Raw genomic sequence first — 72089 nt, 5'->3', positions numbered from 1 at the left:
TCTGTGTAATCCATAAATGGGGAATTTTCTAAAGTTGACTGTCTGCTCTGATAATTTACATGTTATTTAAATAGAGTTTATAATAAGATTTTGCTCAAGAGAACAAACCATGTGCTGATTTGAAGTGTTCTTCCCCTGTTTGAGGGGCTTTCATATGGACAAAGGTTCACTTTCATTCCTTATTTTGGGTTGCTCTGCAGGGCAAAATAATCAATTGGCCAAGTAACAGGAAGGTATCTTCCATAGAAGAGCATCTTATCAGTTACATAGTTCTAACAATAGATTGGGCAGCTAGATGGGGCAGTAGAGTTCCAGGCCTGGAGTCAGGAAGATCTGAGTTCAAATTTGGCCGGGACACGTACTGGCTCTGTGACCTTGGACAAGTTCCTTAACCCTCTTTAGGTCAGTTTCCTCATCTGTAAAATGAGCTGGAGAAGGAAACCACTCCAGAATCTTTGCCAAGAAAATCCCAAATGGAATCACAAAGAATCAGATACGACTGAACAGCAATCGCTTGGGCTGTCTAGCGTTTGATACTGTTAACCCCCTTTTCTTCTTGGCTTCTCATTCTTCCCTAGGTGTCCATGACACTGCTATCTCCTGGCTCTCCTTCCTTCTTAGCCTTTGTGCAGGTGACTTTCTAATCTATATTCAGCTCTAATCTCTTCTCTGAACTCCAGTCCTGCAACATCAATTGCCTATGAGACACTGAAATTCACCTAAATGTTCTGCAGGCACATGGATGGATTTTGCCCTTTTTTTGCACTTAGGACAGTGCCTGGAACATAGAAGACACTAAATGAATGATGGTTGACTTACTGACTGACTGATCTCAAACCAACATGTTGAAAACAGTTCCCATGTTTTTGCCCCAAATCCTCCTTTCTTTCAAGCTTTCCTATTTGTTTTGAGGTCATCAACATTCTTCTAGTCACTGAAGTTTGGGGTCTTCTTCTTTCTTCCTTACTCCTCACTTCCAATGAGTTGGCAAGTCTGGATTCTGCCTCCACAATATATTCCACATCCTCCCCTTCACCTTCATTCTCCTGGTTCAAGCCTTTATCACCTCCAATCTGGACTATTGTAATAGCCTCCTAATCGTTTCAAGCAGTTTCATGTTTTCTATATAGTTTGTCTTTAGAGATAACTAGGTGGTGGTAGATAGAGCACTGGATTTGTAGTCAGGAATAACTCCATTTGTAGTCAGGAATAACTCCATTTGAAGTCTACCTCAGACACACCTAGCCATGTGACTCTGGGGAAGTCACAGCCTCTCAGCCTCAATTTCCTCATCTGAAAAAGAGGTGATAGTACCTATCCACAGGGATGTTGTGAAGATCAAATGAGATTGTGTGTATAATGTATAAATATATAAATGTATATATACATATATATGTATGTGTGTATATATATGTGTGTGTGTGTGTGTGTGTGTGTGTGTGTATACACACACACACAATGTTGTTGTGTTTGTCCTTGGTTCTCAAAGAGGACTATGCCATCAGGGAAATGATGACATAACTGGCAGTTGACTTTGATTTGAGCGAGGGAGGGCCATGCAAGGTAACTAGCCTCACTTTCTCCTCCAGAGCCAGCTGGGTCTGGTGGCCAGATATTCATCAGGATAACTGGAGATGGTCCAGGATGCACTGGGTGACCTTATATATATATATATATATATATATATATATATATATATATATATATATATATATATATATATATATATATTTATAATGTTTCCCAAACCTTGAAACACTATATGAACATTAACTATTATTTAATCTTCTATATGCATGTTGTTCCCTTCCCTCTCCCCAACTAAAACATAATCTACTATACTTGAGATCAGGTACCACTTAATAATTTTTTCTATTTGTATTCCCAGTACTGAGCACAGTGATTGGCACATACAGGTCACACACATAGTAATTAGTAGAGATGGAATTCAAACAACTTCTTATGTATTTCATAGAAAGTAATTTCTGATAGATGGGTACTAGCAACTCTTAGTATCAGAATAGGCTTCCTGTAGGACGTAGTAGGTCAACTGAGCTTTCAAGGAAGTTGGGTAGAGGTGAGCACATTCCAGAACTAGGGAGTTGGGCAGGATTTGCAATTTATGCAAAGGCATGGAAGTTCATATGCTAGAAACAGCAAGTACGCCTATTTGGCGTGAATAAAATATATGATGGGGAGCAAGGTGAAATCTGTTTGGAAAGATAGGTTTGAGCCAAATTGTGAAGGGCTTTAATTACCAAACAGAAGAGTTTTTATTTTGTGGTAAAGACAAGAGGGAGCCACTGGAGTTTCTTGACCAGGGGAATGACATGGTCAGAGAGGAGTTTTAAGGATCATCAATTTGGCAACAGTGAGAAGGATGTTTTGGAGTGGTGAGAGAGAGGAGGCAGGAAGAACAGTTAGAAGGATTCAGACTCAGGTTCTTAAACTTCTGATGTATTCCATGACACCATCCTGCTTTGCAAGCTAGAAGGCTCCAACATCACTGGAAGTCATTTAGTGAAGAAGGCAGGATAACCTATTCCTTGGGCTAGAGTTAATAACTAGATGACACCTGAGGTAACTTCCAACTGTAGCATTCAATAGTTCTATGGATTAATTTATTACAATATAAACCACTCTGAACCCAAATTTCAATTTAAAAAATCATGAATGGCTCCATCCTAGGCAGGAATATTTAAATCAATCATTTTAAAGTCATCCTGAATGGCTATACCTCATGCAACTCAGTCACATTCCTCTTAATTCTAAGTGCTGGGGACCCACATGTGCAAAAATATTTATAGCCGCTCTTTTCATGGTTACAAAGAACTGGATATTGAGGGGATACCCATCAATTGGGAAATGGCTGAATGAGTGGTATTTGAAAGTAATGGAATACTATTGTGCTATAAGAAATGATGAAGGGGATTGGTTCAGAAAAACCTGGGAAGACTTGTATGAACTGATGCAAAGTGAAGTGAACAAAACCAGACCAATCTGCAGAGTAACAGCAATATTGTAAAGATGATCAACTATCCACCTCCAGAAAGAGAACTGATGGATTCAAAATGCAGATTGAAGCATTTTTTTCTCCTTTCTTTTTTCTTTTTGTTCCAGAATGTGGCTAATGCAGAAATTTGTTTTGCATGATTTCATATTTGTAATGGGTTTCATATTTGCCTTCTCAATGGGTGGGAAAGGACAGAGTGGAGGGGAATCTGGAACTGAAAATAAAATAAATTTGAATATAATTTTTAAAAATTCTAGTTGTTGGGCCTAGAGCCAGTATTCTTCAAGAACAGAAATTCTTTATTCCCAATGGTTTTTCTGGCATAGAACTCTTTTCCACTCCCAAAGGCATTCCTTGTATAATAGGGGTTTGAGAACTGACTGGCATCCTGAGATTTGTAATTTTGGCTGACAAGAATCCCCTTTCAGCCTTGGGAATTATTTGGGACCATTTTGACCTTAGAACCAGAAAGCAAACTTAAATTACACCTGAGAGTTCTTAAAGCAATGAACCAGCCTATGAAAAATGAAAGGAAGGGGAACTTCAAGAGCTGAGTAGCAGTTGTAGATACACAGTAACTCCAGGAGGTAAGGAGATGAGCCAGAAAGACTTGGTGGTATAGCAGCAACAGGTCAAAGGAGAAACTGAAAGAAGAAAGTTAAAAGGCTGAGGTAGTGAAGAAAAGGGAGAGATAGAACAGAGCTATCCAGCTGCTCTCAGAGCAGTCAACAGTCAATAAGTATTAGGCATCTTACTATGTGCTAGGCATTATGATAAGCACTGGGGATACAAAGGCAAACAGACAGACATTGGGCTGAAACTGGAGGTTGTATTCACATCTCCAAGGATTAAATGGAGTCCCTCTTCTTCTGCCCCTCTCCTCCAAGTCTGTTCTTTATCCAACTTTCTATATATACACTGTAATATACATTCTGCTTGCCTAAATTTTTCCTGCTTCCTGTATTTTTCCTCGACAAAGAGATGTCAAGGGTTAACTAGAAATGAACGTAAATTTATATTAGGACAAAGAGCCAAACTTCTGCTCAATGTAACAGTTTTCCTTAACTGGAGGCTCTGAGCTATTGTGATTATTAGACTACTAATTTTTTCATCCAATGTAAACTCCACAAAACATAAGGGGTGAGATGAGAGAATGGGAGGGGACTGGGGGAGGAACCCAAGGACTAGCATATTGCCCCTAGGCTAAAAAGCACGCTAATTTTTGTAACTGGGTAGGGCTGATTAAACATCTAGATTGAAAATGAAATAAGGAGAAGACAGTGGCCCAAGAAAAGATTTCTTCATGCCACCCCTCCCAGGAGGAGATAGACTCTGTGGGGGAATGGGGAGGAAGGAATAGAAAGGATTGGGTATATAACTCCAATGGTATTATATAGAGTAAAGCAGAGAAAAAACTGCCTGGCCACTTCCAGGTGCTGTGGTCTCAACTGTATGCAGTAGCCAAGGATAGACTGCATACGCATTTTGTGTATTTGTATAATACTTTATTTGGGGCCAGCCTCAGGCAAAATTGTGAATCAGGAAAATTTTGTTCCTGGCCCATGGCCTCTCCTTTCTCGAACCTTCTCCTTTTGGTGCCTCTCCCCGCCCCAGGCACCTAAGTATCTTTATGCTGCCTCTTGCATACTTGGTGTCTCCTAGGCAACCCTTCAAGTTCCAGATATACCAGTCCTGCTCCCTTTCCCAGGTTTTCCCCATCCTTTTCCCCAACACCAAAGAATACTTATTTATCCTGAGTCCCTCCCAACCCCCCCAGGGCTTGGCTAGGCCAATCTGAAAAAAATATTTCATGGTAATACTGTAAAAAGGGCAGCTAGTTGGCGTAACGGAGAGAGCTCCAGGAGTTCAAATCTGGACTCCGACACTTACTGTATGTGACCCTGGGCAAGTCACTTTTAACCCTATTTATCTCATTTGTAACATGAACTGGAGGAGGTAATGGCAAACCACTCTAGTATCTTTGTCAAGAAAATCCCACATGGGATTATGAAGAATCGATATGACAGAACAACAAAAAATACTTTAAAAGCTGAAAACAGCCTAATGTGGTACCACTTTTAGAAATGTTAGTATTTCCTCATCCCAAAGGAATGATTCTCTAAAAGTAGAATTTGAGACACAAAACCAAATAGTGCAAGAGGTATATTTTGGCAGGAAATCCCACCTGAATCTCAACATCTTTATCAGATCCCAGAATCTATTGCCATTGTCCCATGTCATGGGATCTGAATAAGTGAAGCAAGTCTCTGAGGTGGGCACTTCTCTAGTTGTGCAAACACCAGCTGGAAACAATTTATCATTCCTCAAATTGTCTTAGATCTTTTTGTTGGATATTTCCTTGTCCTTATCACTTCTCCTACTAGATTGCAAACTCCTTGAAGTCATGGACATAGAATCATTGGATTCAGAAGTGACCTTAGGAATTATCTGGGCAAGGCATTCTTGACCCATGAACTTTTAAGAAATATAGGTGATGTCCTTTGTGAGCTAGTATGTTTTATTTCATGCACTTCAAAACAGTAGTCTAAAAAGGGGCTGATAGAGTTCAGCAGACTGCCAAACACACAGAAAAAGGTTAAGAAATTCTCATCTAATTCATATCCTTCATTTTGAAGATTAGAAACTGAGGCCTCTTTAGAGAAGTAAGGTAACTTGCCCAATGTCACAATGTTGGAGGAGACAATCTAGGTTTAAACCCATGTCATGTCATTTTTTATCTTTGTTTTACTCCGGTGCTTTCTGCCATAGTAGCAAATGTTTTTGTTTTTGTTTTTAAGCTGTTAAGTTGAATTTCTACCTCACCCTCCAGAAATCATGGATAAAATCAGTGACTATTAGATCACACTACTTGCTGAGTTACCAGCGGTTACAAAGACTACTGGTACATGGAGAGAGTTCATGAGGGGAGTAGAAAGAGGGTCTTCTCCTCTTGGCATCCAGAAAAGTGTTTGTGCCCTCCTGGATGAGAAAGGGAGGAAAGGGATGAATTGGTTTACATGATATGCCATAAAACTTATAGCTCTTTCAATTACATCACTTTGCTCGTCAGGGTCATAATTATTAGAAATACTCGTCACTGTAGTTAATTATTATTAATAACCACCCTGAGGGTCAAGGTGGTGCATTTGCAAAAAACTGCTAGGTTTATTCTATTCAAGATTCAACCATAAACTACCTTGTTGTCCAAAGACCAACCTGGCTAAATTCTGGGAAGCTGGTTGGCCTCTGATGAATTTATCATCCGCAATAATGTTCTAAGGCTATCTCTTTAATCATAGAGAGATAACATCTTGTTTCTGGTTCAGTAAAGGGAAAACCAGTTTAGCCATGTCAATTACATCTCTACTCCAGGGCTTTAAGGATACACTAAGGTATCCTTTTCTTTCTTTCTTTCTTTCTTTTTTTTTTTTTGAGTTTTTGATTAAAGGGCCATCCCTTCATTAACTTCTTAAAGAGGCCTATTCACTGAATGGGTGCTACTTCACTCAAAGTGAGAACCTGAAAAGACCTTAGCCTGAAAGGGCCAGGGTCTCAATGCATCCTGGGCCATCTCTAGTCATCCTGGTGAATATCAAGTCACTAGATCCAGCTGGCTCTGCAGGAGAAAGTGAGGCTGGTGACCTTGCACAGCCCTCCCTCACTCAAATCAAAGTCAACTTCAAGTCATATCATCACTTACCTGATGTCATGGTCCTCTCAGGATAAACACAACAACAACAACAAGAAGGAAGTATCCCTTCTCTCAATCCCCCATTCTGGGTGTGTGCCCTTTCTCCACCATTAGCCACCAGTGACTAGTGCCACAATTCCATTTAACCAATTAACATAAATTAGCCTTTACCAAAGGGTATTTACTTTGAAGATAAAGCAGGAACAGAAGTACTAATGTTTTCCCCAAACAATTTGGGGGCACGTTCTACCCTGATAACACCCTGAGAATGGGCTAAGACTTAACATACTTTCTACTTAGCATTGATTCCATCAAGTTCACATCCAGATGTGGCATGATTGTAAGATGAGTCTTCATTGCAGCTACCACTGGGAAGTTTTCTGAGGTTTTTCTCTTGCTCCTCAGGGTTTTACTGCTGTGTTATCAGATTGAGACTACTTACAGAATATGTAGCCTGCTCCAAAGTCTCCCCAAGATACTTCAATATATCATCCTGATTCTTCTAGAAGCAAGCTTCCCAGTCTTTTCCATCAGTAGCACTCTGCCCATGCTTACGAGGACTGGGCTCAGTGTCCAGTCCCTCATTACAAAAGTAATTAAACTTTAGCATTTATCAGACACCGGTGGTAAGCTAAACGCTACCCAGATGGACATGCGTTTCAAACAAGTAAAATTTTAGTCAGTGGTCATAAATAGATGGAAAAAGATGGCGATGTACTTAGAAGAGAACATATCATAAGAAGAAAGAAGTTATTACCAGCATTTTACCCCAGAGTACATTGCGGGTCAGGGAAGCTAGATGGTGCTGTGGATAGAGTGATAGGAGGAGGAGAGAGGGTGAGATACAGGGGGAAATCTAGGCAATATAAAAACAAAAATATTCCAGTGAGAATCTTTTTTTTTTTAAGAGTAAGAGGTACGTTGCTTTACAGCAATAAGAAAAAAACATGAGCTCTTGATGCTGAGGTAACACATACTCTTCATGCTTCATATAAGACAAAGGAAGCTATGTCCACAAGAAATAATGCTATATGCTTGCTGAATGTACTTTCCATGCTATTGTTAAATTACCTTTTTTGTTAAATGTTTGCAAAAAAAAAAATATAAGCTGTGTTTCTATTCAAGTACACATGCTCAATAATTAGAAGAGTTATTCATTCTGATTCTTTCTCTAGGCCATGCAGGAGAGCCAAGGCCATATAAAAAAGTCATTTACATGCCTTCAGAAAATATTACCCAAAGAAGCACAGTCATGCCATGAGAAGCACCATTTGAATTACACAATAATTTGAAAATACAGACACTTGGGCCAATGATACCATTAATTGAACCCAGTTCTGGCAATTTTGAGTCATTCATTCAAGCCAGGGAGAGAAAGGGTAGTAGTCCATATAACAGCACTCTTCTGTTACCTTCCTCCTAAATAGTATTTGCAGAATGAGGCTGAAGACTGATGTAGCATAAGAAAACACCCCCTTTCTTTCCCTTTTATATGCTAATGTAATTAGTTGTCAGGAGGAGATGGATAGGAAGAGGATGCTAACTGTTGCTATCTCCTTTAAGAACTGAGGCTTAGTGTACTCAAAAGAAGAGAATACTTATGGAATTAACTTACAGAGAAGACCTCAGCACCACTGAAGGCCCCACTAGTGTAAGGGAAGCCAGAATTAAGGGGTAAATTATTGTTCCTCTTAATTACATTTCAGACAGAGGTAGCTGGGCTTCGGACAAGAGCCCAACCCTCCATGGAGTCCTACATCTTGTCTTGAGAGCCTGAGAGGAGAGGCAGGAAGCACCATGAGAGGGTACTGAACTTACCCAAGGGACCTAATTTGCTCATAGCTTCTGTAGGCAGAAGGTGAAACATGTATATGTTTAAAGGGACCAGGCAGGACTGTTATAAGGCAATGATTCTTTTACTCTAAATGAGTGAATTTAACTCTTTTAACCTGTGCTACAAAAATCACAACCATTCTCCCTAGAAATTCTTCCAATCATTTCAAACCTCTCTTCTTTCAAAATGACCATATCAAAGTCTCTGTCTTTTAAGCAACCAGGTATGACAATTCATCATAGTGTATATTGGAAAGCACACTCATTTCCCCCAAATCCTCCCCTCTTCCTATCTACCCTATTGCTGTCAAGGGCTCCACTATCCTTCCCATCACCCACCAGGGCTTGCAACCTATGTATCATCCTCAACTCCCCTCAATCTCTCTCAACCTCTATATCCAATCTGTTACTAAGACCTGTCAATTCTACTACCTTCAGTACATCTCTCCTATATTCCCCTTTGTCTTCTCTGACACTGTCACCACCCTGGTGCATCACTTCTGGACTATTTCCAAATCCCTCTGGTTGTTCTCCCTGCCTCAAACCTCTCTCCAATCTAGTCTGTCCTCTATTCAGCCGTCAAATTGATTTTTGTTTCAATAAGCTTCAGTTACTTATTACTATCTCCATGTGTATATACATGTACATGTCTGAATTTTACATACAGGTGTGTGTGTGTGTGTAAAATATAAAATCCTCCTATAACCTCTTTAGTGGATAGAGAACTGGGCTCAGAGTCAGGAAGACCTGAGTTCAGTTGTGACCTCTGACCCTTGCTATGTGACCCATGGCACGTCATTTAACTTCTCCACTATAAAATGTGGGTAATAATAGCTCCTGTCTCACAGGGTTGTTGTGAGGATCAAGTGAAATATTTCTAAAGTACTTAGTGTTGTGTCTGGCACATAGTTCATGCTTAATCAATGCTTCTTTCCTTTCCAGTCTCTTTACAACCTATTTCTCTCTATTACTCTGTAATCCAGTGACACTGACCTCTCACAAGATATTCTCTTTTATTTTTGTTTTGTTTTGTTTTTGTTCTTTTGGAGGGGGAAGGCAGGGCATTTGGGGTTAAGTGACTTGCCCAAAGTCACACAGCTAGTAAGTGTGTCAAGTGTCTGAGGCCGGATTTGAACATCCTGATTCCAAGGCCGGTGCTCTTCTCACTGCACCACCTAGCTGCCCCCACTCTCTTTTAACTCTGGATATTTCTACTGGATGTCCCCTTCTTGGCTTTCCTGGCTTCCTTCAGCTCCCAGCTAAATCTCTTCTTCCTTTCCAAATTCCCCTTAATGCTAGTACTTTCCCTCTACAATTATATCCAGTTTGTTCTGTCTATATCTTTTCTGCAAACAGTTTTTTTCTTTTTACAAGCTCTCTCCCCTATTAGCCTGTGAGCTTCTTGAGAGAAGGAACTAGTTTTTTGCCTTTTTCTGTACCCAGACAGTGCCTGGCCTGTAACAGGCACTTAATAAATGCTTGTTGACTTGACTAATATACTTTTCATGTGGAGCATTCTTATTTGGGTTGACTGTACTCAAGGGAAGACATTTTGGTCTTGGCTATCAGAGCGCAAATCATTTTCTCATTGATGGAAAATTAAGAATTCCATCCAAATTACCATAAATGAATTGATAATTACTGAGTTTATGTATTAGCCTAGTTTTTTTTTAACTTCTGATCATCAGGTTTGGATGTGAAATTCAAATCAATTTAGCTATTAATAATAGGTAGCATTACTATAGCACTTTAAGGTTTTCTAAGCCCTTTACATATGTTGTTACCCTATTCAATCGTCAAAAAATCTCTGTGAGGTAGGTACATACTACCGTTATTCCTTTCTTGAGCAGATGAAGCAAATGTTTGAGAGAGTTTTAGTGTTTTGCCCGGGTCACTCAGTTATGCAGGATTTGAATTTAGGTCTTCCTGACTCCAAGTCCAGGATTACAGACCTAATTACTGGTTTAGGAGATGCAGTAAAAGAGAGTTAGGTTCTAGTCATCCTGGTAGTCATAATAAACGATCCCCATGTACCGGCTGTCAAAAAAATTCTTAGCATAGTTTTAAGCTTTGATAGATTAAGGCACTTTAAAATTTACCTAATTATTTGATCCTCACGCCAACTCTAAGAAGAAAGTGTTGGTATTGTCCCCATTGTGCAGATGAGGAAATTGTGTTTGAGATTAGATGAGTTGCCCAAGGCACAAAGTAAGAGTCTGGGTCTGGATTCAAACTCAGGTTTATCTATTCACTAATACAAGGCTACCTTAAAAACGAGTAAAGATAATGGTTCTTATCCATAGCCATTATAAAGAGAGCTTCCTTTGAACACCTTAAGAAAAAAGCAAAATTGTGGCATTCAGAGCCCAAAGGAGTCAGAGGGGAAAAAAATCCTTCACTCCTTTATATCTTTGGAGACTTTCCCCCTCCAGCCAGTGGCCTCAGGTAATGCAGATTTCTTGCATATGTGTAAAAGAGCTGAATAGGAAAAGGGCTATAGTGAGAACTCAGCATTGAGTGTCGCATCACCTGTAGATCTGTGATCTTATCAGTGTGGACATTCCTTCTCATCTTGTACATTTGTCTCCTATTCCACTTCCTGGGAGAGTTTAAATGACAGATAGGTAAGAAGCAGAACTCCTGGAGTACTACAAACACATAAACTGTGAATGAACTGGTCTTTCTCCTGGCTTGAATGGTAGGATTCTCTGCTTTTCCCAGCCTTTGGAAGTGGGGAGGCAGGAGGAGCAAGACAGCAGGCTAGAGAGAGAATCAAGAACCTTCTTCATATTCCCCAAGTGGCTGCTTGTTGTTCTTTTGCTATTTTGCATTCCTTAGGAAAGCATCATCGATGCAACAGAATGGATCAAAAAATGAGGGAACTTCTGGCAGACAGTTACTTAAAAATTTAATAATATCTTTTGTTTTGACATTACATTTCCTTTTTTCTCATTGCGCCATCCCGTATAACTCTTTTTTTTTCTGAGAAAAGGAGGGGAAAAATCAGCAAAACAAATCAATTCAACAGCGACAACAACAAAACCTAACAATAATACATGCAATATTCCACTCATGGATCACCCACCTCTGGAAAGGAGTGTGGAGAGGTCAAATTATTACTTTATTGCTACCTTATTTTAATACATTTGGATATCTTTTGTTTTAGATCACTTAAATTTCCTCTCTATTCTTCCCTTTCCTGCTCTCATAAAGCCATCCCATAATGAATAATATTTTAAATGAAAAAATTCAGCAAAATCAATCAATACAGCAAAAAAATCTGACTGTATATATATACATATATGTATATGTCGCTCCATACCCGCAAATCACACGTTTCTGCACAAGTGGACAGACAAGAGAGGTTTTCTCTTAAGAATTACTTTCAATTGCTTATTGATACCATCACCTCAATTCTGAGCACTCTTATCCCTTTATGGAGAAGAGAAGGATTTTAAAATCTCAAACACTTAATTACTCTTGCCCCAAAGTAAGTTGTTAAAGAAGAAAGTTTAGGGATAGTTCATCCTGGCTTGATGGTTTGGATTTCTTTCTCTCCTCCCTTGCATCCTCCAAGAAAAGACCACCCACCTATCCTATCGACAAGATCTTGAACCACAGCAGGGGTCTATGGGGGGGGGCGGGGAGGGGGAAGTAGGGCGGTGAGGGGGGAATGGGAAGGAGGTTTTTTTTTTCTATTTTTAAAATTTTTATTATTTTTATTTTTAGTTTACAACATTCAGTTCCACAGATTTTGGGGTTCCAAAATTCCTCTCCCTCCCTCTCCTCCTCCCTACCCCCCCCCCCAAGAAGGCATGTAATCCAATGAAGTTTCTATATTTACCTTCATATTGAACTTATTTGCATAATAGTCCAGTTGTAAAGAAGAATCATAACCAATGAAATGAATCATGAGAAAGGAGAAACGAAACCAAAAAAGAAGGAAAAAAAAGAGAGCAAATAGTTTGCTTCCATCTGCATTCAGACTCCATAATTTTTTCTCTGGATGTGCACAATTTTTTCCATCATGAGTCTTTTGGGACTGTCTTTGAACCTTGCATTGATGAGGGGAGTCAAGTTTATCAAAGTTAGTCCTTACAGAGACCATGTGTCTGTAATCGTGTATATTGATCTCCTGGTTCTGCTCCCCTCAAGGGAAGGAAGTTTTTGATAAGGAGAGAACAGGGTGGGGAATTGGGGAAGCTGAACAACTTTCCAGAAACTCCTTTGTTTGGTTTTCTTCTTTATCTTAGTGTTCCTCCAAAGAATTAGAACAGTGTATTGAACATATTAGGAACTTGATATATGTTTTTTGAATGAATTTCATTATTTTGTTTATTTATTAATGTATTTTAGTATGGCAGTATTATGAAATCCTAGGACATAAGATCGACACATTCATGTGTAATTATGAACATGCCAAAGCAAAACATAATTTTTGACTAATAGTTCTATTTCTTCTCCTCTATTGCCATGAATAATCAATAGTTAGCTTCTATCACCTAGAGAGCTGTAATGACATGAACTATCTGAGTTTGCATATCTTCAAGTATTACATTTAAGAAAAAATTTAAGTTTTTCAGGGTGAGGTTATGAAGTGTTTATTAAAGCAGAACCTTCAATGGTAGCCAAATGTTACACCTTCTGGAACACTGCTTAACCACAAAAGCAGAATATGTTTTGTTCTTCAAATTAAGCAATATATTCTTTTGCTTTATATGAAGTCAATAATAAATCAGTTCTGTGCAAATCCCAGCCTACGCCATCTATGAATGGTTTCCAAATTCCAGATAGTGATTTCTGGGAACAGCATGCAAAACCTCTTCATGTTGCCATATATAGAACCCATTATTGTTTCAAACATACCTCTACTGTGTTACCCTTGTCTAGATGTCTGCAAGCAGTGCCCTAGATCAAGGAAACACTTTGTCATCATGCAAATCATTGACGATTTTGAGTTGCCATATACCACACTGCAAACTTAACATTCAGCTTTCCCAGTCAGGCTCTCCAGGGATTCAACTCACCTCTTTGTGTTTGGGTTTCCATGCTGACATTAAGGAAAACAATAATGTCACTCTACTGTAAATCCATCTTTCTGTATTCCACACTAATTTTAATATTAACTCTCTCCTCAATTCCTCTCCCCACACCAAGTGTTAGACTCTTTTTTTTTCTTCCCTTTTACAGGGCTGAGTTTTCCAAGCTTGTATTTTTAAGCACTTCCAAAATTTCTCTTAACATATGTTGTAGAAAGTCTGTCCTATTAACAGAATCCACTCTTTCAGAGACTCACAATCCAAATAGTCTTTCAGATATTTTTCTAGAATGTACAGTAAAGTTGTGTTTTGTGTTTAGCATTGTTTTAAGATCCATTTTCTTGGCTCTGGATCTCTTAATGTCAGCTTCCCAGAACCCAAGTTCAACTTCATTTTCATGGGAAGGTCTAATTTGTTTTTCGACTTAGGAAAATGTATGATTATCTGTGCTTATGACTACAGTGGAAATGTTAAACTAAGGAGTAAGACAATTTTTGGCAATTGAGATTCTGATTTCTACCTTGTTTGAGTTTCACCAAGGAAAGTCCACTTCAGATAGAAGACAGGCATGGAGTTGGAGGAGAGGTTCTTAACCATTTTGGTGTAGTGGAGGCCTGTGGCAGTCTGTTGAATCCCATGGACCTCTTTTCAGAATAATGCTTTTAAATGCAGAAAATAAAACACATAGAGTTACAAGGGAAATTAAAAGTTATTGAATGTAGATATTTTGCCATCCAAGTTCAAAGATCCCCTAAAATCTATCCAAACACCCACTGGGGGTCTGTGAACCCCTGGTTAAGAACCTCTCCTGGTTAGAGGATTAGGTCTAGCTATCTCCAAAGCAACTGATACAAAGCTGTAGGTCATTAGAAATGAGTGGTTTGTCCTATCCACAACATTCTTCCCCCAACTTCTTCTTTTCCTAGGTTTCATGATGAAGATTTCTCTGAGTGGGAATCTCTGGAAAGAAGTCTTCTTTGAAAACTATTGCTTGTCAGCATGAAATTTAAATTTCTCCTACTGTATGAAGTGAGGTTCATAGAGGAAAAGTTTTTTTTTTTTTTAATCAAGACACACTACAATGCAGCCTGCTGTCATTAATCAAAGAATCTTCTGTAGTCCTAGTTGTGATTGGGTGGTTGCATTATCTGTTTCCTAGACTGGAGCCAAAGTTTGAATTTTGATGGATTTCTACCAGGAAGATTGGAAACTAACCATAACCAGTGTGGTCCTTGTATATTTTCATGGTAGTCTGTTAGTATATCCTTTAAGAAGTCTGAATCAAGGCTCTCAATAGTCAATAATCACTTCACTGAATGAATGAATGAATGAATGAATTAACAAAGCAAGCAAGCATTTATTAAGCACTTACTATACTAAAGCACATACCATACTAAAGGGTATGGATGCAAAAAGAAAACTATGACAATCCTTGCTGTCAAGGAGCCTACATTCTAATGGTGGAGACAACACACATGGAAGGTTTTGGCTACAGGTCAGAGGGCAAGGTCTTATGGTCCTCAGTGTACAGCAGCAGAACAGATGGTAGGGCCTCTTTTTAATTGTCATTTTCACTGACAAATCATATTAGCTTCTGATGTTGCATTGTTTGACATGCCAAAGACTTTGGAGACAAAAGCTTTCGTTTCTGGGTCTGCAACAGATGAGATTGTAGCACCTGTAGGAGTAGTTGCAAGGCTGCATTTCCATAAGGGTTGCCTCCCAGGATTATAGCTAAAGAGAGTGGGCTAGAAGCATTGATATTTCCAAGGTGCTGGGTTTAAGGACCTGAGCTGTCTCCATCAGGGTCTTAGGTCAAGCTAGTGATGGGAACAGTAGGGTTGGGTACTCTCACCCAACTAGTTGTTAGTATATAGCTGTTGTTGGGGCAGCTAGGTGGCACAGTGAGTAGAGCACTGGCCCTGGAGTCAGGAGGACCTGAGTTCAAATTCGACCTCAGACATTTGACACACTTACTAGCTGTGTGACCTTGGGCAAGTCATTTAACCCCAATTGCCCTGCCTTCCCCCTCTTAAAAAAAACATTAAAAAAATATAATGGCTGCTTTTGTTATATTAACTTTGTATATTTATATTAGCTTTGTATATCTATATTAGCAATATATATTGCTTTTGTTAAAGCTGTAACTAGGGCAGAACGATTAGAATTTTGTTCTGTGGAGCTGAATTGGAGAATGCTGTATTTAGAGGTCACTGACAGAACCTGCTGCCCTCTCATAGCCCAGAAAGAGCTTAGTACCTAGTTATCAAGAATAATTAATTAAAATAGGAAGTTAATCAGTGTGTTGGGAAGGGCTCCTCCCCTGCCCTGTTACCTATCCTGGGTATTATCTTCCCCAACAGTGGCCTTGCTGTTGGTCTCTCTTTTCTCCCAGCCACAGCTGAAAGTGAGTTGAGAATGGTGTGTACTAGGCCCTGACTGTGGAATTTGATCCCAGTGCAAAAATTCCTAGTTACAGCTCTGTATTTTGTCAGAAACTATTAAATTGACATGAGAAACTCTGAGGGTCTTCCCCTCCTAGACTGATTGTTTTGTGAAGGCAAACTAGGCCATCTTTTGCCTCAACTCTTACCTAGCTTTTAACTACTGAATGTATGTTGCCTCCTGAGACCTAGGAAAGAGCTCGGCTTAAAAAGGCCAAGGTCTCCCACTGCTCCTGGGCCATTGCCGGTCATCCTGACCTATGCCTTGCTACCTATGTCTCCTCTGATGATTCTGGAGGAGAGAGTGAGGCTGATGATTTTGCACAGCTCTGCCTCACTTAAATCCAATTCACTTTCAAGTAAAGAGATCACCCTGCTGATGTCATCAGCCCTCTTGGAGAATGAGGGACGAAGAACAACAATAATTAAATTGGTTTAAGGTGAAATGAAAATCTAGAATGTAATTTAGGATGATTAATTTTGGCTTTTATCTTCACCTTAGTTACATGAAGGGCATCATTTCTGCTGCCTCTGAGTAGATGTTTTTCCTCCTGCTTGCTGGCTGTTGAATGAATTTACCTCAGACATAGAATCATAAACCTAGAACGGGGAGGGATCTCAGAAGCCGTCAAGGCCTACCCCATTATTGAACATGATTGTGAACACTGAACATGAACAAGATTTAACAGAAGAGAGAACTGAGGCCTAAGGAGGATTTTCATGACTTTATTTCTTCATTAAAGTGAGGCAAAAGGACATGCTTTAAACTTTCCTCTGGAGATTTTGTCTTCATTTCTACTGCTTATATAGAGGGGGTCACAAGCTATTTGGTATTTGAAGTGCTTTGGTCTCCTGTCATGATTTTATGGCTTGAGGATATGTTGGCGACATCGGCCACATGCCTGAAGCAAGTGGTGACAGAAACATATAGACATATTTAATACCTGTTTCAAAGAGCCTTCTATTGCACTTACTATTCTCTGTGCCATATGGTTGGAACTTGTGATTTCATCAATGTGGGGGAACTCACAGTGTGGAAACTTCCTCAACTAATGTTGCTCAGCAACTGGTTTGCAGTTTTGTGTGTGAAAGGGTTGCTTGGGACATTGAGAGGTTAAGTTACTTGTGTGCTCATGGCACCTCTGTGTATGTGTGTGTGTGTGTGTGTGTGTGTGTGACAGAATTTGGGCACAGGACTTCCTCATTCCAATCTGACAGTCCCACGTGCCATTCCACTTTGGCCTGTCAGCATTTTCTTATTTTAGTTTCTCTCTAGTTATTTCATTTGTCTAAGCCCAAACTCTCCAGCTAGATTTTGATCTCCTTGAGGGTAGGCTTTTTTTCTCATGCTTCTTTAAATAAAACCTTTCTCCCAACATTTAGCAGAGTACTGGGCACACAGTAGTAGTATTATAAATGCATCTCCATAACAGGGATCAGACCCCTAACGTAATACTGTCCATGTGTAAGGAAAATGGGAAAAAAGAACCTAGCTTGGGCTCTGAACCCTAAGCTTGTCTTTCATGTTTGGGATACTAATATACAACTAACTCCCCAAAGTTACAGAGACTGGGAAGTTTCCTAAAGCTAGACGGTTCTCCAAAGGAAGCTCCTGGTATGGAAACTTCTTCCAGTGAAGCCAGTCAGGAACTGCTGGAGTGCAAATTCTTTTTAGTGATGCAGATCAGCAATTCTTTGGTAATTTAGAGTTACAGACTCTGGTACACTCTAAGTTAAGTGACATACCCACTATCATATGTAGCTAGCATATATCAAAGGCAAACCCAAATGTTCCTGACTAACAAGCATAAACTATTGTTGACTACTCCATGCTGTCTCTTCGATACACTCTACCAAAATGGGATTTGGGACCGCAAGCCAGAGAGGGGTCAGTGAAACCTTGGAGAGAATCCTATTAGAGTAGGAATGACTTCAGGATGAGACCCAATGTGTCTTCTTCCTCAAGCCTTTAAAAGTTCATGTTATGGTACAATAAAGCTAAGAAGTGAGGAAAAAGTCTTCATAATTGGACTGCAGGGTCTCTTAGTGGTAGAAAAAATAAAAAAATAATTTTTGGATCTGCTGAAACAGTGGTTTGCTTAGAAAATTCCTAAGTAATGCAGTTAATGACTCTTGGTTCTAGGAAAAGCTTGGAATGTATTTCAGTTTACTACAAAAATAGCGAATGGTACTAATAATGGACATCATTTGTGTCTTGAAATTTAGAAAAAAAAGAACTTGATAGTTATACAGATTTATGAAAACAAATTATGAAAAAGGATATTTCCAGACAATTAAATGATATAGCTTTTTATAGGCCTTTAATTTATAATGCCACTTGTGAATTTCAGAGAGAGCTGACTTGGAAATCAAGATAGCATTCTAATTAGGACAGACCATTAAACAAGACACTTTGTATTTGATCAAAGAACACCTGATTACAATCTTCTTACATATTTTACTCTGATCTCAGGAAATTATCTATCAAAATATCAACCGAAGTATAATACATGTATTATTTTGTTTAGGCTATAAAAAGCTTGCCATCCAAGTTGCTGGTTGGGTTTTGTAATTCCTCCTACCCAACCCTCCCCCTCCCTCAGAAAGTGCCAATTTTCTTTCAACAACTCAATCAACTGATTTCGGTATATTTCAGAGTAGATGCTGAAAACTATTTTTACAATTTACTTTTCATAAAATTATTGATTTAGAGCAGGAAGGGACCTTCAAGGTCATCAAATTCAACCCTCTCATTTTACAAATGAGGAAACTGAGGCCTAGTAACATGGATGATTAGCTCAACATCATGCAGGGAATAATTAATTGGCAAAGTCAGGATTTAAACCTACATTCTCTGACCCCAAATCTAGTGTTATTTTCTGTGTTCAGTCATTTATCAGATTAAAAAAAACATTGAAAGATATCAATAACATTTATTTTCTTAAAAACTTTCACTTAATAGGATTTTCAATGAATAATTTTTTAAAGAAGGGTTACCTACCTGAGAAGCTAACCAAATGTTTTCTCTACTCCAATCTCATTTTCTTACCTAGGAGGTAAAATGATGAAGTAGTTTACTTTTTAGGGCTTTTTATTATGTTTTCAGGGCTTTCCTCCACCATTCTTGCCACTGCTTAGTTGCTCAGGGCCCTCATACCTCACACGACAAAATCCCTCCTTAGGTTTTCCATTCTCCTGGGTAAGGTATAAAACTACTCCTTCCTCTTTCTTCAGCCTGTAAAAATTCCCTTTCCATAGGTATTATCTTAGTTATCAAAGTGGTCTGATAATATAATTCACACAAAGTATTAGTCATTCTTCCAGGTTTAATGTGTCACCTACTTGGTGGTTTTTTTTCTTTTTTTTTTTTTGCATTTTAAAAGAATTCGGGGAGAAATTATTACTCAAAGGCACTGATACTTAATGAATCTTCAAATGCTAGCTGGGTGGGAAGTTATATGGGAAAGGGAGACATCAATGCTTTTTATCTCAAAGCAATGTAAAAAGCTACTCCTGGCCTTGCCACAAAGTAGCTGAAGTAGTGAAGTTGTCTCTCAAGTCTGTGTTTGGAGACAGTCATTGTATTTTCTTAAGACCTAGTTTTCCTCCTTAGTAAAATGAAGGGGTTGGACTATATGGTCTCTAAAGTCCCTTCCACATATAATATTCTATAACTCTCTGACTCAAAAACTGCCCATTTAATCTACATGCAAGTCTGATCCTGTCTGGGCCTGAATTAGTAAAGTATGTGTGTGTGTGTGAGGGTAAGGAGAGGGATTCTTTATAACAAATCTCTTATCCCAGAAATGCCTGGTTTACTCCTGGTCATACTCCTTTATGGGGAACAAATCTATAGGGAAAATATAAATACCCATAGAGGATAGGGACTGTCTCTCATTGAGAATCTACCCATGTGTTGGGGAGTAGATAAGAGAGAAAAAGGAGAAGGTACATGAACAGACATCTCTTCCTTTAAGATTATGGGGCCAAGGCAGGCTTCCTGCTTCCCCTGACGCTACCATGAGACAGATTTTTTTTTTCTGGTGGCTGCTACCCATCTCCCCTTTCTCTCCCCATCCCCAAAATCTCTTCTATCTGCCCTTATAGTTCCCACAATCAGCAACACACTCTGTCCAGTCTTCTCAAATACATCAAACACTATTACAAGCAGTGAGAATAGAAAAGATACAGGCTGGATACAGGTATACATTTAGAAATATTACACTTATGGTAGACGGAGTCTAGCTCCCTTAGTCTTCAATTCCCTGTCCAGACCACTTTTAGTTTGCTGTCCCTTTAGCCTGTACACTTTAATCCTAATTGGTTTGTGTTCCAGGTCCATAACTCCTCTGCTTATCTGCTAAGTATTTTCTTCCTGGTTTTCAGTTTCTACATTTCTTTTCCTCTAATTGCCCTTGGCCTCCCAGATTACCTGGATCCCCCTTTGATCTGTCCATTTCTCACTCACAGCTATTTGATCTCTGCTGCCTGAGATAGACTTCTCTTATTTACCCATTAACAATTAACCATGTGTACATAGAGCAAAGACCTTAGCATGATTACACCAAAGATATCTTACATTCAGACATGTGCCCTGCTGGCTGGTTTTCAACAGGAATAAAAAAAAATTATGGTAACATTGGACAGATCAATAACATTTCCTCCAGATTACATAATACTTTTTTTTTTAAAGATATGATTGGATCTCCATGGGCAAAGTAAATTTAGAGTAAGGCAATAGTCCAGATTGTCTGCCTACAATGTACCAACTCACTCATCATTTGATAATATGGTACAGAAGCTAGTCTAAAAAATAAATCTCTTGCCAAAATCTGTCCAGAGATGGAAAGAAGCATGATGTCACCAACGTTGTCACTGTCCATCTTGGCTATTGGTATCATTTTTTGAGATGTTGTCATATTTTCTTTGCTATATATGTTAGAAGAAAATAGATGATGAAAACATAGTTCTTAACCTTCCCACTTGAGCTTTGGTAGCTTGGTGCTTCTTTAAGCTTCTGACTCTGGCCTTGACCATTCCAGTTGGATTAAAGTCCATATTGATGTACTTTGTCCAGGACCTTTCACATAAGCTTATCAATCAACATTTATTAAGTGCCTACTATGTGTCAGGTACTGTGCTCAACACTGGCAATACTGAGAGGTAAAAGACAATCCCCTCAAGGACACCTCAAGTAGCTTACAGTTTAATGGGGGAAATGACAAGCAAACAAATATATTAAAAGTGAGCAATATACAAGATAACTAGGAAACAATTAAAATAAGGAAGGCACTGAAATTAAGAGGGGTTGGAGGAAGTTTCCTTTCAAATGTTTTAGCCACTTGATGTTGCGTAAAGAGCACCAGCCTGGGAGTCTTATAGACCGTTTAACTCATTGTGTGGCACAGGGGAAGCCACTCTTCAAACCTTTCTTTCTATATCTGTAAAATGGACATAACAATGCTTGTACTACATTTTTCATGGGGTTGTTATAAGGAAAGTGCTCTGTAAGTCTTAAAGCCTATAGAAATGTAAATTGGCATCATCAGTATTATTAGTCATATTGCGGCAGTCACTGAAGTTTCCTTTATATTGTCAAGAAATTCTTGTCTCCATTGAGGGCTGAGCTATCTCAAGTCTTCCTTCAGAAGCATCTTCATGGTGTTTATGGGTATAACTAGCTAAACTCCTACCCAGCACTAATTTGGCCAAAACTGAACAGAGCTCATCTCTGCAAGATCATTTGCTACTATCACCAAGTGATAGCTACATGCAGAGAGCTAGAGTGTGAATAAAAATGGCCCAGGTCAATCATCATTACAGAATGTCTACAGACAGAAATCAAAGAAGGGGGACAAAGTAGTACTTTGGATGTCAACTGAGTAAGACAAAAAAGAATCTTTAAAGTCTAATGTTTTCAAAAGAGAATCTCCCAACAAGAAGACTAAACTTCAAGTCAGAAAAGAAGTATTAGTCCTCAATTTTACATGATTTTTGGTGTGTATTATTTCCATCCTAGATGCTAGAAGCCTGGACTTCTCCCAGATAAAAGAACTGTCATATGATCATGTGACTGCAATTGGCAAGTTTCAACAAGAAAGTTTGGCAGATTTGCGAACAGGATTAACATATGTTTTATATATGTGTGGGTAGGTGTATATATAGCTAACCATCTACATACATATATGTACATTTATTTATTTATAACCTCTAGTTAAAGTCTTTAAAATTAATTTAGATGCATTTAGGTAAGTTATGCAAATTAGCACTGGTTTAAAGGAAATATAAACTATACTGACAGGCAGCCTGGTGCAATGGAGAGAAAGAGCTGACCTTGAAGTCAGGAAGACCTGGCTTTACATTTTGCCTCTGATACATGCCAGCTTTGTGATTTTGGACAGGTCACCTAATCTCAGTGCCCCTGGCAACTCTCTGAAATGGGAAGAGGTGCTCCTCTGCCTTGGTAGACAGTTTCCTCCCTAAGAGTTCTACGTACTAAAAAAAAAAATCACAGATATTTTTCTCTAAAAGAAAAGAAGCTGACTATTTTAATTTCATTTGCTGTTCCTTTCACTAAAGACAGTCATTGACACAGATCAGACTTTTGTTTCTTTATGCAAATTTGAATTGGTCATATGATCATGTGATCGCTGGATTTAGAGTTTAATGATTTAGTCTAACCTTCTGTCCTTTTGCAGATGAGGATTAAGTCTACAGCCTGTCACTTCCACTTCACAAAAGTTCTAATGCAACTGTTGATTAGAGACTGGGTCAGGCTGTAGTTAATATTGTGCTCGTTATCAGAATAAAAATAAATGTCATAGGATTTAAGAACTAGAAGGAACCTTGGAAACCATCAAGTCTGATACTCTGATTTTACAGTTAAGGAAACTGAGGCCCAGGGAAGTTGAGATTTAGATATTAGTTAGTCTAATCTCCTAAATATATAGATGAAGAAATTGAGGCTGAGAGGTCATGTGACTTGCTCAAGGTCACACTTAGGGTCGGTCAGTGACAGAACTGGGACTGGAACCTGGTTTTCTGAGTCCTAATCCAGTCCTTTTTTTTTAAATTAATATACCAGATTTTCCTAATGTTTCTATTACTTTCTTGAACTAAGCCTGGTAGATATTTAAAAAATTAACTTTTTTAGACTACTGTACTGGAAATAATTTTGTGCATTTCATTAGTAAACTGAAAGTATCTAATCCGCTTCTTGGTAGTAAGTTAAGTATTGGGAAGTTGGTTTGTTATTTATCACTTCTTAGAGTTCAATTACAAGGGCTATTAATGAGCCATGGACCCTGCTTTCATAGAGATTGTGTTCTTGGCCTTCAAACTATGACCACTCAAAAGGTAAAGGGTTTAACTCAATTACATACTATATTTATGTATCATTAATGACCAAATTAACCTATTTCCATTCAATTCCAAAACACTTTTTGAATGTCTTATTTTTTTTCTCACTGCTTTTGCCTTATACGGAAGAGTTGTTCTGTTGTGGGTTTTTTGGTGACTCAAGGTGACATTTTGGTGCTGATAAAACAAGGATGAACCCTGCAGTTGTGGCCAGGAAAAAAAACAGTCATGGAATAGTTTAATTGTACAGTGATAATGACAAAAATACATTTTCAGCAGGATGCCATTTGATCCCTATTGCTTAATAAATGGTTATTGAACAATGGATGAATGATGCTCACAGGGAAAGAAGATGGAAGAAGTGTAAGAGAGAGAGTCCTTTTATCCTTTGAACATTCATGTCAGCCACATCCCATGCCTGAAATGGACTCCCTCTCCATCTGTGATTTTTGAAATCTTTCTCTTCCTTTCAGGTCCAGCACAGGTGCTATCTCTTCAGTCAAGTTTTCTCAGATCACTGCAGCTAAAAGTGCTTTATTGTTCTTCACACTTCCCCACAGGAGTTTGAATTTCTTCTGTGCCTTTATCAGATTCCATCTAGTACCATTGTTACTTGTACACATCGAAGAATCAGAATCACAGAATCTTAGATATGGAAAGCACCTCAAAAGCTTTTTTCCCCACAAACACACCTGGCAAGTGGCTAGTCACCCAACATTTTCTTATCCCTCTTTTCAATTGTAAGCTCACAGAAGGCAGTGATTGGGTTTTTTTTTTTTCATTTCACAATGCAAGGCCTACCATGATGCCTTACACATAGTAGGCACTTGATATATGCTTATTAAGTATCATCGTTAACTTATTCAATAACAATTACATTCTTTTTTTTTTATTGACCTTTTAATAGAAAACAGGACTTTATTTGCCAGGAAGGATGATGCCATCGTACTTCTGCTGGAACCAGCGCATGGCTTCCTCTTTGCCAATTTTGTGTTTGGCCCCAATGCAGCCTGTCCTACGCTTCTTGTCTGCAATGCTGAACCCGGGCCTGCCCAGCACCACATAGAAGTCCAAGCCGTAGATGCCGATGCTTGGGTCGTATTTAATCCCCAGATCAATATGCTCTTGGATACCAAAGCTGAAGTTGCCGGTGTCTGAGAAGTTATTTTTCCTTAACTCGTATCCTCGCACCTTCAGTCCCTTCTCCAGAATCTCTTCAGCTTTGGCCCCACGGACTGTACAGTGAACGGCGATCTTCTCATTTCTCCTGATGCCAAAAGACCTGACAGTATAGCGAGCTTTGGAGAACACTGGGGTTTGGCCCGTGAGCTGCTCCAACACTTTGGCTGCCCGGGTCAGTCTGTCTCCACTCTCCCCAACACAGATGTTGAGGCAGAGCTTACGGATGCACAGTTCCCGCATGGGATTTTCCTTTTCACCTTGATCTTGCGCCATGGTGAAGAACCGGAAGAGAGTAACAATTACATTCTAAAGAAAGACAACTTTGCAAGACATTGGAACTCTAATGAATGCAATGACAAACTATGATTCTAGAGGCCTAGAGACGAGACATGCTATCTGCTTTCTAACAGGTTGATGATGGACTCAAAATGCAGAATAAGACACATTTTTGGACATGGACAATGAGGTAATTTGCTTTGCTTTACTATACATATTTGGTACAAGGTTTTTTCTTTTCAGCTCAATGGTGGGGTGTGGGGGCAGGGTATGAGGAAATGGGGAGAGAAAATAAATACTTATTAATTAAAAAACTTTTAAAAATTTAATTGTCAAACCTTGGACCACTTCTACTTGAGCTTCCCCTCTTCTGTATTGCTCTGAAATCTATTCTTTTTCCTTACCCCAGTGTCCAATCACTCCAACCCTCCCTGCTTTCCCAGGCTCTGGCCTTACTTTACTCCCTTTAAAATCTCTACTCCTTAGTTAACCAGATCAACTTCACCTTGCACTTGACCCTTGAACCTCCTGCCTCATTGTCCTGTTTTAGTACAACCCTTTTCAGACCCTAAATTTGGTCTTCAAGAACCTGTGGACCGCAGCATGACAACACTGTCCATGGGGTTTTCTTGGCAAAAATACAAGAGTGGTTTGCTCTTTCTCTCTCCAGTAGATTCTGGCAAACAGAGGTTAAGTGACTTTCACAGATCACGTAGCTAATAGGTGTCAGAGGCCACATTTAAACTCAGGTCTTCCTGACTTAGAGGGCAGTTGGCAAAGTGAATAGAGCACTGGGCCTGGAGTCAGGAAGATTCATGTTCCTGAGTTCAAATCTGGCTTCAGAGACTTACTAGTTGTGTGACCCTGGGCAAGTCACTTAAACCTGTTTGCCTCAGTTTCCTCATCTGTAAAGTAAGCTGGAAGGAAGTGGAAAACCATACTAGCATTTTTGCCAAGAAAACTCCAAATAAAGAGTTGAAAACAACACAACAATTTCCTGACTCTAGGCCCATTGCTATATCTATTGAGCCACCTAGCTGCCTCAAAAAACCTGGTCTGCTCCAACTAATTAACTCTCTATCGCTCCCCATAGCAACTGTTTCAAAATTCTTGTCAAGCCACCTGCGCCAGCATCTGCCTTTCAGCAGAGGACCTCACCTCATATTTGACTGAAAAAAAATGTGGCCATCTGTCCATAACTCCTTCTCCTCTCCAGTTCTTTTTTTCACATCACCTCAGTACCATCCCCATCTTCTTTTTTGCTCCAGACTCCAAAGATGAGATGATGTGCCTTTTCCTTGACAATGACAACCTTTTACTTGTGCTTGATTCCATCCCTTCTTGTTTCCTCCAGGACCTTGCCTATTTTATGATTCCCTTTTTCTCCATAGTTTTCTCCCTCCCCTCCCAAACCAGAATAACGTTATTTACTCTGTCCTTACACAGAAACAACTTATACCCAGCCTGTAGAGAGTTGAGTCACTCCCCTTCTCCTCATACCTTCCTAAGAGATCTGTAGAGTCATGGTACTCATGGTACTTTGCACAGCTCTGCCTCACTCAGATAAAGACATACAAAACCACAGATTTCTGTTTGGGTTCCATGTGCACCTCTACAACCTCCTATCCCCTGTAGGAGGGCCAAATCAAAGGGGTATCAGAGAGAATTGGCCATTGGCCAAGAAGAGATGGTTACATTATAAACTTTAAGCGGAGTGATTGCTTTGTTGTGTTCCCTTCTTCAGTTCTCATGAATGTGTGGCTTGGAGCCCTGTAGAAATGGTGACTACTCAAAACTTGCAGCTATAACTCATGTGTTCATCCACGCGAGCTAGAATCAGAATCTCAAGGCCCTCAGTGCTTTTTCTGCTATTTCTTTGCCTGAGTCCAGGTGAGCAAACATCAATCTTGAGATAAATTCTCCAAGACTTAGCAGAAACCTTGTGAGTTCCAGAGGTCACAAGCTCCTGGATCCTCACAATAGAAGATGACTGCTACCAGGAGGAGTTTTCTGAAGCTATACTCTCCTTGGAAAAGACCATTGACAGAAGGAGAGATTCAACCCCTGGCCTGGCTTACATAGATATAGACTTTGAGGGAGTGGTTCATTCAGTGCTTTGCTGAGGTGAAGGTGAAAAACCAAGTCAATAGTTCCCCAAAATGTTCCTTATCTTAATGAATCAGTATTACGAGAGGAAATAATTGGAGTTATAAGCTGCAGCATAATTTTAAAGTCTTTGTCAATGTGAGATTTTTAGTCTTTTTGTGTTATGCAGGAATTTTTTTGTGTGTGTGCAGGAAATAATGGCTGTCCTATACCTTCTTTTAATTTAAAATTATTCTTAAAAATTCAATTTTATTTTTAGTTGCAAATTCTCTTCTTCCCATATCCATTGAGAAAGCAAGGAAAACCAAGTCCATTACAAATATGTATAGTTATACAAAACAAATTCCCATGTTAGCCTTGTCTAAAAAAGAAAGAAAGAAAAAAGAAAGACAGAGAAGGAAAAGAACATATACTTCAATCTGCACTATAGTCCATCACTTCTTCATCTGGAGGTACGTAGCATCTTTCATCAGAAGTCCTCTAGAATTATGGTTGGTCATTGTATTGATCAAGGTTCCTAGGTCTTTTAGAGTTGATTGTCCTTGCAATGTTTTTGTTATTGTGTAAATTGTTCTCCTAGTTCTAATTACTTCACTCTGCATCAGTTCAGACAACCCTTCCCAGGTTTTTCTGAAACCATACCCGTCATCATTTCTTACTGCATAATAGTATTTCACCACATTCATATACTATAACTTGTTCAGTCATTCCCCAATTGATGAGCATCTCCTTAGTTTTTAATTCTTTGTCACCACAAAAAGAGCTGCTATAAATATCTCTGTTCATGTGGGTCCTTTTCCTCTTTCTTTCATAGACTAAGTAGAGGTATTGCTCAATTAAAAGGTATGCACAGTTTAACACCCTTTTGGGCATAGTTCCAAATTGCTATCCAGAATGGTTTGTCCTATACCTTATGTATACTGTGCACTGAGTATATTTCTACTGCCTTTTGGGGATACCCTTGTTTTGAGCAATACCTAATGGTTAAGTGATTTCCTTGAGCGTCTGGGGTGGGGCATACACAGAGAATTAGAGGAAAAGAGTCTGATCCGTTTCTTTAAGGGCCAGGGTCCTCCAGGACTGAACCTGGTCTAAGTGCAATAGTCCAGAGCTAGGGGCTCCTTTCCCTCCCTTATGTTATGCCTAGATTGATTTTCTCCCTACTTTTGTCCCTTGGAATCCATAACTCTTCTTCATGAAGGTTTTCCTGATCCCCAAAGTACTAAGTGCCCTCTTTCCCAAACTCCCTTCTATTTAACTTTTTGTTTGAATTAGTTCACTTTATGTTGTGTGTTCCTATATATGTATTTGTGTGTTCTCTCTCCTCACCCCTCCATTAAAATGTATCATCTTTGTATTTAGGGATTGTTTCAATCTTTGTGTTTTTATCCACAGCACATAACCCGGTGCCTAGTACATAGAAGTAGGCACTTAATAAAAGCTTGTTAATTGATTGAAAAAAGAGGCCTTTACTGATCTTCCAGTTATTAGTGATTTTCTCCCAAGCAACGATTTATTATACATCACTTAACTGCATGTTACATTCCTCTAGTAGTATAAAAAGGTCTTTGAGAACAAGGATGGCTTCATTTTTGTATTCATATCTCCAGTACCCAACACAGTGCCTGACATAGCAGGTGTTTAATAAATTCTCATTAATTGTTCAATTAGTTACAGTATACTGAACCAGCTTCTTATCAATGAAAAGCGAGTCCACTCATAGCAGGAAAGAGCATGTCATTAAAGACAGTGGCTATCCTTTAATGTGTCCATGAGAACTTTAGCACCATTGGTGGGCTCAGTCTGCAGGGAACCAGGTAGACATTAGATACCAAGAGAAGTAACTATGTTAGTTTTCTGTCACTGAGTGTAGGCAGGATTGCTACTGAGTTTCCTAGGGCCTTTTTTGTTTGTTTGAAAGTGCAAAAAATGTACCTTGGGGAAGGTTAGTACTTAAAACATCAATCAGTCAACAAGCATTTATTAAGAGCTTTACTGTATGTAAGCTACTATACTATGCCCTAGGGAAATTAAGGAAAATCAGAAAAAAACAACAGTCCTTGACCTCAAGGAGCTTACATTTGAATGGGTGAGACAACATGTAAATAAAGAGATACATACAAACATGGCTAGAGAGTTGATGGAAATTAATTTTCAGAGCAAAAGGTATTAGCAGATAGGGGGACCAAGAACAGCCTCCTGTTGAAGGTGATATTTGAGCTGGATCTTGAAGTAAGCCAGAGATTTTAAGAGGTGAAAATGATGAGGAAGAACATTTCCCACATGGGGGATGGAAAGTGGAGATGAAACTTCATGTGAGAGCAACAGCAAGGGGCCAGTATGGCTAGTCTGTAGAATGATTTGAGGCAAGTATTGTGGAAGAAAACTAGAAAGGTGGGAAGGGGCCAGGTTGTGAAGGGGTAACAGGAAGCATGTGGAGTTCATGGAATGGGGGGAGAGTGACATAATCACTTTAGCACTATCACTTTGGCTGCTGAATTGGAAAATGAATTGGAGAAAGTGGAGATCTGTGGAGGGAAGCCCATTAGAAAGCTATTGTACTAGTGCAGCTGAGAGGTATTGAGGGCCTGACCTAGGCTGCTGAGTATATGAATGAAGAGTAGGGAATATATATGAGACGGGGAATTAGAAACAACATTTGGTAACTGTTAGGAGATAAGAGATGAGAGTGATGAGTTAAAGATGACACTGAGATTGTGAACCTGGGTGACTTGAAAGATGATAGCACCCTTGAAAGTAACAGGGCAGTTTGGAAGAGGGATGGGTTTGGGGGAAAAGATAATGATTTGTTTTGACATGTTGAGTCTGAGATGCCTATGGGACATTTAGTTCGAAATGCCCAATAGGCAGGTGGGGATGTGTGAGTACAGCTCAGGAGATTAGGCCTGGATATAATCATCAGTATAGAGAAGATAATTGAATCCATGAGAGCTGATGAGATGACCCACTGAGAGAGTATAAAGAGAGAGAAAAGCCTTGGGAGAAACCTATGGTTAGTGGCATGGCATGGATGAAGATCCAGCAAAGAAGATTGAGAAACAATAGACGTAAAGAGGAAAATCAAGAGACAGCAGTAGCGTCATGAAAACCGAGAGAAGTTATAGTATATAGGAAGAGAAGGTGGTCCACAGTGTCAAAGACCTCAAACAAAGAGGTCAGGAAGGTTGATGATGAAGACAGAGGCCTATCAATTTGGCAATTAAGAGATCATTGGTAATTTGGAGAGAGATTTAGATAAATAAAGAGGTCAGAAGCCAAATTAAAAAGGATTTAGAAGACACTGAGAGAAGAGGAAGTAGAAGCACTGCGTATAGGTGCCAGTTTTGCTGAAAAGAGGAAGAGGTATACAGGATAATAGTGACACTGGATAGTAGCATCTAATGAGGTTCTTTTTTTTTTTTCTTTTTTAAATGATGAGGAGACATGAGTGTGTTTGTAAGTAGCTGGAAAGGAATTTATAGATAGGGAGAGACTGAAGATTAATGAGAATAGGAATGATAGTGGGGGCAATCTGCTGGAGAAGATAAGATAGAAGGGCATGAGATTAAGGGTAAATTTATCAGAAATTAGCAAACCACTTTTTAGCAAAATTTAGAAGAAAGTGATAAGTACGAGTTTGAAGAGGTAGATCCTGAGCCAGGGGAGGAATGGTCTGAATGAGATGCTAGAGGAAATCCTAAGTAGCCCAGGACAGCTTTATGTAATGGTGCTTTGATAGGGATGGGAGGCTACATTTACAGTGGAAAAGATAAGAAAATGTCAAAAACAAACTCCCCCTACTTCCAGCTTTTGTCTAGGTTAGGTACTGCTGCCCTGAAGAAGCAACAGCAGTCCTTCAGTTGTTATAAACAACTTCTTTCCCCTTATCACATTTATATGTTCTACTCTTCTTTCCCACCCTACAGAGCAGTCATACCCACAGTATATGGTTTTGAATAGCATTACATCTGGGCCTCAGGCAGTGAAATAATTAACTGCTAATCACTTGTATTATCCACATTACAACCCATGTGTTGTATTAAAAATCGTGAGTATAAAATGAGAGTAACACACTTCAATGTACACATCACTCACACAATACTCCTGCAGTTTTATTCAATTGACTAGCTCCAACCACCTTATATTGAGTGATGATGATGATGATGATGATGATGATGATAATTTGAAGTGGTTTAAGGGTCAGAAAAGTAAGTCTAAAAATGATATCTGTATGCTCTGCATTTATTCTACATGAATAACTTTCACATCAAATTTGCTCAATTTACAAATCAAAAATAGATTTTTTTTTCTGTCAGCACAGCAAGATCAGGCTGGTATCGGAAAATCAAGCACAGCTTGTATATCATCATTCACCGTAAAGGCTTGGAAATCAGAACTGAGCTGCCAATTTTGTTGATGATGCATGAGACAAAATAGAGTACAGCTGGCTCTTCTGTTCCTATACTAGTTCTGCAGTACTGACATTAGTAAGAAATCTGTTTGTTTTTTGTTTCAGGAAATTAAATAGCTATGACTAAAAAGAAGCAGAGGGAACAGATATATCTGTGTAATAAACAGGTGCCCTCTCCCTCCTCCCCCCATTAATTTTGGTGACTGTAATCCCATTTTAATTTCATCACTGACAAGGCCCCTGGAGAAAAGAGCATGAAACTTCTTTTAAAAGACCATCCAAGAAAGTCTCTTTTTTTAAAAAAGAAAATCTCTTAATGACAAGAAATTATTATGATAATATCATGAAATATTCCTCATAGTTTAAATTCTCAATGCACAGTATGACAATGTAGCTTTCACATATGAGCCCCTTCAAAGGAGAGGTATTGGAAAATTTCACCTTATCCTTAATAAGGAGACTTAAGAACTGCTTTGTTAATTTCCCTTTTAATGTATACATTCCAAATTCCAGTGCCTTGATTATTTGAGCTGGTAGGTTATGCTGACTAAACAAACCAGATAACTGCCTAATCTCTCCTTCACTTTGTATTATGAAGAAATAGCAATAGGCATGGAAAGAAGCCTGCAATTTAATAGTAGATTTCATTCTTTTAATCCTTTCTTATTTCAAAATGACTTGACATCATAATTTGAACTGATGGAATGGAGAGTTTGCAGAAGGGCAGCTTTTTGAAAAACACCCATTGATAATAGTCAATGTCTTTCTGATTATATAATACCTTTCTTTCCCCATCTTTTTGCTGCATTTGACACTGCTGACTGGCTTCTTTCTCTTCTCTGGATGTTTCTGGTGTTACTTCTACTAATTTTCCTCCTACTTGTCTTGCTACTCCTCACTTTTTCTTGGTTCATTATTTGTATCATCCTCCCTAAATGTGAGTGTTAGACAAGGCTCTGTGCTGGGCCCTCTTTTCTACTCTTTATATCTATTCTAGCTTATGAGCTTTAGTCATTCATCACCAATCATCTATTAATACATTTCAAAATAGATATTCTGAGGCATCTCAGACTCAACATGTCCAAAACTCATTATCTTCCCTCAAACCCACTCCTTCTCTAAATTTCTTTGTTTCTGTTGAAGGCAGCACCACTTTTCCAGTCTCCCAGATTCATAATCTCAGTGTTATCCTCTATTCCTCACTCTCTCTCATCCCATATATCCAATCAGCTGCCTCTTGCCATTTATACCTTAACATCTCTTGCATCTGATCCCTTGTTTCCATCCATAGGTGGTTCAGTCCTTTATCACATCTTGATTATATTAACCATACTGCTGTCAAAGTGATGTTCCTTAAATGTAGATCTATGTTGTTCCCCTTCTCAATAAACTCAGGTAGCTTCCTATTGCCTTAAGGATAAAATATAAACTTCTCTGTTTAGCTTTTAAAGTCCTTCACTTGAACTCAAGCTCTCTTTCTGGTCTCATTGTATACATTCATTCCAACACTCTGAAATACAGTTCCTTGACACGTTACACTCCATTTCCCATTTTCACTCCTTTTAATTGGATATCCCCCCCCAAGCCTAGAAAGCACTCTTTCTTCACCTCTGTCTCACAGAATGCCCTAGGCATCAAGGTGGTACAGTAGATAGAGCATTAGACCTGGAGTCAGGAAGTTGTGAGTTTAAATCTGGCCTCAGACAATTACAAGCTGTGTAATCTCAGACAAGTCACTTAACCTTTGTCTGTTTCTTCACTTGCAAAAATGGGGATAATAATAGCACTTACCACACAGGACTGTTTTGGAGATGCTAGCTACTATTAGCATTGCTTTTTTTCTTTCTAGACTCTGCTTAAGGACTAGCTTTTACTTGAAGCCTTCCCTGATTCCTTTAACCGCTAGTCTTTTCCCCCAACATATATTCAACTTCTTTCATTTATATTTATTCTCTTTGTTTATTCTATATACTTATATGTGTGTTTCCTATCTCTCCTATTGGAGTATAAGCTACTTGAGGGCAGAGGTTGTTTCAGTCTTTGTATTTGTATCCCCAGTGCCTAGCAGGTAAGGGGTGCTTTACGTAGGCTTGTTGATTGATTGATTTTCGGACATAATCGTATTTCCATGGGGAAAAACTAATGTGAAAAAGTGCCAAATTCCAGTGACACGATTCCAAATTTTAAATCCATTGGAATTTTGGTGGTTCTGGAGCATGTTCACGATTTGGGAACTCTTATATAAGAAATAAAGACTTAGGGTAAAACGCAGGGGTACTACCACATGAAATCCTTTTATTAGCTTTTATTATTTTAATACTGAATTCTTGTTCTTCTCTCCCAAACTCAGCATGATTATTCTTCATCTAATAATAGAGCTCTGGTTGTAGTTCCGCGATTCACGAGAAATGAAATCTGTTACTCCTGCTGGGATCAAAACACAGTTGTCAGTAAGTGTGGGCAGCTTTGGGTGAGGAGCTTTTCAAATGAAAGGAATGGAAGCTAAATACTGAGCCTGAGAATATTGGAGTGTCAATATGGGTTTGAGAATGATCATTATAACATCAATGATACTTGTGGTAACTTCAGTGAAGAACTGCTCTGTAATATGTTTAGGACTTTTAGATCTGAAGGTATAGTCTATGATGTAACTAACTCACTGATCATGACAGACTGGTAGTATGAAAGAAGAAAAGCCATCTGAGCGTAAGACTGCATCTCAAATCAGTATAGGGTCCCACTTTTATTGCCTTAGCAAGCTGGGCCCAGTCATATCTGGGACACTATTGGAATGATTGTTTCCTAATATAGCTAGATGTCTTATTTTTTTTCCTAAGTGTTTATAGATTTAGTGCATTCAACATATTTGAAATAAAGATAAATAGCCTCATTTCATTAAAGCCTTGAAAAAATATTACAACTAATCAATCATTCAATCATCATTTATTAAACACCTACTATATGCCAAGCACTGTTAGGTACTACGGATATGAAGACAGAAATGAAACTGTCCCTGTCCTCAAAGAACTCACATTCTACTGGAAGAGGCAACATGTACATACATAACTATATCCAAAATAAATACAAAGTAGTTTTTTGGGGAGAACGAATGAAATCGTTAAATCTGGAGTACAATCAAAAAGGAATTCTTGAGAAATAAGATATTTAAAAGGAATAGGAGAATGTTCTTAAAAGTTTCTTTTTAAGATAAAAGGAAGATAAAGGAGTTTTAATAACAAGCAAATGACTATATTTATAAAACTGAAAATATTTAGAATGCTATTCTACAAGAGTCCTTATAAGATGAAATATTTTCACTCATTGGGAAGCTTATCTCTGCTGGTTATGTATTGCCAGAGGATGACACATGATATGCTTATGTATGTATTAACCCCAAGCAAAATTATGAAATAGGTTTTATCCGTGGTGCTTTTTTTTTAATAAGTAACTTCCTCTTTCTCCTCTCCCCTTCCCTGTTAATATTAGATTTGCTACCATTCCATATTTTTAGTATAGCCCCCAAGATGACTTGTCTTGCTATTCTATTGCCTAAGTATGAAGCCTGTCCTCCCAGGCCTAGGCCCTTCCTGATGTCTCTTCAGGGCTCTTAAGAACAATCTTGTACATTCTAGTTAGTGCCATAAGCTGCCTTGGGGGTTACCCAGAGTTTGTTATTACTGTGATCTTTATTCCCTACTTGCCAATCTGACTGGAACTCTTGAGTCATATTTTTCTGTGTAGGATCTAAGGAAATAGAAGATAACACTGAGATTATGAATCTGGGAGACTAGAAGAGTAATGCTACCTTCAACAGAAATGGGTGAGTTTAGAAGAGAAGTGGGTTTGGAGGAAAAGATAATGAGGTTTGGACATGTTGAATTTGAGATGTCCCCAGAACATCCAGTTTAAATTGTAAAGTAGAAAGCTGGTGATACAGGACTAAAGCTCAGAGGATAGGATGGATATAAACATCTGTGGGTTATATGCATGGGTAAGAATCACATAGAATTAAAAGATATTTGGGGGTGGAAGTCTGCCTGGGTGGAAGGAATATATACATAACCAGAAATCCTTCTAAATAGCAGCAGAAATATTTATTCTCCAACCTTCCTAACCTTATTTCACACAGTTCCCATTTATACATTCTATGCTTCAGTAAGACTGAATTATTTGCTGTTCTCCTGCCTCATCCTCATCTTACTTGGTCACCTCCCAGCACTTACCATCCTCCATGCATGGACATCCTTTACAAGTCAGCCTGTGGAAACACTTCCCTTTCTGCAAGGCCCAGCTCAGGTGCTACCTCCTCCAGAAAGTCTTTTTTGATCCTCTATCTAGAAATGATGCTTCCCTCCTTGAATCCTTGTAACCTCATGAGCTGGGCATTTGAAGCACTTAATAAATGGAATTCTTATGTTGATTAGAAGAGGAAAAATGTGCTTCACAAATGAATGTGGGTGCCATCAGAGCCCCATGAGACATCATTTGCCACAAGGAAACTGCAAAACCAACAGAAAATTCTATTTTTCATATACATTTCTCTCAATTTGTTAACCATCTGCAGAAATGTTGATCCACTGCTTGTTGTTCAAGAAATTCACCATCAACTAGGAAAATGTGGACAATCCTATTATCTTATAAACCAGAAAATAAGAAATAAGCTGAAGACTAAAACTGAGCATTTGATTCCTTCTTTTGAATGGGATTCTTCAATACTTTGATGAATGGTAGGGTTTATGAGCCTACACCCATCTGGTTTGTGGTACACTGGAAAGAGCATTGGATTTGTTCTCAGAGGACCTGTTTTCAACTCTCAGCTCTGCCACTCACTACTTGTGTGGACTTTGGCAAGTCACTTAACCTCTATAGAATTGTTTCCTAGGTTCTTTTGACTTCAAATTGGAGGTTATTTGAGGTGGCTCTGGGTTCTTGAAGGCTCTCCTGATGGAGTGCAAGTTCATTCAGATTTTACCAAAATTGAAAAGTTTTCAGTAACAAGCCCATGGATTACAGGTATCAGTTATCTCAGAACCAGCCTAGCTAAATTCAGAGCTGCTTGTCACTCTGAGGCTAGTTACCAGGTGATGAATACTTTTGGTTTTGGATCACAACTATTCATGAAACCATCTACTAAAGAATCTTCTTGTACACAGAATTCTGAAGGAGTTGGACTAGATGACCTCTCAAGTCCCTGCTAATGATGAGATTTTATGATTCTACAATAAAGAGAGGTGTGATATATTTTGGTAAAAGGGAGCAAGCACTATTGAAATCATTGATCCTTACAGTATTAAATCCTTGAAGTAAGAATTAGGTTAGCATTGAAGCAATTCTTGAAGTAAACATTAAGAGGCAGCACTGTGTAACAGAGGCAGGTAGGTGGTCTAGTGGATTGAGTGTTGGACTTGGAGTTAGGAAGACTTATTTCCTGAGTTTAAATCTGGCCTCAGCCACTTACTAGCTGTGTGATCCTGGACAAGTCACTTAACTCTGTTTGCCTCAGTTTCCTCATCTGTAAAATGAGCTGGAGAAGAAAATGGCAAACCACTCAAGTATCTTTGCCAAGAAAACCCCAAGTGGGGTCATGAAGAGACAGACTGAAAATGACAGAACAACAACAAAATGGTATAGTGGAAAAAATACTGAACTTAGAGTCAGATAGACCTGGTTTCAAGTCCAGGCATTCTGGCATTTCTCATTGAGGTATGACCATGGACATGCCATTTAATTTCTGAGAGCTTCATTTTCCTCATTTGCAAAATGGAGATGATACTAGTTTTACTAATCTCACAGGATTGTTGGGAAGAAAACAAGTGCTGTACAAATATGAACTATAATCATTTTCTTCCACCTTACTCTTTTAGCTTTTTCATGCAGAAAGCTATAGGTCCTAACCTGGGTTGTACTTTCCTAAATAATCTTCCTTTTAGAATTCTGAGAATCCTAGGATCTTTTCCTGGTAAGTTTATACATTGGAAGGTTGCTGAGCTTTGTTTATACTATAACTTCAATGATATTTTCCAATATGAATTTTCAATCACCAAAAAAGTACTGTACAGGAGATGGCAAATATTTGTGCTCATTCCTTTGAAGCCTCAACTGGGCTGGCATCACTATCTAAATATAGATCAGGATTAACTGAGTAATAAGTCAAGAGTACACAGCAGTTTCTCTAATAATTCCTTCAATACAGTAACTGTACTGTGGTCTTTTCAAAGGATTTAACCTTAGGTAGACAGAAACTTCTGAAGGCATTGGAAAATGTCCACATTCTAAAACATGTACTGCATTCAGAAATTGTAAGATGCCCTAAAATATCAGAGGGAATTTAAAATCATAGATTTCATAAATTTGCAGTCTCCTATTTCGCAATTTCAGCATAATTGCCTTTGCATTTGCTTCAAGGACCCTGTTACTTCAGGGTATGTATCTGGAACTAGACTCTTCTTCATTGTAATAATAAAAAACTACTTACTTCTGAAGTAGAACTTGAATTGGCTATCTAAATTAATCAGTGGATACTGAAACCTAACATTTTAATTTTGAAACAATGAAAAGTAAGAGAATGAAACTGGAAGTCTGAAAAAGGAGAAATGTGACAGAGATACATAACAGATTTTTTTGGGGAGGCAGGTCTTTTTCAGATGTGCAAGATATGGAAGAACAATATTTCAGGAAAATGGAAGGATAGGAAAAATACTTCAAAAGGAATTAAAAAGAAGAAATGAACTTAACATGAAATGAAATTTTCTACACACATCTTTCTATGACAGCTGGGTGGGACACTAGATGGAACAGTGGACCTATAATCAGGAAGACCTGAGTTCAGGTTCTATCTCAGACACTTAATATCTGTGTGACTCTAGGAAAATCATTTAACCTCCATTTGTTTCAATTTCCTTAACTCTAATAATAGTACCTACCTCACAGGGTTGAGGTATATGCAACGAGATACTAGTAAAGTGCCTGGCACAGAATAAGCTCTTAAATGCTTGCTTCCTTGTATATTTCATTTCTTTTATAGCCAAGCTCCTAGAAAAAGTTACTTGTACTCACTGCTTCTACTTCCTTTCCTCCCATTAGTTTTCAGTCCTTAGGCACCTAGCTTCCAAATGTTATATGTTTCAATAGTAAGTTAACTTAATCTGTTTTTTTTTTTTTTTAGTTATCATCCAACTCAACCATCATGCAACTTTTGAAGGATGACCATACTCTCTATGTGTTCTCCCCTTCTTTGGATTCCTTGGAATTTCTCTTTCCAGGTTGTCCTTCCACCTGTCACACTGCTCCTTTTCTTGAATGCCATTTCCATGTCTCCAATTGCCATCTCCACTTACATCCTATTGGTTACTCAGCGTGATGTGGCTAAACGAATAACAGCTCTGGATCACAGATTCTTAAGTCCTGATTCTGCCATTTGGTACTATTGTACACTTGGTTAAATCACTTCAGCTTTTTGGGCTTCAGTTTCCTCATCTGTAAAATGGAGGGGTGTGGGTGGGTTGGATGCCATCTAAGATCTTTTCCAGCTCTGAATCTATAATCCATGATCCTATGATTCCATGTTCAAAATGCTATTTATCTGCTCCTCAGAACTTGCCTCTCACGTAGACTTTCTTTCAAAGCTACCAGCATCCTCTCAGTCATCCAGGTTGACAATCTTTGACTGTTCTCACTGTCTCACCCTCCATATTTGGTCAACTGCCAAGTCACATTGATTCTGTTTCTGTTCTTCTTGTATCTGCCCACTTCTCTCCACTCACTGGGCCTCTTTAATAGTTAAGATATTTATAACCCCTCATCTAGACTAACCAAGAACCTTGTAACTAACTTATGACTTCTCAGTTGGTCTTGTTGCCTACAATTCAGTCTTGGATGAGAAGCCTCTCTTTCCTCTCCAACATATTCTTTTACACAGCTTCAAAAATAATCTTCTTAAGTCCTAATCATACTTCACTGTCCAAAATCTTTCAGTGGCTTCAAATCCCAAGTATTTGGAAATTGATTCATTCCCTCCAAAACACAAGTGAAGAGGGGAACTATCTTTCTCAACCCTGTAGCTTGCAAAAGCAAAACCCAAAATCTTTTTTAAAAGATTTCCTCATTTTTTTTCACTTATCTGGCATGGATATGACTCTACTCACAAAATATTATGAAAGTTAATAATAATAACTAGCATTTATATAGTGCTTCTTGTGTGCCAAGTACTATGTTAAGTGCTTTACAAATATTATCTCCTTTGATCTTCAAAACAACCTTGGGAGGTAGATGCTATTGTTATCCCCATTTTATAACTGAGGAAATGGAGGCAGAGGTTAAATGACTTGCCCAAGGTCACATAGCTAGTAAATATCTGAGGGGGGATTTGAACTCGTCTTCCTGTTTTCAGATGCTATCCACTCTGCTACCTACAAGCTGCTAGAGGAAACTGAAAATCAGAACATTTTTTCCAAATATTAGGATTTTTCTTGTCAGGATAAATTATTCCCAATTTTCTAAATTGTCTTCTAGGATTAAATATGGATTTCTCAGCCAGGCATTAAAGATCCTCCTAACATGGCAATAACCTGCCTTTCTGAGTTTATTCCATATTGCTTTTCTTCACATATTCAGCATTCCATACAAACTAGATTATTTGTCCTTTCCTAAACTTGTCATTCTATTTCCCATTTCCAAGCCTTTGTACAGGCTGTCTCCTATGGATGGAATGTACTTCTTTCTTACCTTTTCCTTTCAGAATCTTTATCTTTCTTCCCGACTCATCTCATGTGCCATTCTCCTTCTCTGTTATCTTGTACCCTAAAGTTTATCTTAAAGTTACTTTGTATTTACCCATCTTGGTACATGTTTCCTTCCAACAAAATAAAAACTTGAGAGCAAGGACTCTTGTTTTGCCCTTGTAGCCCCAATGGCCAGGACCTTGTGCATAGTAGACAGTCAGTAAGTCATTAAACATTTATTAAGTGCCTACTATGTGTCAGGCACTACTAAGCACTAGGAATACAAAGAAAGGTAAAAAATAATCCCTGATCTCAAGGAATTCATAAGATAGAAGAGAGGATCAAAGAGAACAGGGTGTATAACAGTGTCAAATGGATCAATCAGCATTTATTAAGTGCCTACTATGTGCCAACCACTGAGGCTGCAGAGAGGTCAAGGGGATGAGGATTGAGTAAAAGCCATTAGATCTGGCAGTTATGCAATGAAGGCATTATTTTGAGCACATATATGAAAGTTTGTCTCTAGTAAGTGTTGAACTGAACATTGAATTGAAATGAAAAAATGCTCAGGGTTTAGGGAAGTAAGAGGCTGTGATAAACTTGAGAAAGGAAGCATATTCATTAGCTATTTGAGCTTTTGTGACTAAGGCAAAAGCTTTTTGGTCCCAAATTTCTTTCTGGATGATGTTTTCATATCTCTGGAGATAGTGTCAGAATTAGGCAAGGGTTGGCACTGAATCATTATTGTGATGACTCTAATGAAAATGACCAGGAGTAACTCATTTTTGGGTAGACAACTCGGTGTCTATTTTCTGGAAAACTCAAAGTACTGAAAATAGGGTGAAAACAATAGAGGAAATGGTCAGCTTTAAAACATTACTATGCTTTTTTTAAATTAGTTGTGGAAATGTTTATTTATGGTCCTGTAGATGGGCCTTAAGATCACAGTTATTTCTCTCACTGGATATTTCTAAATTATCTGGTTGAATTAATTCCTTTCTGGAGAATCTCTGAAACAAAATGAATTCTCAAGGGGTTTAAGGTCTCTCAATTCAATGTGCCCCTTTCACCTATTTGATGTTTGAGTGTACATTAATATGATTAGCCTTTATAGATGAAAGCTACAATTTTTTTTCAAAGGGATTGAGACACAAGGAATGACTGTCTTTAACCCCACCTTATTCTTCTATATGCCTCTCAGACACTTCTTTCTGATCTTTGAAATCTTATCAGCTAAGTATTATACTAGATCACTTCTGAAGTCTCTTTTCAACTCTGATGTTCTATGATCCTATGAATTTGTGTATTTATTTTTTAGAGAGGGACCAAGGAGAGACAAGAAGGAAGGCACGTTCTTTAGTTTACATAGGTAATTGCTGGAATAATTGCAAAATTAGGTGTTAGGATAGGAAGCATTTGTGTGGGAAAAGTGGGACAGAATTTCTGAAGCAAGTGTCAGGTAGTCTTAATCTAGTTGTTATGGACAACAGGGGTGAAAAGGTCTGCAATGTCCTGAATAGAGTAAGAGATAAAGCTCTATGCTTGGGGAGTGAGGTATGAGCTATATAGGTCCAAACAGATGTAAAGCTGCAGGGGCCCTCAGGGGTCAAGTAGTCCAAGTCACTCCTTTTACAGGTGAAGAAACTGAGGCCCAGAAAAGTTGTAACTTGTCCAATGTCACACGGGCAGCACATGGCATATCTGGAATTTTGAACTCAAATTCACTGACTCCAAGCAACAGTGGTTTTCACTGTTCTCAGAAGGATTCTTTGCTCTCTTAAGACTGACCTAAATCAAGCTACACAGCCGAAATCATGAAATAATACTGATCTGAAGCTGGAACTTAGTCAGTTTTAACTTTTCGTGACGTGGAGCCCTCTGCCAAGCTGGCGAAGCCTATGGACTGGATCTCAGAATAACTTTTTTTTTTAAATTAATGAAGGAAATGCCAAATTTCAGTTATGTTAGTAAAAATGATGTAGCTCCCAAAATCTATCCACACGCCGCCGATTAAGAACTCATAGATTAAATAATGCCTGGATCCCCGGACTACTTCCCTATCCACTCCTCCTGTGGCCCAAAGTAATGTCCTTTTTGTACCTCCTCCAACTTCTAATTGTTTGTGCCCCCATTGCATTCACAATACATTTTAAATGAAAAAAATCCAGGTTTTTAGTGCATGCATGTTTTAAACTGTAATTTAATAAACAACCGCCTTCCGCTCTAAAAAAAAATCTGACGTGAGTTTGGCAGAAAACAGCCGAAGCTTAGCAAAAATAAACTGTTTGGGATGGGAGCACGCGGAAGGCTCCCAAGCCTTCCTCCCTTCCCCGGGCCCCTTCCGGTCAGGCCCCTCAAGCTCTCAGGCCGGAGGGCGGGGCTCCGAGTATTTGCCGGGCCCCAGAATGGAATGAAGTCAGGGTGGTTACTTACTTTCTTACGGAGGTGGGGTGGGAAGGGGAAGCCCTGGAGCAGAGGGGGAGTGAAGAAGGGGGTGGAACTCACTAGCAAGTTTATTGTTTCCTTTCACCTTCCCCGCCCCATCCCCTCTCCTCCCCCTCCTCCCTCCTCCCTCTCCTGTTCTACTCCCTCGGCGTCAATGGAAAAAAAAAAAGACTCAGCGCGCGCGGGGCCCCGGCTATTTATAGTTTCTGCCGCCGCCGCCGCGCGCACGTCACGGAGCCTCGCGCCGCTGACGGGCCGCTGACGCTCTTGGCTGGCGAGGCCGGAGCCGCTGCGGGGCTGCGCGCTGGGCGGCGGCGGCGGTTACAATGGGGCTTCTGTGTATGTGTGCAGCTGCTGCCGCCGCCTCCCGCGGGGACCCTGGGAGGGAAAGTAGGAGGAGCAGCCACCGCACCCCCCCCCCAGCTCCCCCTAATCCCCCCCAAGCCAAGATCCCCTTCCCCTCCTCCAAAAGTAACGGGCGTGGAAGCGAGCGGCCGCGCACGCCTCCCCGCCCATCCCGGCCCCTACTGTGGTCTTTTTTTTTTTTTGCCTTTGTTTCCTTCTGGTTTGTTTTAAAATAAACCCCCTCTTCTCCCCTAGACCCCTGTCTCATCCAATCCCTCTAGTCCTTACCTCCACCTTCCCCTCACTTTCCCCACTCCTTCCTCGCTCACAGCCCTTACAGCTAAGAGAGAAGGGGAATCCCGGCCTACTTCCTTTTCCGGATGGGGGCGACCTCTTTGTGCGAACCAGGGAGCGTGACCCGCACATCTGGCGCACATCTGGGGATGCGGCTGCGAGCAGGAGCGCGGCGGCGGCGGAGGCGGAGGAGGAGACAACCGAGCATCGGGGCGGGTGGGAGGCCCTGGCAGGTAATGTATCTGGGGCGGGGGTTGTAGAGGGAGGAGTGGGAAGAGTATCTGGGTATCGTAGATGATGAGGGCAGTCTCCATTCCTCCCTTCCCCTCAGCCAGATCTCTCCCCCCTTCTCGATTTGAACCCACCACCCGCCACTAGTGTGAAGAGAGACAGAAACTTCTCTTCCGCGACTGAATCGAATCTCCTCCAGAGAGGAAAAGATTGATACAGATCCTCCAGCTGCTGCTGCTGTCCTTCCCCTTTCCCTCCCTCCCCCGGCCACTCCTTCCCCTCCTCCAACTTAGTCCCCCACCCCCAGCAAGTGGAGGATGCAGCAGCTTCCCATTCCTTGTTAAGGTTTTCTGAGCCCCCCTGCAGGAGGAGGGGCTTGCGAGGACTTTAGGGACTCTCCTGATGCGGAGACCGGCTCTGAACAATCCTGTTGAGTCGGCAGGAGGGGGAGCTTTTTTGGTGCCTGCACACATGGCAGGCAGGCAGGGGACTTGCTGTGCCTTCTAGGAAATTGCAATCGATTTATAAAGCAGTTTCGCTAATTGGGAGTTCAAAATTAAACTTTAATAAAGCATTTGTCTCGTCTTCTCTAATTGTGAAAGCTTCCATCCGTCCTGGTAGGCAGACTACATGTCTAGAGTTAATGGCGTTAAGCAAGGTTCTCTCTCTTCTCTCCCTCCCACCCCCAGTACAATTCCGTCAGTAGTCTTCTGCACAGCTGGATTTCCGTTGGGTGCAGATGTTGCTAATGGCAGCTTAAGCACGGATGGGCAGATAACATACGGAATGCAACATGTTGCCATATGGTCCCTTTAGCCTTTCACCTCTAAGAGTATCAATCAAATATATTCTAGGAGAAATGTAATAACTCTCCGAGTGGCAAGATGAATTGCTTGGTACGATTTATATCCCTTGACCTGATACTTTATAACAACAGCACTGTGGGATCTCAGTTTTTGTAGTATAAATTGACTCAAAATATTGTAACATCTATTTAGATCTGAAGATCTTGACAGCTGTCAGATCATTCTGGCTGTGAAATATTTCATGGGGACCCCACTTTCAGCACCACACTCACCAACACCTGGGGATGATGCAAACTTCACTAAAACTGTTAACTCAGAAACTTCCAATGAAACCACCAAATACTATGCAGAGGTGTACTGAAAAACACGAACATAGATTTCCAGCAACTCTGATGTAGTTGTACAGAGTAAGATACTTAACATTTCGAGGACCAAAGGATAAGAAAGGACCGTGAATTCTTAGGAACAACATACTTCTGAACTCAAAGTTAAAGCTACACTAATAAAAATGTTATCTCAGGTCATGTTAAAATTGTCCCTTAAATATGTAATTTAGTTTTTCTTATAGTTTAGGTTTTTTTTAATGACTTCAGTACGCATGATAAAATCTTAAGTTTTTAGAAGTTAAAATTATTAAAAAGTAATGACTACAGAAATATATATACATAGTATATTCAGATTGTACAGTTATTTTAAAACCATGCTGTCATATGAAACACCTGTAATTAACAGTAACTTCATACTATGTCATATGCTGGTGGTTTGTTTTTCTGTGACAACTTATTGAGATCACTTCTCCAGACCCTAATGGAATGATTCTGTAATACTTCACAGGAATTATTTATAAATATACAGAAGACCTAGCATAATAGTTGAACTCATCACCATTAAATTCAGAAGATGTAATAAAAAGGATCATCTCTCACTTTTCCTTTAACAATGAAGGCTGACCTTAACTGAAGAACATAGCAGTTTAATAATAAAATTATACGTAATTTATATTTTTTCATGTATCAGTTTTTTTTTTGTTTCTGGTAGGAAAGTTCATTGGTCAGAGATGCAATTTCTTTTCCTTAAATTCTGTCTTACATCAACTTTAAACTTAATGAGTTGATGTGGAGTATTAGAATTCTGTACTCTAAAACATGGTACCAAAGTGACCATCCTAAAAATAAATATATATGAAGTGTTTCAGAAAATATCAATACTTAAAATTGAAAGTTTTTGATGATATGAAAAGTTGTTTTTATCTTTTTTCATATAGCCCAATAATTTAATATGCTACAACACCAATTTTCAAAATTTAGAATATAAGGGCCTTGTGTGGACGCATATGAAAGAAAAATTAAAATAAATAAAAATTGAAATAAACCACAATCAATGTTTTTAAAAAGAGAAATTAAAGGGCTAAAATCTCCTTTCAATATTACATTGTCCCAAGATGGTGGCATTAATTTTTTTAACTTAGTGAGTAATGAGCATAGCAAAAGTCTTTTTTCAATGATGTTAATAATGATTCCATCTCTCTGATTTCTGAGAAGGTAATAAGTGTTAGAATTGTTTTGCTTTAATCAATTACATAGAAACTTTCTAAAGCTGTTATAAAAATATATTGAAATCCTTTGTTAAGCCCAGTGTTTATTAATGTACAATTCCATTCAAAATGCAGGCAGAGGATCCTTCCTGCTGTGTGCTTCACTTCAAAATTCAGGTCTATCAGTAAATAACAACCCAAACCCAGCTGCAAACCTGTTTGCTTTTTCTCTAGTTACATACGACATTGCATAAATTTCATGAATAATTTCAGGTCTTTGGGTAGAAGGTGTAAAGCTTTCTACAGAGATAAACTGACTGTATATGTGTGACACACATGTTATATATTTTATATATATCTATATATCTATAGATATATAGATATATATATATGTACACACAATACTCAGTGCTAATCACATTTAGGCAGCAAATTCCTTGTTTTTATTTTTTTAAATAAAGGTCATACTTCCTATTTGTTTTAAATAAAGTATTTGTCTGCCCCCAATAGGGGGAAAGAACTGGAATTAATCTCTGTCATCTCATCTGGGAGGGAATCACATTCTATCTTTAATAGCTTTTATTCCATATTCTTCACTCCTCCCATATTGGTTTCTGAAAATCAGTTTGGATATTGGGGCTTCTTTTGAACAATGATTTATGACACCCAATAAGTTTATTATGTATATTTGTACATTGCCCTTTTTTACTCACTTGCAGGCTTTTTAAGAAAAATTTAAAAGAATTTTTATAAAGATCTGGAAGGTTTACTTTATCTGGAAGTCAGGAAGATCTGAAAGAATTGTAGCACAATTTGGATTTCCCACTCTGATTCATTATTTTAATTGCAGTGCAGACACAGCTGCTTGCTTCTTTTGTCTTCCTAGTACGTGTGTATGTATGTATGTATCTATCTGTCTATCTGTCTCATATCTGGCATGTCTTATCTATATACATACACATTGTCTATAGCATAAATCTGATTCATGCTTCTCTTATGATTTAATAGGTGGCATGCTATTGACATAGACGTAAGGCCTCTATTGAAATTATTTCAATTTTCATGGGGGTGGAAAGGATGTCCCTGGGACTGGGAGTAGAATGATAGTTATGCTAATCTTACTTTTTTCTTTTTTTTCTGAACCTGAAATAGCCTATCATTGTGTGAATAGCTGAAAAACTTATTTCTCATTTTTACAGCATCTGATTTTATTTTTAAAGAATAAGAACCACTGTTAATCTACAAATATTTCACCTGTCAAGCAGTAAGCTGCTCTGCTATTTGCAATTTTCTGTTTATCTTGTTAGCATGATTACCATATAAAAATCACATAAAAATTCTGCCTTGCTTTTAAATACTTTAACTTAAGATTGACAGTGACTTGTTTAATTAAACATGTACTTTCTTTTGATGTTCCTGTATTTAGAAATTGAAATATAGTATTTCCCTACCTTTATAGGACTGTGTTTGCATTTATTTAATTTAGAGTTCTTTTTAAAAGCATGTAGCCTTGAATGTTTGTTCTACATTTTTTTTCCACATCATTACTCTGGTACTGCTTGATGTAACTTGATTAGCTCCCTCCCCAGTCATGATTGGTAATTAAAATAGGCATTAAAATTAGTCACTTAGCAATTTTGCTGTTCAATTGGCAATTAAATTACTTAATTGCAATTAAAGTCCTAATTTTAATTGGCAAAATGATAGATGTAGATTTAAGATAATATGTATAAATACTTTAATAAGTGTCTATATAAGGATTACTTAATTACTCAACTTCAAGTTTATGCTGTTAACTTTAGAACTTTTAAGTGAGCAATGAAATTTATATTACATCTATTCAAAGGATATGGTAATTAGATTTCTTACTTATCCCTATAAGGGTCTTTGCTATAAGTTACTTTTGTAGCATGAAAATTGTAGGCCTCTTAATCACAGAATCATGATGAAGGGAAGTATTTATCTATATATGCCTATATAGTTATACACCCTTGTCATAGACATCTATATCTATATATACCCTTGTCTTAGTAACAATGCTTTTTCACAGTTAAATTGAGGAATTTTCCTTCTAAATAGACCCTAGAAGGAAGACTAAAAAAGTGATTGTTTTATCAGGTTTGTTTAGATCAGGAACTAAACATGAATTTAGGCATGCAAACACTTGCAAAACATATTTATTTCACCTTTCTAGAGGAGTGCTGTATAGTATAGACAGAACTGTAAACATCATTAGTTATTTCCAGAATTCCAAGTCACCCTGAAATATTTTTGGCATATAGGGGCTCATTTGCAAGAGCATTATATAGCCTTAAAAAAAAGTCCCTGTTTTAGTGAGGCAGTTGTTTAGTGAATATTGACGAAGAAATCTGAAACCAAGGTCACTATTCTTTGGGTTAAAGATTTTCTAAATTTAAAAATGTTAAATGTTCAATTAAATTTTAGTTTCTCTGTGCTTGCTCTGTGTGTGTATGTATGACTCAAAAGATTTAATTTTTTAGCAGACGGTATTTTTAAATGAGGTTAAAAATTTGTTCAACACATTTTCAATTTTACATTCATAGTTTTTAAAATGGATACATCTAGAAGAAAAATATTTTCTTCAGCACAGCCTCTCTTTATGTATATCTGTATTGGAAATCAAAAGCTTTGTTTTATTTTAAAAGATAATTTTTAGGTAGAAATGGACTGGAAAGTATGTTAGACTTTTAAGAATATAAATAGAAATAAACCCAGCAGCTGATTTGTATAGGAGAGGAACACAATATACAACTGGATTATATCTTGTCTTCATATGAAATGGCAGAAAAGCAGTCTTAAAAGGGTAAATGCAATACCTCCCTCACTGTCCCCACCAAGCCTGTTCAAAGTTTGAAAGTTGTTTTTGCCCTACTCACAATATAAAGCTCACTCCAGATCGACTATTTCCATTGGTACCTAGTTGTGAATATCCACTTAAAGAACATATCGTATTTGAAATTGACAGCTGCTTTACGGTTCGTTTATTTTTGGGACACCATAGTAGCATTGTTCTGCAACACCCCAGTCTCCAAAACTGTTCTGTTAAGGTGTGTTGTGTACTGGTTCTGTGTTGTAGTTGGGGATCATGTAGAAATCCCTAAAGACTCTATTAGACTGCATTGGAAAAGAAAATCTTTTAGGATTTAATTCAGGTTTGCTTTCTGGATTAAAGAAAGGTCTGTATGTTATTAAACTCAATGTCTAAACTTTCATAAAATAAAAAAAGATCTGTAAGTGTATATGTGATCTATAGCAATTCATTCCTTTTTAAAATAAAATTTTATAGTTTTTATTTACATGCCATATGCCCTATTTCAACATGTGGTCAAGAATATAGAGGATAATGCAGGAAAAGTCACCTTTCTGTATTTTTCTTCTGAAAAGTATTCTTGAAAAGGTAATGATAATTTTGTAATGCTTTTCCAATTAATTTCAAAAGAAGTCTCTAGTTGACTTAAGTATACAGACACTCCATTTTCATTCATTTATTTTACTCTGAAATTCTTTGACTTAGCAATATTTAAACATGTTGAAAATGATTTGATGAATTTCTCATTTTCATGTATCAGTTTAAAGGTAAGTGATGCTGGACTCAAAATCTCAAAATTGTCATTTTTAATTGAGTGAGTCAGAATACTTTGTGATGTTTATGTTCAACAGTCACTGAGGGGCTGCAGTCATTTAAATGCAGAAGTTCAGTTCCATTTAGCCTAAAGCATCGTTTTAACATTTTCTAAAAGGTTGTTCAATCCTGCATTTTGACTCCATTATATATGTGTAATTAAACCTCTGCACACAAAAGCATTCTTATGTACCAGCAAATACACCCACAGGAATCCTCTTCTAAACTGTAATTTATTTAAACATGTAATCATAGGATTTTAAAACATGCTTTCATTTTTCCAAACTATATGCCAATTTGAACTGCTTGGTGATAAAATGAGTTTATTACCAGCTAGCATTTACCAAATACACAGTGAACATAAGCAGAATGGGAAATGCATTGTAAATCCAATTCAATATGTATCAGACTCTGCTCCCTCTATAAAAAAATAGAGGAAGACTCTAATATGTGTAGGTGTCTATGAATTTCAGTTTTTGAGCAGCACAGAAGTTATGTGTATTTGGGTTTGGTCTAAAGCTTTTGGGTTTTATGTAACTTTTAATGCTTAAAAAAAAAGTTTGTGGCTTCAGGCCCCCTACTGACAGGATCAGTCAATTACAGAAATTGTCGGTTCTGATTGGACTTTGCCCTATCAGTTCAATATTCGAAATATATCTGTGCTGGGGGAAAAAAATTAGTTTGTTGGATTTCAGCTCCAGCCCAACTCCAGCTCTGACTGCAGTCTGAATGAGCCTGTATTGGAACCCTTCCTTGATAGGGTTCCCTATAGAGCCCCACCAAATACAGGCCAACCAGCCTGACCAATAATGGGATTATTTAATAAACGTTTGTTAACTTTACGCCAGCTTTCTTAAATTGTGTTTTTAATGAATACCTCGAACTACAGGAAAATCCAGAGATTTGAAGACAGTAACTAAAACTCAGTTAAGAATAGAAGAAAAATTGCTCCCTACTTCCTTTTAAAAATCATCATCGTAAAGGATACTGTGAAAATTTGCTTAACTCGGTCAAAGGCTCAGTCATCACGAAATAAGAAACAACAGGATGAAGTTTAATAATTTTGGATACTGTTATGTTTTACTTTCTCGGACAGTGACATAAGGGACTCCGTTCAACTTTCAGACTTACTATGCAATTCACTTCCCTAACCGAAGAGTTTCACTCACTTGGAGTAGAGGAGGCAATCGCTCAGGTTCTTAAACATCCCGGAGTGTGTTTTGTAATGGTACTGGAGGAAACTAAGCTACCTGTTTGGATATGCGTGTCTGGTGTGTATCTGCAACCTTAAAATACTACCAGTCCCGGCTTTTCCTAGGGCTAAATTAAAAAATAATTTGCCACCAAGTCTCCAACGTGGCTGCGCTAGAGTTTCCGATGGCCTTAAAATAGCTGGTGCTAGCCCTGCCCACAGCCGGGATCAATGAGAGTTCCCTTCCTCACCCCGCCCTGCCCCCTTGCACCATTGGAAAGGGAGCAGGGGAGCACGCCGCTGGCTCTGCTGTGGCTGCTATTTTTGGCCGCGCCCGGCTCGGTGCGTCAATGACTGCGCCCCTGCGTCACGGCCACCCCCTCCCCCCTCCCATCTCCCTCCCTTCCAAACTCTCACTTTTTCCCTTTCGTTCGCATTGAATCTCTCCAGCCCACGGGGTGGCTGACGCTACAGAGCTCATGCTAATGAGCTATTCTTCCCCATCCTACCCCTCTCCCCCTCCCCCTCGCCACAGCCGCCACTGCTCCCGCTCGCTCCCCTGCTCCCCCTCACTCCTCCCTGCCTTATTTTTTCTCGCGCCTGCTAGGGTACTGCGGTGCAGCAGCAGTGGCGGCGGCAACAGCAGCCGCCACCGCATCTGGGGAAACTTAAGGTGGTCACGTAGGTTTCCCCGGGGCGGCGGGGTAGCAGCGCCAGCGGCTTTCCCAGACTGCACGCAGTGCTTGGGACGGAATCTCACAGCCCCGGGGAGGGCGGGGAGGGTAGGGTGAAAAGGTGAAGGCTGGGGTGCGTTTAGGGCTGAGGGGAGGCGACACTGGGTTAATCTTGACTGTGCTTTCTTCAAATAATGAAAATACCAATTGCACGTAGGGATGGGGAGGGTACAAATGGGTCACGGTAGCAAGCCCGAAAGCTTGCTGCTCGAGAAAGACGTGGGAGCTGAAAGCAGTCGTTCAGAAGGAAGTGGATAGAGATTATACAGATACCCCCACATTTTACTCGGAGCTGATTCAGAGCCCGCGGTAAATGGCCTGGGCTAGATATCCCTTCTAGTTTGGGACGAGCGGACTTCTTCAAGAAGTAAATCTCTGTGGGCTTTGGGACTCGAACCGCTGTGCTTCTCTTCTCTTGAAAATGCCAGCGTTTCCTTTACTAGAAAGCATTCTGTGTGCTTCCCCCCTCCCTAGTGCAAGGTGCTGTCTCTATCCTCAGCCCCAGTTCAACCGATTAGTATGCAAAGCAGAGCTCAGGCTGTGACAGCTTTCTGGTGTTGCTCTAGGAGCAGTAACGCGCCGAACCCAACACAGACTGACATGCATACTCCCTGGACTCATGTTGATTACACCAAGGTTTTCTAAGGAAAATTGTGTAGGTTACTCTTTTTTTGGGGGGGGGGGGTTCATTTTCCACACCGCCTAGTTTGGGAGTAATGCAGTGTTTACTTGGGATTCTATGTATCTAGAGAAATGTAGTTAAAAAAATACTTGGGGAGAGTGCTGCTCTGAAGTTGAAAAGAATTAACCCGAGGTGGAAATAAAATCACCTTTCTCTGGGGAATGCACACCTGTTGCGTGAAACTCTGCTGCATTGTCAGGAGGGGGGGAGCGATATTTCTCTAATAGATTCTGGTTTTATAAGAGGGAATTTGGTCCAGTGCCCATCCTGTCTCCTTTATTCCAACCCCCCCCCTCCCCCTTCGATACCACAGTCACCACGTCCTCCCTCCTGCACGTGGGTATGAGGGAAGAGGGCATCACATAAAATACAACGGCTTTTTTTTTCAACAAGAGTGGAAAATATGGGAGGGGGAAGGGAAGCACTGAGAAAGGGAAACCCCGACTTAGTAGTCCCGTGCAATAGGCTTCTGTGCAAGGTTCACCACTTTCGGTTGAGAACAGAGGTGAAGAGCTTGCGGGAGTGGGGCGGAGGTAGGTGTTAGAACAATGAAAGTGTATTTTGCTCAGTACTGTGCTTCTACAGGTGCGGGTTACCTGGCGCACGCGACCCCTCTCAGCCATCCTTTCACTGCCTTTCTTAACCCCCCACTCCCACCCCTATCCCATCTCCGCTTTTTTTGGTAGTCTTGCACATCTGGGCTGCCAAAACTATTTGTGAATTGGGGAGTTTTGGAGAAGGTGGGGCGAAGTGAGCTTTACTGGTTTTAGAGGCAAGGGTGGGTAGGCTTCACCTATTTCGGAAAAAAAAAAAAGAAAAGGAAGAAATGAAAAGAAAAAAAGCCCAACCGGGCTAACAAGGTGAACCCAGAACGGTTCCCACCTTAAAATCTGCCCTGCTTGTGACGTCAGGTCGGAAATTTACCAAAGCGAGAGCTGGCCAACTGTATGGGGAGAAACAGCCCTAAGGAGCTGGGATTGGGCGGCCTGCACTGACGTGTGCTGACGCTTGGAGACTAGGTGCATGTTGGCTGTGGAATACGGAGCCCACATAAACAAAGGCACATTGGAGGGAAGGGCCAGTCTGTCCGGCTGCTCTCACTGCTACATGAGTACCGCACTTCCCCAGCCGCGCTTGTAACTAGCAACTTCTCTGGACCGATTGTTTTTTTTTTTTCCTTTCACCGATCTAACCCACCCCCTCCCCTATCCCCCGCCACCCCACCTCCCAAAGGAAACTGCACTTCAAGACAGTTGAATGAATGAAAAGAGACGTGGAGAACCATTAAGTAAGTCTCTCTCTCTCTCTCTCTCTCTCTCTCTCTCTCTCTCTCTCTCTCTCTCTCTCTCTCTCTCTCTCTCTCTGTGTCTCCTCCTCTCCTATGGGTATGGGTATTGGGTCTGTGAATTGTGCGTTCCGGTGAAAAGGGGGTCCGGAAGGGTAATGAAAGGGAAGTTTTGTGAATTGCTCCAGAAGGCGTTTTTCCTAACTACACGTCTGGTGCTAGGAACAGTACATTCTCGGTAGCGGCTTCTAGTCTGCTAATTGGGAAACGCGGAAGGAATACTTTTTACAATCCTAGGAGCTGCTGTCTTCCCAACTTCGACTTTGAAATTTCTACTCAGTCTTCCTCCATATCGTTTTTTCCTTAGAGCAGATGTGAATTGGTCGTTTGGACACTGAATCTCAAAGGTCGTGTGTGTAGTAAGGCTTGAACGCTCAGGGATAAGTGACAGGAGGAAAACTTCAGTTTATGTGTTGCTTGGGAACTGTATCACCATGGTTAGCAAACGTGCTGGTGTTTAGAAGGCTGCTGTTTCAGTATGAGTGCTGTTAGAACAGTATCCTCTTAGTTTCCCCAAATTTCTGTGTTCTGACATATGTAGCTCATCAGTGGGAGAGAGAGGGGAAGGAAGAGAGGAGAGAAGAACAGAAGGGAGAGCAAGAGAAGAAGGGAAGAAGAAGGATAGAGAGATTAAGATCACTTCCCGAGTGGATTTGCAAAACTGGTGATAACAAAGATTACCTTTTGGTGGCAGTGGGGGAGGTAATTGCAGCACCCCCTTCCTGAAATCTAGTCTCTAGGCCTTCCAGTTGTGAAATATGAAGTCAGAAGCAAAATAGCTAAAACTGAAGAGGAATGGATATCTAGCTTTATTTTTTTCATTGACATACTTGTACTCTCAGATGCCTTAAAAATGGGAACATCCGAAAGTTACCAGGACTGTTGTCTTGTTTTATTAAAGAGAAACAACTCAAGCTGGTAGTAGCAAAGGGGTCATCCTGCCATATGTTTAAGTGCATCCAAATGAATCAAGGACTGTCTTTACTGTGTTGCTCTTTGCCTGCATTCTTTTTGCAAAAATAGGCTTTCCTCATTTAAATGTATATTTCAAAATATGCACAAGAAGTTTCTTAGAAATGTGAAAAGGAAGTAGCCTATGTCCTCAAAATAGAAGATTAGTCATTTTCATATATGTAGAGGGGTTATCAGCCCCTTTCCAATTGCATTCTCACAATGTAGGCCTGTAGCATACTGTGTAACTTTGAAGGTGAGGTGGAGATTAGGAGGTCAGAATGGTTTTTCATATTTTTATATTATTTTTCTTTGGTTAACTTATTACTATATTTAAATTTGCCTGCTGAATACCTCTCACTTGAAGGTTCCAAAGTGACTTTTAACAAAACACTGGTCTTCCTTTTACCCTGCATCTGAATAAAATTATGATAGAGACAACCTATTCCCTTTTATCTAGAGCAAGGGGTGTTGGTGGTGTCAATTCATGACAATTATAAGTGTTCAATGACAACTTGCCATAAGTTTTTTTTTTCCTTCATAAAAGAAAAAGAAAGAAAAACCTTCGTGCAACTAACTATATACCAGATTGTTATAGGGGAAAACATTTTCATTGATTTTAATTATATCTCTTCCACATTCGTCATAGGTTTATTAATTTAAAGGCCATACTATGTATTCCAGTGAAATATGCAAGTTGATGTAGTTGCTTGTGTCCAATAAATCGTACCACAGTAACCTGAACATATCATATCTGTATTTCAGGGAGCAGGCTGGACAGACTGGACTATTCACTTATTTTCTAACATCTTGGAAACTTTGTCCTCCATTGAATTACGACACTGTCCACCTTTAATTTCCTCAAAAACTCCTGTAACTCGGCTGAAGGTTAGTGAATTTGATTGCTTTTCAGTTTTCCCATTCTCTTTCTAACACTTGTTTAAGACCGCCCCCCCCCCCAGACCCTCCCTGCCCAGAACTCCCAAAAGCAAAGTCATTGCACTCAGCAAGCCAGTCTTACCACCCGAATGCTGCCTTCAGAATAACTTGTCACCTGGCAGATTCCAACTTCCTCAGGTTGCTCCAGAGCAAACGACCTGAACACATATCAAATAAGAGGCTATTGGGTGGGTGGTTGGGGTTGTAAAGGAGACACAATGGAAATAGGGGCGTTTCATGATCCTTTATATCCTACCTGTCTCTCTTCTTTTAGATCTCCTTTCCCCACCCCCCCTTTTTTTGAAGGTCAGAGCCTGCATCACCGATTGTCTTTCCGCTCTTTACTCTCCCTTTTCCTCTCCTAAATTGCAGTGCTGTGTACAGCTTACTCGCCGTGTGGTTGATCCAGGTGTGCAAAAGGTGTACAAAAGCAGGGGAGAAAGTGTTCACTTGACCAGGCTGAGTGTATATCACCCTGTTTCATTTCCAGCCATGCCCTGTGTTCAGGCTCAGTATGGGTCATCGCCTCAAGGAGCCAGCCCAGCTTCCCAGAGCTACAGTTACCACTCTTCGGGAGAATACAGCTCCGATTTCTTAACTCCAGAGTTTGTCAAGTTTAGCATGGACCTCACCAACACTGAAATCACTGCCACCACTTCTCTCCCCAGCTTCAGTACCTTTATGGACAACTACAGCACAGGCTACGACGTCAAGCCACCTTGCTTGTATCAAATGCCCCTCTCCGGACAGCAGTCCTCTATTAAAGTGGAAGACATTCAGATGCACAGCTACCAGCAACACAACCACCTGCCCCCACAGTCCGAGGAGATGATGCCGCACTCAGGCTCCGTTTATTACAAGCCCTCGTCGCCCCCGACGCCCTCTACTCCCGGCTTCCAGGTGCAGCACAGCCCAATGTGGGATGACCCAGGCTCCCTCCATAACTTCCACCAGAACTACGTGGCCACCACCCACATGATCGAGCAGAGGAAAACGCCGGTGTCACGCCTCTCTCTCTTCTCCTTTAAGCAATCGCCCCCGGGTACCCCCGTGTCCAGCTGCCAGATGCGCTTTGACGGGCCCCTCCACGTGCCCATGAACCCGGAGCCGGCGGGTACCCACCACGTGGTGGACGGGCAGACCTTCGCTGTGCCCAATCCCATCCGCAAGCAAGCGGCTATGGGTTTCCCGGGGTTGCAGATCGGTCACGCTTCGCAGCTGCTGGACACACAGGTGCCCTCTCCTCCTTCCCGGGGATCCCCGTCCAACGAAGGGCTGTGCGCTGTGTGTGGGGACAACGCAGCCTGCCAGCACTACGGCGTGCGCACCTGTGAGGGTTGCAAAGGTTTCTTTAAGGTGAGTTGGGGCGGATAGGCCCCGCAAAGAGTCTGTTAAACTTCAGTCCTTAGCATTGCCTGGTGGAAAAGAAGAGCAGAAAACCAGCCCCTTCCCCCCAACTGCTTGCTTAGGCAGGAAACTGCACCCATGGATTCCCACAGGAATTTCTTTGGGTTGCTGGGGTTCGGGATGGGCAATGGAGAAGTGCTTTTCAGGAGCTGACACAAGCAGGGACACTACTCAAGGAAAGAAAGCTAGGGCTGCTTTCAAGCCCAGGCCCTGGCCCTGAAATGGTTTACAGGTTCTTGGCCAGAAGTTGCAAGAGGCTGAGTTGGAAGAGGGACATTTGCATGTGCTAGGAGCTGCCTTCCCCCTTCAGATTGAAATTGGTTAGGACAGAGAACCGTGTCTAAGCTAACCAAGTGGAACAGAATTCCCTGTGGTAAAATTAAGTGATCTCTTTATTTCACCATCCTGATTGAATAATCTTATCATTTTAAATAGAGAAGGTCTCCAAGGAATGTAAATAATATGAATGCCCACGGATTTGTATTTACTGAGCGTCTCCTTCTCCTTCTCTTGGCATATAAAACACAGCAAGGAGCTGCAAGGTTAGCTCAAATGTTAACGCTATCAATTTTCTTCTGTTAAATGCCCTGGAAAAAAAAAAAGGAAAGAAAGAAAAGAAAAGAAAAGGAGGAAAGGGGGAGGGAGAACGTTCCAGCAGTTCAAAGATGCTTTTTTGATTCTTTGGGCTGCTGGATTTTTAAACGAAATTAGTTCTCAGTATATAATGCCTATCTTTCTCTCTCTTTTTGTAGCGCACGGTCCAGAAAAATGCGAAATACGTTTGTTTAGCAAACAAAAACTGCCCGGTTGACAAGCGGCGCCGAAATCGCTGTCAGTATTGCCGATTTCAGAAGTGCCTTGCTGTTGGGATGGTTAAAGAAGGTAGGACTCAGGAAGTGTCTTCCTGCCTCTCCTTCCACTTCTCCTTCCTTCTCTCCTTCTCTTTCCCAAGTCCCTTCCCTCTCACTCAACTTCCACCCCATATGCCCTATAAGCCCACAAGGGCTACTTGTATTCTAGGCGGGCTGTTGAGCTCTCTCAGAAAGCCGTCAGAATTTCCTTGATTTAACTACTGTGACCCATTTGAAGGAAGAAAGAAAATGAACTCATATTTTTATGCTTCTCCATTGCGTCTACACGTGTTGCCCGACTCCTTTCTTGAACTTGTCTCTCTTGTGGGGGAAAGGAATGAGTGATGCTGGGCGGTTGGGGATTGGGCATCGGGGGGAGGGAAGGTTAGAGAATTTGAAGGTCTTCTTTCCTTACAGTGGTTCGTACAGACAGTTTAAAAGGTCGGAGAGGTCGTTTACCGTCGAAACCGAAGAGTCCCCAGGAGCCCTCTCCCCCCTCTCCCCCGGTGAGTCTGATCAGTGCCCTGGTGAGAGCCCATGTCGACTCCAACCCGGCTATGACCAGCCTGGACTATTCCAGGGTAAGCTGGAGATAATATTAATATACAGACTGGTAGGGCTATTCACACACACCCCATTCCCACCACATGAGCCCACAGAGAAGAAAAACAGCTGCAAACACATAGGAAAGGAGTTGGAAAGGCAGAAATGTATGTACAGGCCAAGTCAAAGACTAGGTAGAGACAGTAAGAAACCAAGGAAAGACAGGCAAGTAGAGATAAGCTTTCACAGAGAGCAAATAATACTGACCAAATCTTTTCACTCCCTACTCCTCCTAGTAAGAAAGGCTCTTGGCCCAGGAAGGGTGCACCAACACACACACACACACACACACACACACACACACACACACACACACAGCTTGCTCGAATTTGCTGGACTGAACTGACACATTCTTTTCAAAAAGTTTGTAAAAAGCCTCACTTGTGTAAAATGTTCTCTTCCCTCCCACTCCAACACACTTTACTCAATATTTTTCTAGCTAAGTTACATTAAACATGCATCTGGTTCTATTACCATCCCAATTGCGATGTGGGTGACCATAAAAAATAATCCCAACATCGGTTGTGAAATACTAGAAGGATCATAAAGGACATGTGGTTGGAGGGAGGAGGGAAGGAAAAAGAGAATGGGGGATGGGAGTGGGGATAAGTAGCCAGAATCATCTATTTTATTCCAGCTGTGAGAAATATATGTGCTTTAATTAGTAGAAGTATATGATAAAGCATATAGGCTTCTGAAAAATTTTTTATTAAAAGATCTGCAAACGGTGGCTTTTCATGAGACTAACTCCCTGGACTGGCATGAATACTAACGTGTCAATTGTTTTGTGGAGATAAGAGTCAACATTTCCCCATGCTGGATAGCACTGTATTTAGTCTGTATAGAAATGGCAATTTACATATTTAAAGCAGCGACCTCATAGCACCATCCCTAATTGAATTAATTGCCCTGGAACATCTAATTTCCTTACTGGTCAGAGAGAGGTTTAATTGTTATAAAAACCTGGCTCCCCTACTAGAAACGGGGTTAGCAATTTCACGGGTTATATATTTTAGAGAACCTCATTAAGTGCTTTTTAAAATGAAATTCCAGTTCCAGGCTAACCCTGACTATCAGATGAGTGGAGATGACACTCAGCATATTCAGCAGTTCTATGATCTCTTGACCGGCTCCATGGAGATCATCAGAGGATGGGCAGAAAAGATCCCAGGCTTCACCGATCTTCCCAAACCAGACCAAGATCTACTTTTCGAATCTGCTTTCTTGGAACTGTTTGTCCTTCGATTAGCATACAGGTAAAGAGGAAGGAAGGGAAGAAAGGCAAGACAGAGAAGGGATGAAGAATAAAAGCAAGAGACGAAAGAGGAGAAAGCAGGGAAAGAAAGATAGAAAAGAAGAATGAGAAAGAAACAAAAGGACAAGAATGGGAATTTATTGTAGCAAAGAACAAGAGAGAAGCAAAAGAAGAAAAATTTAAGTAAAGATAAAGAAAAAGAAAAGAAAGAAGAGTGGGATGGAGATGGGGTAGGGGGCGTTCTTGATTGTTATGAAATTAAACCCTTTCAAGGTCCACTGATCTACATTTTATTAACTCCTCGGTAATTAGGTGCCTTTTAAATCCCCCATTTATTGCTCTTCAAGTAATTAGTTGTTTAGCTTTTCTTTTCTTTTTTTTTTTTCCTTTTCTCTCTCTTTGGTATTAATTGCAGGTCCAACCCAGTGGAGGGTAAACTCATCTTTTGCAATGGGGTGGTCTTGCACAGGTTGCAATGCGTTCGTGGCTTTGGGGAATGGATTGATTCCATTGTTGAATTCTCCTCCAACTTGCAGAATATGAACATTGACATTTCTGCCTTCTCGTGCATTGCTGCCCTGGCGATGGTTACAGGTCAGTCCTCTTAGCATTTTCCCATCATCAGTCCTGTTCTGGGTGCTCTTACTGGATTTCCCTTTATGGAGGATGGGGGTGGGGGATGGGGTATTCCTAATCTTGTCAAATTGTTAACTGCCTTTTTTGCATTCTTGTTACTTCATTCCCCCCTCTACCCACCCCAGAGAGACATGGACTCAAGGAACCCAAGAGAGTGGAAGAACTGCAGAGCAAGATTGTAAATTGTCTCAAAGACCACGTGACTTTCAATAATGGGGGTTTGAACCGCCCCAACTATTTGTCCAAACTGTTGGGGAAGCTCCCAGAACTTCGCACCCTGTGTACACAGGGGCTACAGCGCATTTTCTATCTGAAACTGGAAGACTTGGTACCACCTCCAGCAATAATTGACAAACTTTTCCTGGACACATTACCTTTTTAAGACTTTCTCCAGTTACTTCAAATGAACTTGAAAGGAACGTGAACTGTCTGAGGGTGGGAATTCCCACGTGCACAAAAGCACCTCTGGGTGCCTCTGCTCCATCTCCTTCCCCTTCCCAACTTCCTAACCTATCCCTCAACCTCCTGCCCCCACATCTCCTCCCACCCAAAACAAAACTGTTGCTATTTCCTAACCTGCAGGCAGAACGTGAAAGGGCATTTTGGCTCTGGGGCATCCTGGATTTAGAATATGGACTACACACAATACAGTGGTATAAACTTTTTATTATCGGCTTAAAAAAAAGAATTTATTGTTCAGAAGAAGGACTCCTATTGTAAGATGAAAAATGTCTGGTCACGCCGAGTGCTGCAGCTAAGACATTGAATACACACACGAAAGTATTAAGGTGACCCACAAAGTATCGCCCTTTTAAAGACAAAGTTTTCTGCTGTAAAAGAAAGCTGTAATATATAGTAAAACTTAATGTTGCGTGGGTGGCATGAGTTAAAGAAGGCAAAGGCTTGTAAATTTATCCAATGCAGTTTGGCTTTTTAAATTATTTTGTGCCTATTTATGAATAAATATTAAAAAAATTCTAAAAGATTAATGTGTTTGCAAAAAAGGAGTAAATAACTACACAAAAAGGGACAGCATGTTGATTCTAGGTCGAAAATGTTATAGGCACTTGCTATTTCAGTAATGTCTATATTATATAAATAGTATTTCAGACACTATGTAGTCTGTTAGATTTTATAAAGATTGGTAGTTATCTGAGCTTAAACATTTTCTCAATTGTAAAATAGGTGGGCACAAGTATTACAAAACTGAAAATCCTGACAAAGGGACACATAGTGTTTGTAACACCGTCCAACATTCCTTGTTTGTAAGTGTTGTATGTACTGTTGATGTTGAAAAAAGAAAGTTTATATCTTGATTATTTTGTTGTCTAAAGCTAAACAAAACTTGCATGCAGCAGCTTTTGACTGTTTCCAGAGTGCTTATAATACACATAACTCCCTGGAAATTACTGAGCACTTTGAATTTTTTTTGTTTTTTTTTTAAATGTCTAAAATTGTCAGTTAATATATTATTTTATGTTTGAGTAAGATTTTTAATATTGCCATATTCTGTAGTATTTTTCTTTGTATATTTCCAGTATGGCACATGATACAAGTCACTGCCTTTTTTTCTATGGTGTATGACAGTTAGAGACGCTGAATTTTTTTTCTTGATAAATTCTTTCTTTGAGAAAGACAATTTTAATGTTTACAACAATAAACCATGTAAACGAATATAATTCTGTCTTCTTTTTTATGTCAGGAGAAATACTAAAATGCCGACAAACAATAATAGGCAGAGTGGGGAACAATAGGGGAAGGGTGACTGGTTTGGAATCCATAACTTACTAGGCAACTGGGATCCCATAAGTTTCAAACTTAGAGCCCATATCTATTCTCATGCTAAGTAAGGAGGTCTTTAAGCTGATTACATGGAGAATTAAGAAAAGTTTTCTAAAAAATACTCAAAAACCCTGAATCATCCCAACTAGAAACAATTATCAAAATCGCCCGAAGAGTTTCTCAGTTTTGCCTGAATAGAGACAGAAGAGGATTCTTCCGGAAACCAAAAGCAGTTGGACTTTTACAGATGATAATCTCAGTCAAGTTTCTGTCTTGCAGAGAGTTTAAGCAACTTTTATGGCATTAGACATCATTATGGATTTATGGCATGCGATATTACCTTTCAAAAGCTAACAACTTTGCCTTTTCACAAATCCATACTGATTTTCTAGGAAGATGTATTGAGAAAGTGCTTTTGAGGAGCTAAAAAGCATTACAAATAGTATTGTTTAATGGTCAATTCTAATACACATACAATATTTGGATTCTTTTTAAAGTCTTCCTCCTCTTCCCCACCATTCCCCTGCCCTTCCACCAAATACACATACAATATTTGGATTCTTTTTAAAGTCTTCCTCCTCTTCCCCACCATTCCCCTGCCCTTCCACCAAAGGATAACAAGTGGCTTAGCCTTAGAATAATATTTCCAGCCCAGAAGTTTCTGAGATAAATAATACAAGACCTATTTGCCATGGTCTGACTGGGGCATAAATAAGTTATGATACAGTCTGGTACAGTCTACCCAGCAGTAACTTTCACCGAATAAAGCTACAGATACAGAAGTCTGTGTAACTACGCAGATCATTTTCTTCATTTCTTGTTTTTTTGTTTTTGTTTTTTTGTTTTTTCCTGAGTGAATGGATGAGATACAATGTTATGCTACGGTTGTGAAGCCAAAGAGTGTAAGTTAGTGATAATCAAATAATGTCACTGGCAAATTTCAAATGACCACCTGTTTACTGGAATAAGAACGCAGACCAGGCATTATTATTTCGGAGATTCTGAGTTGGAAAAAGCAAATTGCCAGGTTAGCTTTCAGGTCATTACTTCCTACCTTTGCTCTTTTGTTTTTCCTTAAAAAACAAAACAAAACACTACATTAGGATACGAAAATACAAATGAATAAAGAATGCGCATCTTGGAGATAGTTTAAGAAGGAGATTTCTTCTTTGAAGTTTCTTTGCATACACATTAGTAAGAACGAGAGAATGGGTGGATAATTTAAAAAAGTAGAAAACTGAAATGTCCCATTTCTCGGATTTCTTGAAAAGGTAGGTCTAGATATTTCCTTCTATTTCCAAAGCGTTAGGGCAATCAGAACCAGAAACTAACTAAGCTGGCGTTCTCTGAAGTGAAGAGGTCTGAGCATCTGTGTTGAATTGCACGATTTTACTAATGGACCCACCACTGCTAGGCAAAGAAGGGTGGATAAAAGGAGAGCATTTTGCGAATGTGCAGTCGTGCTTTCCCCAACCTAATCTTTTCTCCCAGGTGCAAGCCTCCCCTCGCCAGTTGAATTCAAGCTCAAATTCTTGTCTTGATTTCCCTGAGACCCAGACTAAGAAACGAATTCAATTGCTCTCCTCCCTAAGGAGGGGCAGCGAACCAGCCGAGGCTAACGGGATCTCGGATCTTTGAATCTCTGGGGAATTTGGGGGTGAAAGATGGGAGGCGGGAGCTTTCCCAACAGCTGAGGGCACATCGAACAGGCTCGGCATACAAATTTAACTGAACCTTTAGGAGGAAACTAGTTAGAGCTCTTTGTCCTTTTTCAACTCCAGCCTCTGTCTCTCCCAAACTCTGAGCTCTGCTCTGGATGCTCAGTGGAATGTCAGGCAGTGCAGAGAAAGCTCACCGCCCTTTTCCCTTGGTTACCCCCTCAGGTTGGCTTATCGAGGATCTTTTCCTGTCCCCTCACTTTCATTTTTTTTAACCAAAGCATAGGAAAATAACCCCCACACAAAGCACAATGGTCTACATTCTGAGAAAATTCAGTACTATTAATTCAAACTCCCTTAGAGGCAGGCAAAAACTTTGTACCAGAGAGTTTTTCTCCTTGCTTTCATTGTCCTTTCCTCATACACCTCGCCACCCAGGGTTTCTCAATCCTAAACTGCAATTGGTTAGGACATTCTCTAGTAAACTGATTTATAGAGACATGAGTTTCCAGAAACGGTTCTCTTTTCCCATAAAGGTAACCGATGCCCATGTTCCAGGTAACTTCTAGAAAGCACTGAATTGATGGAGCACCTGGTTTAAGGAAAAAAAAAATCGTTGGTGAGCCTATCCTTTGCTCAGTGGTTGCCTTTCTCTGCCTTTCTGGCTAGCTCTGGGGGGCATACATCCATTTCCCCTGTGTTACAAGCCCGTCTAGTATGACCTTCGCTTTTGTTTATAATATGCTTAGAAAGCTCACCCTCTAAGTAGAGAAATTCAGCCCGGTTAACTGATAGCATCGTTCTGGTGACAACTGCACCTTGAAATCTTATCCTATATAATTTTTGGTGACTGACTCTTTCCTTGGAGAGCCCGGAATTGTTCTTTCTCTTATTTTTTAAACAGGTCTTCAGAGGCTTCCAAACTTTATCTGACTAGGCAACTCCTGCGCCATCAAAGCCAGGTGTGAAAGAAACACATTTCGTGATGAGTATTATCCGGTGGAAATGTGCGTAAAATTTAAGTATACCACTAGAATGTAAAACTTAAGTATGGCACTTGACCCCATGGATCTCTGCTGGCATACATTTTTTTTCTATGTGAATTTATAATTATGTATGCATATTTTAAAAAAAGTAGCTTCTTACTAGAGCAACACTTCGATGAGGCAAGCGTATTTGTTAAGAGGAAGATGCATTTGAACCTTTTCCTGATCATTGACAAGTGTTAGAGAGATTCCACTTCTGCTTCCTAACTCTCCTCAGGGATGGTACCCCAGAGCTATTCTCTGAGGTACTCTCCTATTTAACCTCTCATTTTCCCTTTCTGCACGCCCATCTTTATGATGATCACTTTCTCCATCTCATTCCTTAATCCAGAGCTCATCTTTTCTGCTATGCGAAATATGTTGAATAGGAAGATCCCTGGGGGTAGAGGTTGCTTACCCACTTAGAAGAGAGTGGCCTGCAGGGCTTTGGGTGCCAATGATTTTCCAGAGAGAAATATAATTTCTGAGCCCGAGAGGCCAACAAAGCTAGAAGGAGGGAAAAGTTTTATTCTTCCCCACAACTATTATAATGTGTTTTTTTTGGGGGGGGTGGGCAGGTGCGGGAAGGTTGGGCCGAGTAGGAGGTGGGGGTGGTGCTGTGTGTCCTAAATATGCCTCTGTAAAATATGGTGAAAATGAGCGCTTTTGTTGGTCTTTGAATTAAAACATGGGCTCCCAGGACCTTCCCTCTAGTCTAGTCTAAGCCTTCCAGTTTGGCCACGACTTTGATTTTATTTGCCTGCGGCTGGAGGCGTTTGTTAGTGAGGCAGAGATGCACACCTCATGTGAAGTGTGCCCTATTGGGGCTAAAGGAAGCTCACCTAGATGGCCAAGAAGTGGAATGTCCTACCTTCCCCGTAAAGTTACAGCCCATTACAAAGCTTATGTTTTTTTTTAAACAAGGAGAATTTGAACTTATTTATTGATCAAGCTTGACACAATATGGCATAATTATTAGCTAAGTCCAAAACAACAGTTGAATTCTAATTATAGGATCCAGTTTAAGTCCCAAAGTTAAAATATACATTATAAAGACATTAACAAGCCTAGCGGCTCTTTATTTGTTGAGGGTAAGGTAAGAACCCCCAAATTAGGGAATTAATTACATTTATAACCATTTTAAGATGATGAGTCAGTCATTTTTATTTAACAATCTCTCTTTCCTTACAGTTTCTTACAGCACATCTGTTTGTCTCGATCAGGTCAGCGGACAATATAGTCTCTTTCATTTTGTCATTCTTTCTTGAAAATCCTTTTTTTTTTTTTTCTTTTTTGGTCCATCCTCTCCCTATACTAGCACTGGTATTTCTCTAAGCAATCAGTACCTGGGTGGATTTTTCGGCCTCCTCTCCACCTGCTGACGCCACAGGCCGCCCTCACTGCCCACCCGCAGGGTCCCTATAGCTCCCCATTCCCTCAGCTTCAGAGGTGAGCAGAACCTTTACTTGGACTTTAACTTTACCTCTCTGGGTGAGTGAGTAACAGGAGTTTTTAGGACCTAGACCATCACGATTTGCTTTTTTCCTCCCTCTAACTTGGAAGACCGAGAAGCCCTGATTTGATCCTCTCGGTTAGTGAAAAATGGTCCTTTGGTCAGTCCTCAGATAGGGACGGTTGACTTCTCTCTTTGCCCTTGCCCATTTGGCCTTCTTGAGCCTAAGACTAATTTGGACGTAGCTCGAAAAGGCTTCATTTATTTCAGTACTCTTCCCTCCAGCCTCTCCTTTCCTCAATTTCGGCCTCGTCTCTTATCTCCAACTATTTAAAGGCTCAGTGATCTCCAGGCACTTAACAATCTACTTGTGCTCCGCTGTTGGTCAAGTCGGCCAGATCATCCATCAGTCGGTCCATCAATAACAGACTCAGAGATGGGAATCGAGCTATGCCTTTGGAATCAGAGCCTTGGTGTCCATTCCCGATCTTAGGGAAGGGAGTGTCAGGAGGACTCAGGCGTCTTTGAAGTATTCCCGCCACTGGAACCTTATCCTCCAAAGGGAAAAAGGAGCCCAAGGAAAAGCGAGGAACCGCAGGACTGGGGAGTTCTCATAAGTGGATTGGGGTTGGAGACGGAATGAGGGTTCCTGGTGGGTGGTGGTGTCTTTTGCACCTAGGAGAGGGACCTGAGCGTTCTAGAAAGCCGGCTTACCACGCGCACACACACACACACACACACACACACACACGGCGTGAAAGATTACGGTCAGTCTCGGTCCTACTATCAATTATTTCCCCAACACATTTAATGAACCCTCTCTGCCCGCGCGGAAGTCTCGTCAAGTCTCCAATGAAGTGTCGCATAAAGAGTGGCTGGAGGAGGGGGCCCTCGAGTCATTAAAAATCATCTTCTCCTCCTCCCCCTCCCCCTCTTGCTCCTCCCTGGCCCGCCCCCTATCCTCCTTGCCACTTAGCCCCAGCTCAGCCTGGGGCGCTGGGTGCGGGTATTCTTTGCACCACGTTTAGCAGGCACACGCGGCGTGGCCAATTTCAGTCTTTCCCCAGTTCAGCCTTTGCTTCTGCAAATGCTTAGGGAAAAGAGAGGTCACAGTCAAGGTTCCACTCCTCCGTTGAGCTACACTGCTCAGTTCGCCATGGGACACACAGGTGGAGAAAAATGGAGTGGTTTCCCTGAGTAGGGAGCAGTGCTGGGCATTTGGAAACATTTGTTTGTTTGCAACCCCTCCCAACCCGTACCCCCTCCCCAAGAGTGCGTGAAGGAAGAGAGTGTGTCATATGGAGTATCCTTACACGGCTTGGTCAGGACGAATGGCTGGGTGTGGTCTCCCGCGAGTATTGAATCAAGGGACACTTTTGGGAGGGGAAAAAAATTCTCCGCATCATGAGATGATAAATCAGTCTAAAAAACGGGACTTCTATTTTCACCCCTATACAGAGAATGCCCCCTTGAACGCTGGGTTAGTGATTTGATTGGGACTGGGTAGTGGCAGATACTACCGGCTCTGGCAGTACTGGTCAGAGGACTTGGACTGGCTGGATCTTCACCCCAGTGCTACGGAATTATTGTTAACGTGTCTGTCTGCCTCCTCCCCTCCTCCTTTCCCTCACTTGGTCCTTCTCATTGAACAAAATCTCATCGGTTTGGGGAGAGACTGCCATTTCCTCTGAGCCCAGCTGGCCAGCAGCTGGGCTGCCAGAGGGCAACGCCCAGGGGACCTGCACACACGTCTTTCTAGTGTCTTTCCGTAACCTCAATCTAGCTCTTTCTGAGGCTGTGGAAACTAGGCAATGGGAGAGGAGGGCAAAGAGTAAAACCCTGGAAACTGGGTAAAAGAAGAGAAAGGGAAGGAAAATGTGAAGGACCATAAATGGGAATCCGAGTAAAGGGGGAAATAGAAAAGGATGAAGAGATGGAAATGAGTTGTTGATTGAACTAGATAAAGAAAGGAAAGGTGAGTGAACCTATAGGGTAGCATGGACATCAAGTAGTAAACATAATGTGATACGGGAAGCTTTAGTCAGAACGTTGGAAGTGAAGGAGAAACAGACTTTGGAAAGGGGGAAAATGCAAATGCCAGAAGATACTGTGCAAAGGTTTAAAAGAAGGAAAGAAACAATCGAAGGTGAAGAAGAAACCACAAAAATAGTTTAGGTAGGAAAGTATGAGAGATAAAGGTAGCAACCGAGGAGATCTTTGAAGCCAGGTGCAAAGAAAAAGAATATAGGAATCTCTTAGGGAGTAGAGGAAGGTAAAGGTTGGGAAGTTCTTGAGGAATTGGTAAAAAGATGACCTAATTTTGCCACTCTAGGTAGGGAGATATGATGGGTTATTTCCTTTTAGGACTGTGGAACAAAGTGGACGGCAATACCAAACCAAGGGTACAATTCCTACAAAAAGTAATTGATATGTTTCTTCTCATCAGAATCTGAGTTGGAATGGACCTTTGCAATAATCTTATTTAACTTATACGTGGGGAGGAATCCCCTTCCACAACATATGGGCATCGCCCTTTGCTTAGATACCTCCAGTTATGGGGAATTCACAGTCCATTCCACCTTAGGCCCATTTCATTTTAGGCCAGGATAGTTATTAATAAATGTTCCCTTATTTTGAGCCAACATCTACTTCCCTACAATTTCCACCCTTTTCTTGTATTTCTGCCCTCTGGGGTCAAGGAGTTCCTAAAATGCTTGAAGGGAAGGAGCATATTTCCTTCATCTCCCTGCCCTCCAAGTTTTCTCTAAAGTCTGCCTCCACCAACTTCCTTCAACAAAGTCTTATTTGAATTACTTTTACATAAGCGGTTGCCCATTCTCTGCAGCTTGTCAACCTGGGACTTGACCTGTGTGATAGCATCGCCCTAAGGAATTCCAGGTTCCAGAGGAATGTTGATTGTCCCCTTCTATACAACTTAAAGCATTTGGTAGTTGTCTGGAGGCACTGAAAGACTGTGACTTATCCAGGGTCACACCCCATATGTGTCAAAGGCAGGACCTGAGCACTTGTCTTCTTCACTCTGAGAATAGTACTCTATCCACTAGCCCACATTGTCTCTTAGTTTGTCAACAGTCCTAAAATATGGTACACAGAACACAAAACTACAAATGTAGTTTCTGGAATAACAGATTGTACAGTCTTTTTCTTGTAGAGATTTCCCAAAGTGTTAAGAGTTCTGGAAGGTACCATAATTTTAGGTATGTGAAGGAGGAGAAGATAGACTTTACAGCAAGTTTTCTTAATCCAGAATAAATGACTTTTTAATAAAATATTTTGATGACTGTATTTAAATACAATCCATTTCCTTTGTAATTCTGTAACATTTTATTTTGTATTTTAAGACGTTCTTCTGGGAAGGGATCCATAGGTGTTACCAGACTGCCAAAGGAGTCAAGAACACAAAAAGGGTTGAGAACTTCTATTCTAGAAAGATGGAGACTGAACCAGTGATTTCATTGATATTGAAAACTCCCTTTACAAATGTAGGTCAGTACCTTTTCTGCAACTTAGAAGTTGCCCAGAACCCTGAAAGATTACATGATTTCCCTTGGGTGACACAGTAGACCAGAACCCAGGTCTTCCAGATTTCAAGGGTAGCTCTCTATTCACTAGGCTACCCTGCCTCTCAGACCTGAGAGAGTACTCTTAAAAAGAAATCTTGTTCTAATAAGAGTAGATGAGAATGACAAGAAGACAAAATCTCTCTTGCAAAAGGTGGCTGCCACCTAATGGCAAGGCAGTTCTTCAAGAAGGGGAGGTCAATGTCTGAAAAATCCATCAATCACCATGGCCTACTATGTACCAGGCACTGAGGATAACACAGAAATGAAAAAAACTATTTCACCTACTTTGCTGGCTCAAGGGGAAAAAAGGGAATGATTGCTCACATATTTATGTCACTGAAAAAGCCTAATTTGAAGTCTGGAGCAAGGGAGGGGAATTTTTTTTCTTTATAACTTCATAACTTTAAACTGGCCATTTCCTTTTCAGCCAGTACCTATAGTTCATATTCCATTCACCCATTTACCCTTGACTATGATAATATTAGTTGCAATCCCTTCACACACCAAACCAGATTACAATTTACAAAACTTGGGTGAAAAGATTTCCTATATTTTCCTACTGTATAATATTCACAGCACTCATTTTAAAAAATTAATATTTCCTTAACAGCTACATCTTACATTCTAACAAAAACAGAGTTTGGGGCCAAGGGGAGGGGAAGATGTTAAATAGATTGCTATTTTTCTTCAGAAGACTATTGGACATTCATCTGTGTCTAACTTGGGAGGGTCATAAGGTTGGCAACATTCTCTTATTATTTTAGAAAATTTATTAGGATTTACACATTCAACAAACAAAATATAGCGGATTTAGGTCAGGTGTTTGCTTCTACAGTAGACTGTGTTCATCTTTGACATTTAATTTAAGCTCCATTTTTTTGAGGGCCGGAATAGTCTAAGAATCCTCTGCATGTGTTTTGCTTTCTGTGCTGTAAAACTGTACTTGTCTGCAGTTATTTGGAGATAATTCATGATCAGTGACTTAGGGAGTAGAAGTCTTTGTCTCATGCTCTGCAAATGCCTTTCTGAAACGAAGTGCTGAAAAGTTGAGTTATCGTAGGCATAAGGCACTTATGGGAGTTTTTATTAGTTGAAGAATGTGGATAGCTGCATTTACTTTCTTGGCCCTTTGCTTAATTATCTTCATAGAATGCCGAATTGATACCTTAAAAAATAAGCTACTAGACATCCATAATTAACATATGGGAAGACAGGGAAGTCTGTATTCTGTATAATTTTCATCCTCTCAGCAATGCTTGAGTAGGAAATCCTGGCCATATAACGTGGAAACGATATCAGAAAACATTTGACACTCCAGTGACTTATTTTTAATATATCTGAGAAAAATAAAGATTGCTGCTGTAAAATCTGCACTTGCAGATGTGTTAGCCCTAAATAACCTTTAAAATTGGTCGTGGTGTGGTGGGAGATGTTGGTATTCATGAATGTTTTGACATGTTTGACATTTTATGTATGGTGCGCTGCTCTGTCTGTCTTGATTCCCCCCCCCCCAATATTGCATATTTTCTTAGTAAAATGTAGCTTTCAGTGTTCATTGTAGGGGTCTGTAAGCCTGCTTATTGGACTGATGCTTTGTAGTTATGTGTCAGAAGGCTGTTTTAATTAAATCATGGGATGATTGTCTCTTTACATGTTATGATCAAAACAGAGTGTTTTTTATTGGGGGGGGGAAGATATGATTTGTACCTAGATTTCTCAAGAAAGCCACACATGGCAAAGAAACCAAATGCAAACCACATATCTCAAACTTGCCACAGCGCTGGAATATCAAGTAAATAGTTGCTATGTGTCTCTGTGTTGATTATGCTCATAAAACCAAGGTATGCCAGCATGAGAATCTGAGGAAGTGAATGGTGATTTTGAAATCGAGAAGCATTCAGAGGCTGACTTGATCCACTACTTTTGGAAGGGATAAGAGGGAAGGGACTGGGTTGCAAGTTGCACTGAAAAATCTGGGTGGACTTACGGTAAGTACATTTAAAGACAATATATACTCAAAGTTAAGGAGAACTCTAGTGTTACACAGGATACTCACAGTCATAGGTAAGTATGATGCCTTCATTGTTCTATTGTGACATCATATTATATAGAAAACAGATATTATTTCTACAGCCAGGTGGTAATTTCATATACACATGTATACTTATATATGTATATATACACACATATATACATATATGCACACAGTTATATGTGCATATATCCCAAATGATCAGAGAGATGTTTTAGTTGAAATTCAAAGGAATGTTTTTCAAATTTAGGAGTACAACAGTGGACAAATTGGGATTTGGCACTTGAATTTCAGAACACACAACAAAAATTGATTACAATGTGTTTAGAGTTACTTTTTTTTTTTTTACTTACATGATCAATATGTCTTTTATTGTGTATTCAGACTTGTCTGATAGACATGGCAGGAAGTTCTGCAGATAATTCCCAACTAATGCATTGCTAATTACTTTCCATCCATCTTAATGCTAATGTTGGTAATACTACAGCATTCTTGTAAATTTTGTTCTTTTTATAATTGTCCCTGACTGTAAGTAAGGCTTGACATTTTTTTGCCCTAGATATTTCTCCTGTTTGTTTTTTTTTTTTT

The 72089-nt window shown here is 39.9% G+C and overlaps 2 protein-coding genes across 4 annotated transcripts; one reads left to right on the top strand and one right to left on the bottom strand.

The window, feature by feature from the left end:
* Positions 1-24271: 24271 nt before the first annotated feature.
* Positions 24272-24834, bottom strand: LOC118838602 (60S ribosomal protein L11-like). The gene has a single exon (XM_036745943.1). The coding sequence runs from the start codon at positions 24832-24834 to the stop codon at positions 24298-24300; it is 537 nt and encodes a 178-aa protein (XP_036601838.1). The 3' UTR covers positions 24272-24297.
* A 17965-nt stretch (positions 24835-42799) lies between these two features.
* NR4A2 (nuclear receptor subfamily 4 group A member 2) lies at positions 42800-61641 on the top strand. Of its 3 annotated transcripts, XM_036747069.1 has the most exons (9): positions 42800-42858; positions 43196-43391; positions 55042-55164; positions 55588-56571; positions 57375-57504; positions 57891-58054; positions 59130-59332; positions 59747-59925; positions 60093-61641. In XM_036747069.1, the coding sequence occupies exons 2-9, from the start codon at positions 43245-43247 to the stop codon at positions 60347-60349; spliced, it is 2187 nt and encodes a 728-aa protein (XP_036602964.1). In that variant the 5' UTR covers positions 42800-42858; positions 43196-43244; the 3' UTR covers positions 60350-61641. The 3 variants fall into 3 exon arrangements, with proteins under 3 accessions (XP_036602964.1, XP_036602963.1, XP_036602965.1); XM_036747068.1 differs by lacking the exon at positions 42800-42858 and having other exon boundaries at positions 42882-43391; XM_036747070.1 differs by lacking the exons at positions 42800-42858; positions 43196-43391 and having other exon boundaries at positions 55706-56571.
* Positions 61642-72089: the final 10448 nt, after the last annotated feature.

Source organism: Trichosurus vulpecula, chromosome 2, assembly GCF_011100635.1.
Source record: "Trichosurus vulpecula isolate mTriVul1 chromosome 2, mTriVul1.pri, whole genome shotgun sequence".
Classification (NCBI taxonomy): Eukaryota; Metazoa; Chordata; class Mammalia; order Diprotodontia; family Phalangeridae; genus Trichosurus; species Trichosurus vulpecula.
Note: the sequence above shows the minus strand (reverse complement) of the source record. Positions and strands in the feature narration are given on the sequence as shown.

Excerpts from the sequence above, each read along its gene's own strand:
- NR4A2 (XM_036747069.1), top strand. The coding sequence starts at position 43,245 with ATGGGGGCGACCTCTTTGTGCGAACCAGGGAGCGTGACCCGCACATCT. Across the intron at positions 55,165-55,587 it reads CTCCTGTAACTCGGCTGAAG|TGCTGTGTACAGCTTACTCG; the intron begins GTTAGTGAATTT and ends CCTAAATTGCAG. Across the intron at positions 56,572-57,374 it reads GTTGCAAAGGTTTCTTTAAG|CGCACGGTCCAGAAAAATGC; the intron begins GTGAGTTGGGGC and ends CTCTTTTTGTAG.
- LOC118838602 (XM_036745943.1), bottom strand. The coding sequence starts at position 24,834 with ATGGCGCAAGATCAAGGTGAAAAGGAAAATCCCATGCGGGAACTGTGC.